Source organism: Adiantum capillus-veneris, chromosome 19 (genome assembly GCF_014529385.1).
Source record: "Adiantum capillus-veneris isolate H3 chromosome 19, ASM1452938v2, whole genome shotgun sequence".
NCBI classification, from domain to species: domain Eukaryota; kingdom Viridiplantae; phylum Streptophyta; class Polypodiopsida; order Polypodiales; family Pteridaceae; genus Adiantum; species Adiantum capillus-veneris.
Window position 1 is genome coordinate 130,556,827 of NC_140949.1, and position 72,089 is coordinate 130,628,915.

The following is a 72,089-nucleotide window of genomic DNA, read 5'->3' on the forward strand; positions in this document are numbered from 1 at the left end:
TATTGTCAGCCATGTTAGCAGAATTTATGTATATACTTAATGTATGCTTTGGTAATTCAAAACCTTAGTTGCCACTCCTCTTAGCCTTTGAAAATTGGCTCTTAAGTATCTACACCCACGACTCGAAGTGGTTAATTATAGAGAGTAGTGGAGTAGGTCTAACATAGCAGAGTTGCTGAGGGCTAGCTCCTTTCAGACTTCTTATGGTTCAATAATGGTAAAGCCGTAGGCAAGTCTAAAAAGACTCCATTATTAAGTCCAAAGCTCCCGAGGTGTGCACCATATCGGGCTCAACAAAATCGATAATAGATCCCAGTTACACATACCCTAATATAATAACAAAATCAACCATTTATAGGCTACTTAAGGACCTCTCTTCTTAAGCAAGAAAAGAGAAACCAAATGATCTAATACCAATGTAATGGAATTGGCCTATTAACTTGAGAGTAGCGAAAATTAATGAGAGTGCTTTTGAGAACTTTGTGAGCATAGCGGGTGAACATAATTGATAGTAGCAACATTAACATAGCATTTTTTGACATGAACAATACTTTTGCAAGAGAGAGAATTTAGAGAACATGACAATAGTTGAGGACCGGATTTATGTGAAGCCGGTCCCCCCTCCAATAGGCATTTTCCATTAAGAGAGACTTGTTACAATATAATCTTTGTGTTCCTTGTGACCTAGGTGATGCAATGAAGATGGAAAGCTTCATGCATCACAAGCATAACATAAACTTTGAAGAAAGCTTTAACTATCCCAAGCCTCAGTCCCAAGACCTCAAACACCTTCGAAGGTGGAGAGAGCTAGCAGGGAATGAGGGTAGGGAAGAGGAAGAAGAAACATTTCACAGGAGAAAGAATTAGTTCTTCACTTATCATCACTCTTCTTGCTAGCATACATAATAGCATAGTAATGAAGATGGAGAAGATGGCAAGCTTAACCATTGAAGCATGGATATTGGTTAGATTTGCACTCCATAGCCAAGAGTGTTGGTGTAGGCTCTCAACCTCTAGAAGCGTGGAGAAGGTGAGGGAGCTCTTGCACTTTGCACATTGCATAATGAGAGTGTGTGTGAGTGTGTGTGGGAGAGTATACCCCTCAAGCAACCCCCTAGCTTGCTTTGGTCGATCCCCCCTGGCCTAGCCAATCACAAGCAAGAGGCATTAGAAGCAACAAGGGTAGCCTTGGGACAAGTGTCCCCCTTTCCCCTTTGAGAGAGAGGACTTGATAAATGCAAAGACAATTAATTAAATCTCTAAATTATCATTGGACCCCTTGGGTGGCCAACCAATAGGCTTCAGGCACACCATGAGGGCAACATGAGGAGGAACTTGACAAGTGTCCCCTTTGCTTTCTTTGTACTAGGCATGCCTTGTGTGAGTGTGTGAGTGTGTGTGTGTGTGTGTTTTCTCTCATCCCCCCTCATGTAGGACTTGCCCCCTCCTTGTAGGGATTGGATTTTTGACTTTTGACACCTCAAGCCCCTCAAGCTTAGGCCCAGTTCCCACCACAAGCTTGGCCCTTAAGCACTTCAAGCTTGGGTTGTGTTCTCACCTCAAATACAACCCTAGCATCTCAAGCATGACAAGCACCTCAAGCATCTCAATCATCAAGCACCTCAAGAATCTCAGTCATCAGGCACCTCAAGCACCTTAAGCTTAGGCCAGGTTCCCACCTCAAGCACCTCAAGCTTGGGCCGGGTTCCCACCTCGAGCTTACCTAAGGTCAAAGGACTTTTACACTAACTATTGGAGGTCTTCAATGAAGCTAACCCTAAGGTCTTATGCTTCATTGGTTAGCCTTGCTCTTTGATTGACCATCTCTCATTTGGGCTCATTTACCATTGGCCTCGTGTTGAGATAGATCTTTAAGCACATATCTATATCTTAACCTTTGTTCCCTTTTATTCTCCACATTAAATGATCATTTTAATATGAGAAAATCATTTGGGTTGGTTAGATATTTGATTTTATGACAGTAGACCAGGGAGGGGAGGGTCAATTTTTAAAAATACGTCAAGCCAGTTTGCAATCTCGTCACCATTTTGAAAACTGTTTTATAAGTGGATTTTGATGCGGCTGGTTGCTCTCTCTCTCTCTCTCTCTCTCTCTCTCTCTCTCTCTCTCTCTCTCTCTATGTAGGGCTTGCTGGCAATGGATTGAGAAGCATAACGAGGCCTGTGAGAAGGCGAGAAGGAGAAGGAGGTGTGTTGTACAGCTTGCATGCAGGCAGGGTTGCCAGAGCGACATAGGGCAGGGCATGGTGAAGGAGCAAAAAGCGGAATGATCTACGGAAGGATGAAAGTTTGAACAACTAAATGTTTGAAAAAAAATTAAGACGTGCAATTTTGGTTCATATGCTGGTTGGCTAGTGCAGGGTGTGAATTTTTCACGTGGCCTCTAGATAGTGTTTTACTTTCAGCAGCAAGGTAAGTGATGTAGGGAAGGAAATCTACGGATATCTTGAGCTAGTAGTATGTGATGCGGTTTAGATTAGTGTTTTGAAAAAGTGCACCTCAGCTTAGAGGGTTCCCCCTAACGGCGTTTTTAAAGGGCCCATATAAAGATTTATGCAGGCCTCATACCCTTTGTTTAAGAAAAAGCATCCGCATGCAAAAATGAAGGCGATGACCGCTACGATTTTGTTGTGGGGTATTTTTCAATCACCCCCTACATGGAGGTTCCGCATTTACAATCGCTAAAACCTAATTACCTAGTCATCCTCTTCATAGTATTCAAAAGCATTTTGTGTACTACAACAACCTCGCATGGAGTAGACTCCCTGCTCGTGGGGATATGGGGCGTGCAAACTAACTGCAACTGGGTCCTTTGAAATTCTCATGCCCTCTAAAGTAATGGGGCTATATGGGGGAGTCCTCTTAGCCTTGAGCCGATTGAGAAATCAAAACAGCTGGTTGAAGGGAAGGAAGAAGGAGAAAATCTACTTGGACAATTTTAGAAAATAGAGTAAAATTGCAAAAACTACCATTTTTTTGAAATTTTTTCTCTTTGACTTACCCTAAAGGGAATTTTGTATGTTTGTGAAATTGATTTTTCCAAAACATTGCTTCAAGCTCAAGAAAACATAAAACTTATAAACTTCTTTATCTAGCTTGTCCACAAATGACAAGGAAAGCTCTCTAATGCTAGGTACTCTTGACTACTAATATGATTATGTTTTGCTCATTGATGTTTAGGTCCTTGGTTAGGGTTGCTCATAGAGGGCTTTGATGATGACAATGATCTTCATGGTGATGAGAGCGAGAGCAGAGAGGACTTTGATGGCAATGATCTTCGTGGTGATGAGAGTGAGAGCACACACATTGGCTTAGGGTCATTGAATGAAGTAAATGCTCACATAGCTAGGCAAGAGGAAACCTTGAAATTGGCTCCAATTTTGGTTCCACGGGATTTGATTTTGATTGTGGGATTAGTTTTCAACAATGGAAAACCCGCTTGCACTATTCCAATTTTCTCTAAGTAATACGAATGTCTGAAGGGACTTGCTTGATTATTTTTTTGCTCGGAAATACTCGCTCGCCAATTTATAAAAGTCGTAGTTGGGGGAGCTCTAATAACCAAGTGACATCACTATAGTGTTGGAACCGAATCTTTCAAAGCAGCACCATAAATTACAGCAGGGAGACATAACTCGACGATTCCTTGAGCAACGTCTATGCTTTTTGAGGTGCTCTTGTGGAAGCACATAAAGTATTTGGTTTGCAAGGTTGTAAGTCTTAGTCTACCACGGAAGCAAAGTACGTTCCTACGCTGGATTCCAGCAAGGAAGTTATATGGCTTCCTCATATAGTGAGAGTTTTGAGAATCAATGCAAAAGTTGCAATTTTGCATTGCTATAGTCAGAGTGCTATCCCCCATCTAGCACGGAGTTTAGTGTTTCATGAAAAGACAAAGTACATTTATGTGAGGCATCACTTCATTCGTGAATTGCTTGAGGACAAACACATAAGGCTTATCAAGATTCACGTAGACGATATCCTAATGATCTACTAACCAAACATATATTCTCTTTGAAGTTTATACACTATCAAGTGCTTATGGGAATTGGGTAGAGATCTAGACTTCATATACATTGTATATATGTCCATCTCTTGCTTAAAGGTGTGTTGGCCTTTACGTGGGAGGTTGTTGGGTAAAGGGCCATTGTGACCAGGTGGGACATTTTCGATCGCCGAGTCATTATTTAAGCATGGGTAAGTACATGTAATGTAACCACAAAAGGGTACGAAGACAAAGTGTGTAGGTGAATGAGAAGGCTTTGCACGGTTTAAAGCGATCTCTTTCTACTTCGTTTGGGAAGATACATGCTTATTTGGTTGCACAAGGTTTTTTGCATAGTGTCCAACTGAGAGCACTTTGTATGTCGAGCATGCACATGATCTACTTCTAACCATTGTTCTCCATGTTGATGAGGACCTCATAAGAAGCACACCAATGATTTTACAATTGATTTGAATTCTTTTTCTCCAATAATAGACTGATGCATCATTATTTGGGCATGTGGTTTAAGCAAGTGCAATGTTTTGAAAATAAGAATTAATCAATAACATGTATTTTTAGCCCACTAAAGTATTATGCTGATGGGAAATAAGATTCATTGTGTCATTTATGCTTATTGGTAGATGATTAGATGAAGATTAAGATGACTCATGAGTTTGGGTGGTGTCCACGTTCACATTATGCAAAAAATTTAACTAGCTCGTACAATCTGAGTGTATGCAAACTTTGTCTAGTTCATGCAAATTCTATGTTTAATATTCCAATGTGGAAAGATTAAGAGAAAGAAAGATTCACAAAAAGGACAATGGATAAGGAAGGCCTTGAGTACACATTACATATCAAGGACTTCGTGTTTAGATACTTTCTTGAGTGGCGCATTCTCATTTCTAGTAGAAGGCCTTCACTTGTAGTCTTTTCGAGTCTCGATCGTAGTTGGCCATTCATCAACATTTGCTCCTTGGATACTCTGCCATTGAGCAACATCCATGATATTCTTGATCTTTAAGACGAGCTAGGGGAACCTTCTCTTTCTCTTGATACATTGCCATCTACGAGAGTAGTAAGGAGGGCAAGCCTATTTCTCTTCTTCCTGAGTTTAAAAAAGGCATGTACCAAAGGGAAGGTGGGTTTCTTAATAGGCTATTTGAGGACCTCTCATCATGATTGTGCGATAGGGGGAGGATTACATGTTGCCTTGGTGCTCTTCATGTTGGGACAATCCTTCATGGATGGCCACAAACATTAGGGATGTGCTTACAACAACTAATTGGAGGAAGTTGGTGCCATCATCCCTTTGGATAAGAATGGTTATATGCAGCTCCTTGGAAAGATCAAGATCCATTAGGACTTCGGGGACCCACCTTGGGCTGAACTCTCAATGAGGCTACCACCTAAAGAGACAAATTTGGGACATTCAGAACATTCATTGTTTAGCTCCGATAACCATGTCGCATGACTTGATAAGAGAGATGAAAATGTTATTGGTGAAGGGCTCAATTGAGTTTACCTCCATTCCTTTTGGTGATCACTACGTTCTTTGCCACAACTTGATAGTTTCAAGGGGTGCACATATCCTGGGGAGAAGAATTCGACCACATCCATTACTTCTTTAGTTGCTTTGTGCTTCTTAATAATAGAGGTCTACCATTGGGGGCCATTGTTTTTGTGTCGAGCACAAGCGATGTTCTATCATCTAGCTTCAAAGTAGGTTGTTAGAGTCTCTCAAATTTCGTTGGAGAGGGCCCACTTCCACACCAATCGAGCAACATCTCCATTGTAACTCTCCATGTGATAATAGCTTGCACCTTCCTCCCACACGCAAGACTGAAAGGGAGGGGCCATAGGCTAACTGAAGGAAAAACTTTCGTCTCTGGTCTCTCCCTGTTGTCCAGGATGTCTCAAGAAAGCGGTGACGCCCAACATGCATCTTCGCCCGGCCTGCCATCGCCCGGACAACAGCGTCAACAACTTCTTCCTCAACAGAGCGAGATTCCTACCCCGCTCGCGCTACCTTACGCACATCTCGATGCTGAACCATGTGCAGATGGAGATGCAAATGCCTCCTGCAGGGCAACCCGTTCCAGCTTCCCTTCTCAGGTCGTGCGTGTGCCCATGTAGTATACTCGTTTGTGTGTGGGTTGGTGCTCAAGTTCGTCTACCGGGTTTGCTTCAGTAATGACAAGATGTCTCTGCTGTGCGTTTTTCTCCACATTTTTCTTGTGGAGCATGCTTTCTGTATGTGTATGTCCCCGGACCTCTCCGTGCTGTAGAATACCTCTTCTTTGTGTCTGCGTCTTGATAATATGCACACTTTTCTATATGCTTGCCTGACAATGTGAGCATTATATTTGTTGATCCCCACTCACGTCAGAGACACAGAATCATCACAATTGATGGCTGAGTGGTCTGGATGTTTCAGGAACCAGTACAGAATGGTGAGTTGGTCCTTGATGCGACAAGGGGATCTGAAAGCCCAGCTTCTGCTGATAAGCATTATAAAGGCGCATGGAAAGATGAGTGGGTTGTCTCTTTAATTCATTTGAGAGGATCTTTGGATGACGAGTTTGTGAAGCCACTGAAATCAGGTTTAGATCTATGGACAAGGATATGCACAGGCATGTCAGAGGCTCATGCAGATTTTGACAAGAACAGTGAAAGCTGCCGGAAGAAGTGGCAACGAGTGTACAAAATGTTCAAAGACTCCAAAGCTGCAATGGGAATGAGTACTGAAGATAAGCAAATGCCCTCCAAATGGTTTGATTTAGTACAACAGTACATGCATCGGCATTTTGATGCTAATGGTAATGCTATTGGGGGTGACGAACCTATAATGTCAGAGGGGATTTCAAACACGGATACAGCTGTCAACAACAATTTTATTGCACATCATATTCGGCTTAATGCAAAACGTGCTCGAAGAGATCAAGCGATCAAGGAGACTTTGTCAAAGATGGTAGTCACTTGGAGGGAATCATTGGAAGTGTTAAAAGACTCGGAGGCTAAAAGGTTAGAAATTCTTCATAAGATGAGCACCTCAATGGCAGGACTTCTTGATACCCTAAAGAAGTAAAGAGTTAGATATTTATTCTTTTATTCTCTTTTGGCTGTATTTGAGTGTTCAGTTATCTTGTAAATATGGCTATTTTCAGCTTGCACACGCGCGCGCGTACACACACACACACACAGAGAGAGAGAGAGAGAGAGAGAGAGAGAGAGAGAGAGAGAGAGAGAGAGAGAGAGAGAGAGAGAGAGAGAGAGAGAGAGAGATCCTATTTATCGTCCTTTGAGAGACAAAGTTGACCGAAGGATGATTGCATTTCTCATTGGCCATTGGAATTTGGTGCACTTAAAAGAAAGTGAAAACTACGATTGGAAGGCTCTTATGACTCGTGAGTCGTAATAGCTGGGCTTTATAATGTGTGTGGTGTGATAGTGTGTAATGTGTAGTGAGAAGGACATGTATCTGGGCATGGTGGTGGGTCGTCGAATGCTCTAATGATATTCTTTCCTCTTGTAGACTGCCCACTCTCCATTCTTTCTTGCTTCCTTGACCTCAGTAATTCATTGGCATTGTTAAGCATTGTCAACTCTTTGAATCCACAACAATGCGCCTTGAAGTGACCTTCAGCTTTACGGTTTATTACACTGCGGCGTTGTGGCCCAAAACACCCGAGAGAGGTTGCTTGAAAAAACCTTGCATTGTGGGTGGGTTGAAGAGATAAAGCCCAGGTGGGCTGTGTTCGTTGTGCGGCGCATTGGGAGCGGCTCGCAGTGGGAGGGTTTTAACACAAAATTGCCTGATGTGAATGTCGTTACTCAGACCCATGTGGAGGTTCATGTTGCTAAATTAGCTAGCGTAAAGAAAAATGAGTTATTAGAAATAACTGGATCCATAAGTGAGGGTCTTTTGGATGCATCATCAGAAGGATGATAGAGCATCATAGACATCCTCCATTGAGACATCTGACTAGATATTACTAGTGCTTTATTCCATAGAAATGACAATGTATTGTGAACCCCTAGTGCCTCATTCCATAGTCTGAGTAGAGACCGGACTCAGAGAGAGTGCCATGCCGATTTCTTGAGTCAAAATGTCACAAAACGGGAGCGTACACGAGCACTTAGAAATGTGAAAAATAAAATACTTTGCAAATGTGAGAGAAGGGAGAAGATCGACACAGTATTGGGGACTAGAAGATGGGCTGGTCCCCCCCCCCCCGTCAAGAGTATTCTTTATTCAGGGAGAATTCGTATACAAGCACAAGAACCCGAGGAAACCCCTCCGTTCTGTAAGCTTATACCCGAAGGTCATTCTTTCCTGTAAAGGGCTTAGGCACCAGGCTGTACTTTCCCGTAAGGGACTTAGGCGCGAAGCCGTACTTTCCCGTAAGGGACTTAGGCGTGAAGCCGTACTTCTTGTGAGGGACTTTCCCGTAAGAAGGGAGATTCCTGCAAAACAAACGACACAAAGCAACAACTCGCAATGCGTATCGACAAATTATACCTGTGCCTCCTTGCTCGGAAAAGCGACCTCCGTACTCAGTCGTCACACGAACACTTGCAAATTTCCGTCGTCAGCACTTGCTCCAGAATCCTCAGCGCTGGGACTTCTGCTGCTCCTTGCGTTCTTCCAAAACTGTAACGCTTGCTGCCTTTTTATAGGCCCGTGCACCCGGCGGAAATAGGGCACAAAAGCAGAAGCTCTGGCGCTTCTAGAGAGAGGAGAGAGAGAGCTCGCTGTTTTCAGCCCATCCGTACAGCTTGCGTAGGTTTTTTCCGTAAGATTTTGGGGATGCTTTATTTTATTAATAAAAGGGACCGGTCACTTAAAAGTGGCCGGCCACTTTATAAAATAAAATGTGAACTTGTTTAAACTTTAAAACTCACTCAGTTAGTGAAAACAATGCTATACGAACACATTCCAGGCGTCCCCGGGTGCAGAACACGGCACAGATGCAATGCAGACATAGCTTCCTCGCGGGAAAGCATCTGCCCTCCCGCGAAAGTTCCTGCTAAAGCTTCTTTGAACCCATCTTTATTTTTGTGCTTGTGTTCTTACGTGTATTTTCTTCCTCAGTTCGGATTTCCTCCTTAGCCTACGAACTGCCCCCTTTCTGATGCACCCGTCACCCATCATGTGACGCATCAGGGGCATTCGTAACCCGACCCTTCCACCGAACTTACGGAAACTCCTTTGCGATGTTTACCGTCACCCATCAAATGACACATCAGAGTTGTCCGTTCTTGATGGCATTCCCTGTAGCTACAATCTTTTAACAGTTCTTAGTGTACACAAAAAAATATCCTAGAAAAAGAAATTAATCATTAAAAATTAGAAAATAGTCCAATTAGCAACATCCCTCTGGCTTCTAAACAGTTGACCTCAACTGTAGTGCTTGAATATATACCTCCAGTATCTCGGGATAAGCTACTAATTCCTCTTGCGTCATCCATTGAGCATCTAGATTCGAATAGTTCTTAAACTTAACGAAATACTTCCGTGTTATTTTTCCGGACTTGAGGGGCCGCTCCTGATGACTTACTATCTGCTCTAGTTGGAGTATTTCTTCTGTTTCCTCAACCTCAGGAGGTTCCTCAACACTAGGCTGACTCGGAGGCGGTCCCACATACGGCCGGAGTAAACTGACATGGAAAGCATTATGGATCCTCCAATTAGGCGGTAGCTCTAATCGGAAGGTGACATCATTCACTTGCTCAGTGATCTTAAACGGCCCATAATAACGGGTAGAAAGTTTTACCACCTTCCCCTTATGAGACGCTTGTTTCTTAAGTCTTGTCTTCTCAAACTTCAGTTAGACTAACTGTCCGACTGTTAAGTCTAGATTCCTCATGTGCTTGTCTGCAGCTTTCTTATGCTTTTCCTGAGAGCGTAGAATAGCTCTCCTAACTTGCCCGTAGGCTGTGTCCAAATCCCGGACAAATTCATCTGCTGCAAAGATCTTATCCTTAGTTAAAAGGATCGGTGGAAGCAAAGGCTTACCATAGAGAATGTCAAAAGGTGCTTTCCTTGTCGATGAGTGTATGGTATTGTTATACGCATACTCGACAACAGGCAAATATTTCTCCCAGTCAGATTGCCGGTCTGAAACATAAGATTTTAACACATCCAATACTGTGGAATTGGCTATCTCACTTTGCTCGTCCGTTTGAGGATGGTAGGCAGATGAAAAATTCAACTTCGTACCAAGATTGTCCATCAAGGCATGCCAAAAATTTCCTGTCATGCGAGGATCTCGATCGCTCACAATAGACTTAGGCATTCCATGATGCTTGAAGATCTGTGCCAGAAAGACCCTAGCCATATGATCTGCTTTGATCGTTTTCTTGACTGGTATAAAGTGTGCTTGCTTACTAAACCTGTCCACAATGGTCCAGATCGCGTCATTTCCAGTCTGAGTTCTAGGGAGGTCCATGATGAAGTCCATGGCAATACTTTCCCAAGGTTCATTAGGCACAGGCAATGGTTGTAGCAACCCAGGCGTCTTATGCCGATCATGCTTCACTGTTTGGCAAACCAAGCATTCCCTGACATACTTATCAATGTCTGCTTTAAGGCTAGGCCAAAAGAAATATCTTTTCATTGCTAAGGTCGTAGGGAGAATACCCCGATGACCCGCATAAGGCGAAGCGTGTGCTTCATCCATGATCTTCTTTCTTAATGGTTCCGCCACACATATGGCCTGATGGTGGTAGAGATAACCATCCCGAATGGAATAGGGAAACTCATTCTCTCCACGATGTAGCTTTCCCCAAACGGTGGGATCATTCGGATACAAATCCGGTAGTGCTTCTAATTCTTGGTGATACATCGAAGTGATAGCGTTCACCCTTGGCCGCCTAGACAATGCGTCCGCGACCACATTCTTACTCCTAGCCGTGTGAAGGATCTGGAAGTGAAACATAGACAAAAAGTTTGCCCATCTCATCTGCTTCTCAGATAGTTTCCTTTGCGTAAGAAAATACCGCAAACTCTGGTGATCAGTCTTGATCACAAAATCCGCTCCTAGAAGATAGTGCTTCCAGTTGGATAAGGCGTGAATCACAACCGTGAGTTCCTTTTCGTAGATTGATGCATGCAACTCTGCATCCTTAAGCCGTCTGCTTTCGTAGGCCACTGCATGGCCTTCTTGGTTTAACACTGCTCCGATGCAATCGCCTGAAGCATCGCAGTGAACCTCAAATGGTTTTCTTAAGTCAGACACTATCAAAATAGGTCCATGGCTTAGCAAGTACTTGAGCCGATCAAAAGCTCCTTGTTGTCTCGATCCCCATCTGAAAAGAATCTTCTTCTTTGTCAAGTCAGGAAGTGGTCCTGCTACATGGGCAAATCCTCGGACAAACCTTCGATAATACGGACATAATCCCAGGAAGCTACGTACATCATGTATCGTAGTGGGAATAGGCCAATCTTCTACCACTCGGATCTTGGCAGGATCCATACTCACTTGATTGTGAGAGACTATATGGCCGAGATAGTGTATCTCTGAGAGAAAGAACTCTCTCTTCTTTGCATTCACATGCAACTCATGCTTTCGCAATTCTTGAAACACTAGGTCCAAGTGCTTCCGATGTTCCTCTTCTGACTTAGAGAAGATGAGTATGTCATCAAAGAATACTCCCGTAAAAGCTCGGTACGGGCTGAAAATGCGGTCCATCATGCGATTGAAGTTTTGAACGTCGCAGGAGCCTTGGTCAAGCCGAAAGGCATTACCAAAAATTCATATAGTCCAAAGGTTGTGCGGAAAGCAGTCTTATGGACATCCTCAGGGGCGATCCGTATTTGATGATACCCACTCTTTAAGTCTATGCGACCAAAGACACTTGCACCTTGTAACTTATCAAGTATATCATCAATCCGGGGGATCAGAAAGCGATTCTTGACCGTGATCTTGTTTAAAGACCTATAGTCTATGCACATTCGAAACGTGCCATCTTTCTTCTGCACCAGTAGAACTGGAGAGCAGTAGGGTGAAGCACTTGGCTGTACTAACCCTTTCTCTAGAAGCTCGTTGACTTGCTTCAAAATTTCCTCTTGTTGAGCAAGACTCACCCAATAAGGGGGCTGATTGGGAGGCAAGCTACCCGATATGAGATCTATGCGGTGATCTTCCGGGCGTAGCGGAGGTAGTTCATCAGGGAGTGTTTCCGTGAAACAATCTTTAAAACTTTAAACTTGTTTAAACTTTAAAACTCACTCAGTTAGTGAAAACAATGCTACACGAACACATTCCAGGCGTCCCCGGGTGCAAAACACGGCACAGATGCAATGCAGACATAGTTTCCTCGCGGGAAAGCATCTGCCCTCCCGCGAAAGTTCTTGCTAAAGCTTCTTTGAACCCATCTTTATTCTTGTGCTTGCGTTCTTACACGTATTTTCTTACTCAGTTCGGATTTCCTCCTCAGTCTACGGAATGCCCCCTTTCTGATGCACCCGTCACCCATCATGTGACGCATCAGGGGCATTCGTAACCCGGCTCTTTCCACCGAACTTACGGAAACTCCTTTGCGATGTTTACCGTCACCCATCAAATGACACATCAGAGTTGTCCGTTCTTGATGGCATTTCTTGTAGCTACAATCTTTTAACAGTCCTTAGTGTACACAAAAAAATATCCTAGAAAAAGAAATTAATCATTAAAAATTAGAAAATAGTCCAATTAGCAACACAAAACTTTATCACAGCGATCCTTGTCAAGTGTGCTTGTGCCTTTGTGCTCTTGCTGTCTCTTGCATTTTCCTTTGGCTTCACATTCCCGAGCCAAACAAAGCATCTTAATCTCCCTTGAGAGAATTTCAGCTGCGCATAGACTACTATTTGGGTGCTGGCCCATCCACTTCCCATAGTCGATCGTTGGTGTTGGTCTTGGTTCTTCATTGAAGGCGAGGTTGTGCAGGAACAAGCCTGGAGTGTCTTCACAAAGCTGTCCAAAGGAGGCCCTTCTCTCACAAAGCTTTTCAAATCGCTGCCCAGGCTACATCTTGTCACAAACTCATGACGTGGCATGACCTCTTAATAAGTTGCTTCCAACTTATGGACATTTGCCGAGGGGCTTAAGGACACCTAGGCATTAAAATTAAGTGAAGAACCTGATGACGTGGCTGCTGTACAGACGGTCGTGATTTGCGTTGATTGTTGTACGGACGGTCGCAAATCACGTTGACTGTTGACAAGGCAGATCCGTATGGAATTTCCGCTTTTGGCGCTGCTGTTTTTACTGGCAACTGTTGGGATTAAGTTGCTTTTGAGTTTACATGCTTTTGGGGCTCTGCTTTTGGCATCCCTTGTAATGTTTATAAGTGACCCAAGGGTCTCACTTCTCAAAGCATCTGGACGCAAAGTATGAGAGCGAGCACCCGCCGGACTTGTACTTTGCTCAAAGATTAATATAAAAGAAATACCGAAAGGGACGCCAGTCTTTGGGGCCAATCTCTCTTGGCATACTACGCCGGGTTGTGTTCTCTTGAATTGTGAAGTCTTTTGAAGTGAATTTCTTTCGTGTCGCGACAAAATCTAGACTTGGGGTGTCCAAGTTTGTTATAGTGGTATCAAAGCACGATCGATTTCTCTTCTACCGGAAAATCCGATCCTTCTTCTCACGATACCTACGGATTCCGAAAAGAATCAATTGACCTCTTCTGCAACCGTTGAGGTGGGAGGAGGCAATACGGAAAATTCAAGCGACTTAGCAAAAGATGAGTACGGGCCACCCCGGCCCACATAGTATGAACTTTTGGAGATGCAACGTTGACAGCAGGTTGACGAGTGCACAAAGCAGATGCTTCAGTGTGCTAAGGTTTCCAATTTGCAAACTTTTTGACCCAGCAGTAGATGGCTGAAGTGCATGTTCAGTGGCAAAAAGCCACTGAGCCACCAATCAAACCGGCAATCAAGAAACCTCCTACTCCAAGGATGTTTACAGAAGAAGAACTTCAACATGTGATCCATACTCAAATTAGTCAGCTTCTTGACATGAAGAAGCCATCGAAGAAGCAATTAAAGAAGCGCACGAAGGGTACTGACTACCCAGGTTACTTGGGCCATCGATCCTCTTTTGCATCTGCACGAAAACAGAAGAAGCGTGTGCGTTTTGAAGGACTACCCAGTTCTTCTTCCAAAAGTTCTTCTAGCTCTTCCTCTTCCGGGAGCGAGGACGACAGAAAGGGCAAGAAGCGAAGCAAGAAGCAAAGCTTTGGAAAGAACAAGAAAAAGGCAAAGAAGATCAGATTCCGACCAATTTCTGATAGTTTTACGGAGGAGTCATCCTCTGACAGTTTAGATTTCGACGACCACATGTTTTATGCAAAGAAGAAACACTTTTACAGAGCCAACCAATATGATTTCTTCGAAGATAAGAGCAAGAAGACAAAGGATTTAAAGAGGGTGGACAATCAATAAAATTTGAATCCTTTTCTGGATTTCGAGGGCTTTGGCTTTCATTCAGCAGTTTGGCATAGCCTTCTCCGGAGGGCATTACTCAGAGCACTCCAAGATCAGGAGGGGAGCATTGTTTTTAAAGGGAAACGCTCGAACTTGGTGGTCCACTCTTCTTCTGAGCAAGGTGGAATCCGTACGTACGTACCTAACGATTTCGTACCGTACAGCCGTACGGTACAGTACGTACCGTACGGTACAATACAACATGATTTTTTTTTTTTTTTGGGGCGTTTTCTCCACGGACCAAGTGCGCTAGGGGCGCTTTCAGATTGGGTTAATAGGGTGAAGGGGAGAGAGCCTTAGGCTTTTTTAATCGACCAGGATTACAAAAGACTCTTTGTTGTGTTACAGAGAAGTGCACAAATACCTGTAGAGAAGTGCACAAAGACCTGCAGAGCCGAGCTACGCGCGTGAAAAGGTACTGCTTCTGCCACCATGCACTCTGTACTCTTCTCACACTCCGTACTCCTCACGTGTGTGCACTCTTTTGCATTTGCAATGTGCAGAATTCATTATGCCGCATAAAACCAACCTCGACTGGTCGCTCCACACCAATGTGTTGAGCATCATCACGACCACTTCTCAGCAAGGTTCCGACACACGCTTATGGCAATGCGAGTATTGTGGGGACCAGTACACCAACACTTTTACGCGAGTCAAAAAGCACTTGACGGGCATCGGGTGCACTGATCAGATTGGTGCATGTGAGAAAATACCACCACCTTTGAGAGAGCAGCTGATTGAAGAGTATTTTCTTGTTGGTGCTCCTTGTTTGTGTTGCTAAATGGACTATTTTCTCATTTTCTTATTTTCTCGAGTAATTTCTTTTTATTGAAATTAGGATATTTAAAGATGTGCACTTGAACCGTAAGGTTAGGAACTGTAGATCTACTGGAATTATTAAAAGCCATCAGGAACGGAAAACTCTGATGCGTCATATGATGGGTGACATTAAGCATCGCGAATGGGTTTTACCGTTAGTTCGGTGGGAGAGACCGGGAAATGAATATTCATGATGCGTCACGTGATGGGGTGACGGGAGCATTGGAAAGGGAATATCTCGTTGGTCTGGCAGGAAACCCGAGCTGGAAAGAGGAATACGCGTAAAGACGCAAGCACAAGAATAAAGATGGGTTCTGAGAAGCTTTTCTCAAAAAGCGGAATATTTTAACGAGTTTTCCGGGAAGAGCAGACGCTTTCCCGCGAGGAATCTATGTTTGCATTGCATTCGTGCATGTGGTTGCATCCAGGATGCCTGGGAAGTGTTGTGAAAGGCATTGTTTTTAACTTATAAGGTTTTATTGAGTTTTTGGGCAGGCTCAGACCAATTTTAAAATATGCCGGCCACCCACTTAATAAGTGGGCAACCACTTAGAAAATAAAGCAACAAAACTAGCCAGCGAATTCTCTTCCTATTTCGGGTAGAACAGTGCAAAAAAAAGAAAAGAAAAAGAAAACGGCCGCGATCTCTACGCGAGCAACTATTCGTGCCGTGGCCAAGGAGCTATAAAAGCACCACATGCCCTCACTGAAAGAAGGTTACCAACGTCAGCAAGAGAAGACTCTACCGCGAGATAACGCAAGAGATCGCGAGACTACGAAGCACGGAAGTCGCTTTCCCGCGCAAGAGCGACAGGTATCTATTGTGGATTCGCCATACGAATTGTTGTTGCGTGTTTGTGTGTGTGTGTTTGCAGGTACTTCATCGCTAAGGAGAAGCGAGAAGGCTTCGGCCTACGCTTGGGAATTCCGGGAACGGAATTCGGAAATTGTTTGCGGAGTCTCGACTGCGAGTACAGACGGAAAAAGGATTGAGAGCTCGTCTCTCGGATTTCCCTTACGGGAAGAAGCACATGCTTCACCATATGCAGGTCATCGGGGAATACTGCCTACGACCTTAGCATTGGAAATATATTTCTTTTGGCCAAGCCTTAAAGTAGACATTGATCAATATGTCAGGGAATGCTTGGTTTGCCAAAAAGTAAAGTATGATCGGCATAAGATGTTAGGGTTACTCCAACCTTTACCTGTGCCTGATCAACCCTGGGAGAGTATTGCCATGGATTTTATTATGGATCTCCCAAAGACTCAAACTGGAAATGATACGATTTGGACTATCGTGGATAGATTTAGCAAGCAAGCTCACTTTATTCCAGTTAAGAAAACAATCAAAGCAGACCATATGGCTAGAATTTTTCTAGCACAGATCTTTAAGCATCATGGGCTGCCCAAGTCTATTGTGAGTGATCGAGATCCTCGCATGACAGGCAACTTTTGGCGTGCCTTGTTTGATAACCTTGGCACAAAGTCGAATTTTTCATCTGCATATCATCCTCAAACGGATGGGCATAGTGAGATCGCTAATTCCACAGTATTGGATATGCTAAAATCTTATGTGTCAGAAAGACAATCTGACTCGGAGAAGTATTTGTCCCTTGTTGAGTACGCGTATAACAATACCGTGCATTCGTCTACGGGGAAAGCACCTTTTGAGATTCTCTATGGTAAGCCTTTGCTTCCACCGATCCTTGTCACTAAGGATAAGATTTTCGCAGCAAATGAGTTTGTCCGGGATTTGGACACGGCCTACGGGCAAGTTAAGAGAGCAATTTTGCGCTCTCAGGAAAAACATAAGAAAGCTGCGGACAAGCACAGAAGGAATTTGGACCTAATAGTCGGTTAATTAGTCTTACTCAAGTTTGAGAAGGCAAGACTAAAGAAACAAGCGACTCATAAAGGGAAAGTGGTAAAACTTTCCAATCGCTATTATGGGCCGTTTAAGATAATTGACCAAGTGAACGATGTGACATTTCGATTAGACTTACCATCTAATTGGAAGATCCACAATGCTTTCCGTGTTAGTTTACTCCGGCCATATGTGGGACCGCCTCCAAGTTAGCCTATTGCTGAGGAACCTCCTGAGGTTGAGGAAACAGAAGAAATACTCCAACCGGAACAGACCATTCATCATCAGGAGCGGCCACTTAAGTCCGGGAAGATTACACGGAAGTATTTGGTAAAGTTTAAGAATTATTCTACTCTAGATGCTCAGTGGATGACCGAGCAGGAATTAGCACCCTATCCCGAGATTCTGGAAGGATATGTACAAGCACTACAGTTGAGGACAACTGTTTAGCAGCTAGAGGGATGTTGCTAAATGGACTATTTTCTTATTTTCTCGAGTAATTTCTTTCTATTGAAATTAGGATATTTAAAGATGTGCACTTGAACCGTAAGGTTAGGAACTGTAGATCTACTGGAATTATTAAAAGCCATCAGGAACGGAAAACTCTGATGCGTCATATGATGGGTGACATTAAGCATCGCGAAAGGGTTTTACTGTTAGTTCGGTGGGAGAGACTGGGAAACGAATATTCGTGATGCGTCGGTGATGGGGTGATGGGAGCATTGGAAAGGGAATATCTCGTTGGTTTGGCAGGAAACCCGAGCTGGAAAGAGGAATACGCGTAAAGACGCAAGCACAAGAATAAAAAAGGGTTCTGAGAAGCTTTTCTTAAAAAGCGGAATATTTTAACGAGTTTTCCGGGAAGAGTAGACGCTTTTCCGCGAGGAATCTATGTTTGCATTGCATTCGTGCATGTGGTTGCATCCAAGGACGCCTGGGAAGTGTTGTGAAAGGCATTGTTTTTAACTTATAAGGTTTTATTGAGTTTTTGGGTAGGTTCAGACCAATTTTAAAATATGCCGGCCGTCCACTTAATAAGTGGGGAGCCACTTAGAAAATAAAGCAACAAAACCAGCCAGCGAATTGTCTCTCCCTATTTCGGGTAGAACAACACAAAAAAGAAAAAAAGAAAAAAAAAAGGCCGCTATCTCTACGCGAGCAGCTATTCGTGCCGTGGCCAAGGATCTATAAAAGCACCACATGCCCTCACTGAAAGAAGGTTACCAACGTCAGCAAGAGAAGACTCTACCGCGAGATAACGCAAGAGATCGCGAGACTACGAAGCACGGACGTCGTTTTTCCCGTGCAAGAGCGACATGTATCTATTGTGGATTCGCCATACGAATTGTTGTCGCGTGTTTGTGTGTGTGTTTGCATGTACTTCATCGTGAAGGAGAAGCGAGAAGGCTTCGGCCTACGCTCGGGAATTCCGTTCCCGGAATTCGGAGGGCTGGGTCAAAGAGCGTCAGAGGATGGCAGAGATGGAGATATGTCGCACTCTTATTGAGTGCAACATATCTTTCAATGTTTTGCGCACAGATCAATGGAAAAGAATGGTAAAAGCCATTGCACAGGTTGGGCCTACTGAGACATGGACAGGTCTTGATTACACCTAGATGCGCACCACTATGTTAGATGAACAGAAGGCCTTAATTGACAAGGCACTTACGCCTGTGAAAGCTGGATGGAAGGAGTTTGGATGCACCATTATCTCAGATGGTTGGACAGACATACGCAGACGACACATAATCAATATCCTAGCGTCTTCTGCTTTGGGCACCTATTTCTTGCGTGCTGTGGATGTAGGGAAAGCAGGGGAAAAGATCACGGCTGAGTTTATATTTGGTCACATCAAAACAGCATAGAGGAGGTTGGCAAGGAGAATGTTGTGCAGGTGGTGACAGATAATGCAGCTAATTGCAAGGCAATGGGATTTATGGTCGAGCAACAGTTTCCTTGCATAGTGTGGACTCCATGTGCTGCACATTGTTTGGATTTGCTCATGGAGGATATTTGCAAATTTTCATGGGTGCAGCCCATAGTTGCAAATGTAGTCAAGGTCACCACATTCTTTCGCAAGAAATATCAGGCTCTTGCTATCTTCCGCAGCCATAGCACTTTGGATATGGTGCGACCTTCAAAAACTAGGTTTGCCTACATTTACTTGGTTTTACAGAGGCTCTACAAACTTAGAGATCCACTACTCCAGACAGTGGTGGATCCAAAATGGCGAGACATGTCAAGATCGCAAGATGAATCTACAAAATACTTGCAGAGATGGATCCTTGATGAGAGCTTTTGGCAGGAAGTGCACGCTCTTTCAATGGCACTCAAGCCAGTCTATGTCCTCCTTCGCTTGATGGATATGGAGGGATCGACCTTGGGACTAGTCTATCATCTGTTTATGCAGATGAAAGACCACGTTTTCAAATGCTCTGTTGACTATTGATCGGTAAGGGGTTCCTCATGTTCTAATCGTTATCTGTTTTAATCATCAAGTCTAAGTTCTAACTTGTATTGACAAGTTGTTTTGATATTTCAGCGCGATGGCTGCCATTCTTCATCCTCTCTACAGGTCGCCAGAGCTATGGAGTGATACCTTGCTCAACACAAAACAATCAGAGTATGTTGGGCGCATGTTTTCAGAGGATGATCAGCTTGGGATAGACAAGGAACTCACCAACTACATGAATGGCATCGGCGCTTCTTTCACGAGAGCAGTTTCTTTGAGGAAGGAAGCCACAAAGTATCCTTTGACGTGGTGGCACTCGTATGGGAGAGTTGGTCTTCCCAACCTCTCACGCATTGCTCTTCGTATCCTTTCTCAGGTTAGGAAACTCCCATCCATGATTCCATTGTATATACTACTTTTAACTTCTTCATCTTTATATTACGTTTCACGTGTGCATTGATGATTGCGCTCTTGCTTGAGCACTGAGCAGGATTGCTCGACTGGAGCATGTGAGCGCAATTGGAGTGCTTACTCTCTCATACACACGAAGATTTGAAATCGCCTTAGCACTTCTCAATTGGAGAAGTTGGTGTATTGCAGAGCCAACATGAGGCTCGTGCGGCTTTACCATTCTTTGGGGCAACCCAAACAGGTAAATTATCTTGATGTTGGCCACTTTAAACTCAACCTGTAAGCATATGCCATAAATAAGTCATTTAAACTTTATTTTACTCTTCAACAGGTGGATGCGACAGAGTTGAAAATGGTAGATGATCCTAGATCAGAGGAGGTCGACCGACAGATCAGAGACGAGCAGGAGCAGATTCTAAGAGAGCTGCATAGAGAGCTTGAGAGCGTGGATTGTCGTGTGACTAGATCACGTGCACGAGCTCTTAGCCTTCCTGTACGCACGGTGTGAGGAGATCCAGACACTGTGAGACGAGAGAGTATTTGCAGGGGGAAGCTTCCTATTCGCTCCAATCGCAGGCGAGCGAATGAAGCTGTCTGGCTCATCCATGCAGAGATTGCTGATATGCCTGAGGAGGCTTGCGGTGCAGAGGTGCTTGTACCAAAGTTGACATATGCTGAGCCTGACCCTGAGTTTGATGAGGAGGGCAATGTCCTTTATGATGGGGGCTTGCTCTCTATCGACGATTCATCTTCCGCATGACTTTTGAGGCTGCACGTCTTAGTGCACACTGCATGGTTTGGAGGACAGGTTGCAACAGACTTTTATTGTTATTATGGCATTGTAGTATTTCAAAGTACTTTGTTTTGGATCTTGATTCAGTTTGTATGGTATATGCCGACTTCTGGCTGATGCCATAGACCAATTTTTGTAGTTGTTATTTGGTTTTATGATTTATGGTCATTGGTTTTCTCATTGAATATGTTCATTTTAAGCATTGCATTGTTAATTTGTTAATGAGGCTGAATTTTGAAAGGTCTGTGAACTTAAATTTAGTGTAATTTTCTTTTTTTACAAATGGCACGTACCTATTATGTACCTAAAGGTTGGTTTAGTACGGAAGTACGTTCCGTACGTACCTAAACCGTACCGTACACTACGTACCTTTCCACCTTGCTTCTGAGGAAAGAAGCCCCGATCAAGTGGTTGAAGTTCAAACGGCTCTTTATTTCTTCTTGGTTGACCCAGGAGTACGAACGAGATGTGAGAACCGCTTGGAACCATCTTTGGATGACCAAGGGTGACACTTTGGACGCATATTGCAAAAGGTCTTGGGATTCTTTTCTACCCGCCTCTTCGTTTAAGAAGGTCACTTTTAAAGAACAGATTGAGCAGTTTTGCTGCGGACTCCCTACAAAGATCCGAGATTAATGCCTTGAATAAAAGTCTGAGTCTATACAACAACTAGAGGGACATGCGAAACGGGGATTCTCGATACATTCGGGGAATTCGACCTACCTCATTGATGAAATTCCGGCTCAGAGGACTAGACAGACCTCGACCAATGAAAAAAGAAGGAAAAAGAATCCCCAGAAAAAAAAGATGCACGACCCTGATTGACTACTGAAGAGAGAGAGAGAACTATCTCAAAGAGGGGAAAAGTGTTGGTTGCGGGGAAGAGGGACACATCTCCGCAAGGTGCCCCAAAAAGGCACAATGAGCACAGACTGAAGACTAGCCAGAGAGTTCTAGAGCAGTGGAGGAATGTGGCAGAAAAGGCAAGATGAAAGCGGGACTGGTTCCGGATTGCATGGGAACCGACCCAAGCCAGATGGATGAAAGTACAGAACTTTGCCGCGCATGGGGCAAAGTGAAAGATCAAGAAGCCCTTATCTTTTTTTATGGAGGAGCCAAGGCCAACTTCATTTCACCTGAATTGGTGGCCCGACTCGAGATTACGCCCGACAGGATGGGACCACCAGTTGAGTTAGTTCTAGCGGCGCCCGCACGGGATGTAGCCATTACACCTGTCACTGTCAAACTTTGTTTGCATTGTTAGGGGTATTTAGGGCACGAGGACTTTTACATCATGCCTTTGGAAGAGTGTGACGTCCTCCTAGGAATCCCTTGGTACCATAAGAACAACGTCGTCGTCAACTATCAGGCCAAAAAAGCGACTTTGATAAATGAGAAGGATAGAAGAATTGTACTTGATGTAAAATTGAAGGGCGAGTCCGTTCCTATTGTATCGGCTTTGGCCATTTCAAAATTAATGAAATCCAGTCTCTTTGTTTACTTGATCTATTTGAAAGAATTGAATGATGAACAACGAACGAACATGTCTGAATTGGACAAAGAACGACAAGAATTTCTGCACATAGAAGGCCTTCCAAGCGAGTTACCCCCATCTCGTCCTGAGGACCATACTATTGATCTGATTCGTGGAACTGCACCACCGAACTGGCCACCTTATTGTGTTAGCCGAGCCTAGAATGAAGAAATCATGAACCAAATGAAAGACCTTAAGGGTCTCATCCAGTTTAGTACTTCACCCTACTGTTCTCAGGTTTCATTGGTACTAAAGAAAGACGGATCTTGGAGGATGTGAATTGATTATAGAGCTCTCAATAAAATCACTATCAAGAACAGATTCCCGATTCCCCGGATTGATGATATTCTTGACAGACTTCAGGGATCCTCTTGTTTCAGCATGATTGATTTGAAAAGCGGATATCATCAAATCAGGATCGCTCCGGGAGATGTTTGCAAGACAGCCTTTCGGACAAGCTTTGGTTTTGGAATTTTTGGTGATGCCTTTTAAACTTTCCAACGCTCCAGCAACTTTCAACCAAATGGATAGGATTTTCCGAGAGCATCAATCTTTTGTGGCCACTTTCTTTGATGATATTACAGTTTTCTCCAAGGATGAAGCAGAGCATTGACACCATTTGGTTTTTATGAGAAAGAGCTATTGGCAGTGATCCATGCTCTTACTCAGTGGCGACGTTATCTACTCGGAGCTGATTTCACTGTCTTTACTTGTAAGGTTCAGCGGAAGTGAATGTTGAACTTTGCTCAGGATGAGTGCTCCGAACTGTGCTCAAGGTTCCTTTTACTTACGGAAGGGAGAGCCTTCCGTTCCTTTAGTGAGAGAGTGCAATGGACTCAAACAAAGTGGTGAATACTGTGAATGAAGGTGTTGAGACTGAGAGATAGAAAGAAAAGAATACGACACCAGAATGTTGTCAAAAACCCTCCTCCGAAGGCGCCACTCTCTACGGCGAGAGCGCGGTCTATGCTATTGATTGCACAATTTGGTACAAGATGCTGATGCAAATCTGAGTGATGCTATGTCGATGGCGACGATGCGACGACGACACGTTGAAAACGCAGATGCTAAAATCTGCGTTTTTCGGGCTGAATCTGCAAACTACGCTGGATTTGACCGTGTGGCGAGGATCTGTTGCGGGAAGGTGAGATCTGTGAGGTTTGGGACTTCTTCTGCGGGTTCCAACTGCTGAAAACTGAAAACGCTGGTCTATGGGCTGATTCTGTCGCGAAGATCTGCAAAAACGCTGAGGGTGTCACGTTGATGCAAAAACGCTACGGCTGATTTGCTCTACTGTGGAATCTGCTAACGCTGGGGCTGATGTGCTGTGTCTTGTGATCGCCGAGGCTGATCTGCCATACAAAAACGCCAAGGCTGTCATGTGGATGCAAAACGCTAGCCTTGCTGCTATGTTGCAAAAACGCTAGGCCTTGCTGTGGTGGTGGTGGTGGGGGGGGGGGGTTCCTGCTGAGAAGGTGCGTGTTGAACCGAAGCTCCTGCTGCCTCTTCTACCAGAAAGTGCTAGCGCTGGGTTTTTGTAAGGTGCAGCGGAATGATTGTTTGCGCTTTGCTCAAGATGAGTGCTCCGAACTGTGCTCAAGGTTCCTTTTATTCTTATGGAAGTTAGAGCCTTCCGTTCTTGATGAGAAAGTGCTATGATCACAAACAAAGTGAATGGACACTGTGCGTGCAAGTGTATGAGACTGAGAGATAGAGAGAGAGAAGAGAGATACGACGCCAGAGACGTTGTAAAACCCTCCTCCGAAGGCCCCACTTTCGTCGGCGAGAGTGGTCTACTTATTGATTGCACAAGTGGTACAATGACGATGCAAAGGACTGATGCAACTTGGGACTATGCCGGTGATGACGACGGGGATGACGACGAGACTTAAGGGCTGAAATCTGCGGTCTTCTATCTGTTGTCCATAAAAACGCTATGGCTGAAAATCTGGGACTGATTCGGTTGCTGAAAATGACTGTTTTGGCTGCGTTTTTCGAGGCTGAAAATGAGGTTCTTCTGCAAATCTATTGGGCTGAATCTGTTGCTATCCATGAGGTTGAAAACACTGAACATCCTGCTGCAATAGATGGCTGAAAACGCTGGGCTGCTTGTAGCATTAGTAAAAACGCTAGGGCTGTTGGGATGTTGGCGATGAGAGAACTGAAAACGCCAGGGTAGGGAAGGTGCTAGCGATATCCAAAACGCTAGGGCTGAGTGTGGCGATGAGGGAAATCCAAAAACGCCAAGGGGTACTGAGGGTATTGCGGGTTCTTGCTGAGAAGATGCCTGTTGAGCGGGGAGCTCTTGCTGCCTCTTCTGCCATTTAGTGCTAACTTGGAGCTTAGCAAAATTGCCCTACCTACTTTTGTTGGGAAGTCATTTAAAAATAATAAGTGAAAAATGTCAAAAATAGGGAAAATAGGCTAAATCACTGGAAAATTCCCCTAACTGATTCTGATGGATTCTGATGGGAATGTTTATGATCATGCTGTGTGCAACCGGAGGATATGCATCTATGCTAAGTGACTGGGCATGCACGGTCTACTAATAGACTCACTAAAGTGCCAGATCACTTCTAATCTAGACTGACTGGAGTGACTGAACCCTGATCATGCTGTAGCTTGTCCACGGACACATAGGGTTGGATGTGTCACGTGACATCCCCTCCTTTTCAAAGTGAGGTACTGATACCGAACTGTATGGCGTCGAGGGAGATCGCCAATAGCATCCGGAATCCTGGAAGGGGCTCTTTGCCGGCCCACTCTGATGTGTGGGTCGTGCGGTACTTGAACTTCATAAAGGTCTGCAACGCTTGCTTCTTTGGGCCGCGCCGAAAGCGACACAAAAGTCTTCTGAGGCTCCTTCGATGCTTCAACTTCGTCGAGAGTCCTGCTTCTTTCTTCTTCAAGAATCTCCATGGCTGAAAATTCCTGAAACCATTTCCAACACAAAACCATGAACATACCCATTCCATGTAAAGTGACTGGAAAAAATCTTGTCTTCCTCAAAGACTGTGCATGCAATGTAGATGAAAAGAAAGACGGAGTGACAAACCGTTCATCAAACACATGCAAACAATGAGATCGAATCTTTTTTGTTTGATCGAAAGCAATCAACTGCGGCAAATCACAATGGAAATGCGCATGCTTGGTGCTCATACTTTCATGTGCTCGTTCGAAAACTGTGTCATGCCAAGGAAGAGACATGGAATGTGACTTCCTGACATACATACTTTTCAGCTTTTCATGAAAAATCCGCATACATTCGTGCTCATTCATGAGAGAAACGTGCTCAACATACAATATGTCATGCCTAGGAAAAGGGATCACATAAAGATGCTGACTAATATATAGGAAACGGTCACGAATGAACCACTCGAACAATGCGTGCGTATCAATCATGCGAACACATAATACTTCCTGTGAGGGTTCTTTGGACCTAGGCTCGAGAGCCAAGATCGATCCTTCGTGATTAATCGAATTTGCAACGAGGTTAGTTTCGCTAGAAAAAGTATCAACTAACACTTCATCCTTGTGAACAATCACCTTTTCTTCATGCAACTCATCATGTTTGTGAGAAATCACATCTTGATCATGCAAATCATCATGCTTGTCTTTATCGTCCAAATCATCATGCTGATCATTGTCAATCAAATTATTATGCTACTCACAATCATGCAAATCCTGTGTGTCATGCTTTGGAGAAAAAGAGACTGAGAGAGTCTCCTTCTCCTGAATCCTTTCAATCTTGTCCTGCATATGAGCAATGAGAGAGGGAGAATGAACAATGTCTTCTCCATGAATGACAATGGGAGAATCACTGGCATTGAGAGTGAAAGTGTTAGCCTCAAAATCAATGAGAGGGTTATTATCACGAAACCATCGAATGCCCAAAATCATATCACATCCTGAGAGAGGAGAAACAACAAATCTTTAGTGAAGACAGCTTTTTGAATTGCAAACAACACATCAAGGCATTCCTCCGTGATGAGAGCGTCCATACCGGGAAGAAAGCCAGAGACCTCCATAGGAGATCTCGGACTAACTTCGAGGCGGGCTCTCTCAAGAAGAGAGGGACTGATCACATCATGCATACTACGTGGGTCAAACAATATGACAAAACATTGCCCCGACGTACGACCATAACATTTAATGAGAGAATCATCAATGGGAGGGTCATGAGAAACTTGGGGCACACTCGTGTTATCATTAATTGCATTGACAGAGGAAGTGGGTTCTGTGGATTCTTTAGATTCATTCGATTCAAGCTTAGGACATGTTCTTTTTATGTGACCCTTAATGTGACAATGAAAACAACGACCTTCCTTAGAATAAGTGCTTTGCTCTTCCGACGTGATGTATCCTCCTACAATTCCTTGTGCTACCTTTTCATATGGAGTAAGCTTAGGTTTAGCAATTGTGTTAGCCTTACCCTTAGATTCATCGGAAGAATTCTTTTTTGAGAGACTGTTGGAAGATTGGTTAGAAGAGTTACCATTCTTACGGTTCTTACCGTTCTGAGGGTTCTGAGAAGTCTGCAAGGTACTGGTGGAAGTCTTGTTCTCCTTAGGCTTTCCCTTGTTGTGCTTCATCTCCTGTGCGAGAGCAATCGCTACCGCCTTGTTGAGATCGATTGGATCGAGCACCTTGACATCGTACTTGATATACTCGTCCAATCCAAAGAGAAAAGCCTCTTTGCGCTCATCATCCGATTTTCGTAATTGAGTACCTAACTGCAAAACACGATTAGAAAAAGACATAACCGGCATACTATTTTGCTTGAGAGCGTGCCAATCGTCCTTCAATCGTGCGAGGTACTGAGGTGACATAAACCGCGCCTTGAGCTTGTCTTGGAAATCAGCCCAATTGAAGGAAAGGGGCGTGAATTCGTCGGCTTCCTTTAGCTGCGCGGCTAGCTGTGCCTCTTACCATGTGTGGTACCAATTGATGGCATGACCGGCAAGGTACATAGCTGCCGTCAAAACCTTGCTATTTCCTGTCTTCTTAGTTGTCGCAAAATAAGCATTAAATTGATGCAACCAAGAATGAATAACCGTAGCATCCATCTTACCGTCATACTTAGTGAAAATCAACTTCTTTGTGACTGGATGGTTGGAATCCACATCGTGGCTTGCACCACTTGAGGAACTCCCACAATCTTTGGGTGGTTGGGTCTTCGCGGCGGCTAGCACTTGTCGAAACAATTCTTGAGTGCATAGCTCTCTTTGAGCTGCACGCTCGGCCTCCCTTTCTGCTTTTCGTTCATTTCTTTCATCGCGCTCGCGTTCGAAAGCAAGGCGATTGGTTTCTTGTTGTGCCAACGCAACTCAATTCGCTTCTTGTTGTTGTATTGCATTTCTTTCATTTCGTTCTTGTTGTGCCAGCATCATGTCCATCATTGACTTGACCATCATCTCCATAGGAGGTACTACAACTCGTGGCGTAGATGGCGAAGAGGGAGGGTCGAAAAAATCTCCTGGTGGGGAAAAATCTTCGCCGCCTCTCTCATGCTCATCCCCTGTATGTGAAGTATCCATTCCGCTTCGGGTGACGACCATGCACTATGATCTTTGGTTCTTAAGTCCACGAGGAACTTGGGTTCTTGAGGGTCTTGGGTTCTTGGGTTCTTGAGTTCTTGAGGATCTTGAGGTTCTTGAGGTTTTCTTTCGCTTGCAAACCGTGTTTGAGAAGGATCTTCTCTTCACCCGAGTTCTACTCCTTTTTGCGGGCGCACCCCGCACCCCTTGGCGGCCTTGCGCTCACACCAAAGTTGCTTTTTTCCACCTCACGTCGATTGCCCTGCCGCTAAGTGTACGGTTCGCTCTCAATGAGTGAAAAGAGACAAGGGGAGGCTAGACAAGCCCTTCTTTCTTGGGATTCCTGTCACTCTTCAAAAACACGATTAGGAATCGACACGCCCAAGCGAACTTGGGTTCGTGCGACCTCAACAAGCAAAAAAAATCTTGTGATTCTTGTGGTTCTTTCCTTGAGTGATACAGAACATTGCCAAAGCTCTGACACCAATGTAAGGTGCAGCGGAATGATTGTTTGTGCTTTGCTCAAGATGAGTGCTCCGAACTGTGCTCAAGGTTCCTTTTGTTCTCATGGAAGGTAGAGCCTTCCGTTCTTAATAAGAAAGTGCTATGATCACAAACAAAGTGAATGGACACTGTGCGTGCAAGTGTATGAGACTGAGAGATAGAGAGAGAGAAGAGAGATACGACACCAGAGATGTAAAACCCTCCTCCGAAGGCCCCACTCTCGTCAGCGAGAGTGGTCTACTTATTGATTGCACAAGTGGTACAATGACGATGCAAAGGACTGATGCAACTTGGGACTATGCCGGTGACGACGACGACTTAAGGGCTGGAATCTGCGGTCTTCTATCTGCTGTCCATAAAAACGCTATGGCTGAAAATCTGGGACTGATTCGGTGGCTGAAAATGACTGTGGCTGCGTTTTTCGAGGCTGAAAACGAGGTTTTTTTGCAATTCTGTAGGGCTGAATCTGTTGCTATCCGTGAGGTTGAAAATGCTGAACTTCCTGCTGCAAACAGATGGCTGAAAATGGAAAACGTTGGACTGCTTGTAGCGTTAGTAAATACTAAAAACGCTAGGGCTGTTGGGATGTTGGCGATGAGAGAACTGAAAACGCCAGGGTAGGGAAGGTGCTAGCGATATCCAAAACGCTAGGGCTGAGTGTGGCGATGAGGGAAATCCAAAAACGCCAAGGGGTACTGAGGGTACTGCGGGGTTCTTGCTGAGAAGATGCCTGTTGAGCAGGGAGCTCCTGTTGCCTCTTTTGCCATTTAGTGCTAACTTGGAGCTTAGCAAAATTGCCCTACCTACTTTTGTTGGGAAGTCACTTAAAAATAATAAGTGAAAAATGTCAAAAATAGGGAAAATAGGCTAAATCACTGGAAAATTCCCCTAACTGCTTCTGATGGATTCTGATGGGAATGTTTATGATCATGCTGTGTGCAACCAGAGGATATACATCTATGCTAAGAGACTGGGCATGCACGGTCTACTAATAGACTCACTAAAGTGCCAGATCACTTCTAATCTAGACTGACTGGACTGATTGAACCCTGATCATGCTGTAGCTTGTCCACGGACACATAGGGTTGGATGTGTCACTTGACAGTTTTCTTTTATACAAGCTTAGCAAAATTGCCCTACCCAATTCCCAACAAAAGTCACTTAAAAATAATAAGCGAAAAATGTCAAAAATAGGAAAAATAGGTTCTGTGCAGTGGAAAATGCTCTTGATGGATTCTGATGGTAATGCTGATAATCATGTTGTGTGTAACGAGAGGATATGCATCGACTCTAAGTGTCTGGACGTGCACGGTCTGCGAACAGACTCACAAAAGTGCCAAATCACTTCCTATTCTAGACTGATTGAACTGAACTGAACCCATGTCATGAAGTAGCTTGTCCACGTACACATAGGGTTAGATGTGCACGTGACGTTACTGATCATGAGAGTTTATGCTACTTATTGTGACAAAAGCAGCTTTCGGAAAAGCAGATGCGGTGGGCTAACAACTTGTCACAGTTTCACTTCCAGATTGCCCATGTTCAGGGAAACCAAAGAACTTAGTGGCAGATGTATTGTCTTGGAAGCCCCTCGTCTTGGCTATTTCCACGATCCATCATAGAAGCTTCGAGGATATGGTTTACCAGTATGCCACCGATTCGGATTTTTTCGATGTTTTTACTGAGATATAGTGCCTGGATATTCCATATGGGATGGCTACTTGATGAAGAAAACAATGTTGTGTGTTACATAGCCGTTGAGGAAAAAGGTTTTGACTGAATGCCATTGTCCACCTTTTATGGGTCACCGCGGCATTGATACCACCTTGAAAGGTGTGAAGTGTTATTTCTTTTGGTCGAGACTCAAGGAGGATGTGGACGACTTTGTTCTAGTTGTTTAGTATGCCAGAAGGTCAAGTTTGACAGGCATAAGGCACAAGGATTACTATAGCCTTTACCCATTCCCACCTGCCCCTGGGAAAGTATTGCAATGGATTTCATCTTTGATCTCCCGAAGACAGAGAGTGGGCATGACGGCATTTGGACTGTCATTGACAGATTTAGCAAGCAAGCTCACTTCATTCCAGTGAAGAAAACAGTCAAGCCGGACCATTTAGCAGACTGTTCATTGCACAGATATTTCGATTACATGGCATGCTTGAGACAATAGTCTCTGACAGAGATCCCTGATTCACGAGTTTGTTTTGGAGGGCTATTTGGGAGAAGATTGGTACGCGGTTGCAGTTATTGTCATCATTCCACCCGCACTTATACATCCTGAAATCGGGTTTCCCTTGGTAAAGAGAGGTTGGGGTAAACAAGGGTAAAGACGGAGAAGTCGTAGATTAGGATCCAAGGTCTCCACATACCCAAATCTACCCCATACTGGAGAAAAAAACAGGAAAAAACAGCAAGCTTCTTCTCCCTCAATCAAGTCCAAAACGGCACCGAATCAGCCAAATCGGAGCATCCAAGGTGGTCATGTCACCTAGGGCTCCGATACCATGTCAAAGGAGGCATTGGAAGATGCAATAAGACTAGAACTGGCTCGTGATCTGGTGGACACGTTGACCGATCTAGAACACTTGCGATGCCACACACATGAACAAGGCACCTGTGGAGAGAGAGATTTGGAAAAGGCTCTCCATGCTGATAACAAGCTGCTCATACAAGTGACCAAGGGTGGTCCGGCATAGAACTGACACGCCCAATCGATAGACCCGAGGTACACACGACGACTGCTACTGACATGTCAATTGCCCACTGACACGGTCGTCACATGGGTACCACCTCCAACATGCTCTAAGAAACATAGATCTGGTGCACCTCCTCGTGGCGAAATCTAGATCTTGATATGGATCTCGGTTTAGAAACTGTACCACTACATGATCACAATGCTTGTGCTAGGTTGCCCTGAGGAGGCACTGCACCGTGGAGATGATCTCCAAGCAATTCCACTGTTGCTTATGAAAAACACTGGGGCTGATGTGCTGAGCAAAAACGTTGGGTTCATTTGCAACAAAAAAGCTAGGCAGAACTGCAACAAAAACGTTGGGCTGGCCTCCATGGCTCATCTGCTACAAGCCCCCCTGAGCAACTAAGTGAGGGCGCCCCCCTTTGGACTCTATTGCTCTACTTTGGAGAGGTACCCCCCTGCTCCCTATATAGGATCTCCACCAAGTTGCCTGATCCAAACCTCAAGGTCCACGACCTTGGTTAAAAGGGCAATAATATGAGGAAAATGGGAAAAGGGCACCAGTGTGAAGGTGCAGAGGATGGAGTACCGGTGATGTAGTGAGTGTAGGCAATATAAAGAAATACCAAAAGGGGCACCAAGGTTTAGGGCCAATGCTCTCTTGGAGTGGAACTCCACCATTCCTCGTCTCATGTATCGTGCACTGAGCACTCTCTATCTCTTTCTATTCAATTCTTATTTGAAGTGCTTGAAGTTGTTTAGTTTGTTCTTTTCCGTTGGCACGTGGTGCCTGTCCCCATTACAATGGTATCAGAGCTTCATGCGTGTGCTTTTCTGAAAGCATACCGGTCCTATCAAAGAGGAGATAGAGCAAGGTGGCGCTTCAGTTTATTAAAGAATATTCGTGTCTCGATCCCGGACTTATTAGCCACTCCCACCCTGCCGTCTTCATCACTCTGTCTTACAAGGCACAAGCTATAAGGAATTCAAGATCACTTGCACGAGAAGGATCAAATGTTTTTTAAGCCACCATTCTTTTTTTAGAGGCAGTGCTATGCAGCGGTGGATGTCTATAGTTACCAAGCTGCACACTCCAAGGACTTGGCAAGCTTTCAAGAAAAAATTTCCCTGAAGTTATATGTCTTCAGACTTTTTTCTTCAGAGTGCAGCTTCTGGCAGAGTGGGGTATTCTGAAATGCTTGCCACAGAAACCCTAGCAAATTACAACTTGAAAATTTCTCGACATCTCTCAATAGGTGTCTCTTCTCGAATCGATAACCTTGGAGGTCGAGTGTGATTGGTAGTTCTTGGGGCTACCATCACCGCCACAGGAACATTGCTTGTTGAGGCTTGTTTCGACTATTCAAGAGCTTATGGACCATGCTGCAATCGACTACAAAAACCTGACCCTAATTTTGGTGCTGGTTTCAGGACGGAAGCCCTGTCGACTTTCGCCTCGATTGATGTCGAGAATGTTTTCAGTTTTCCAAATTTGTTTGAGAACTTGTTTGGTGATCGTGTTTGGAATTTGTTTGAAATAGATGGTATCTGTTTTGAACCTGTCTTGGTGCCGATTTGAATTGTTCGACTTTGGTTTCGATACTGGTTTCAATGCTTGGTGATTTATAACTGGGTGGAGTAGTGACAAATGCTGTTCTGGTATTGTTTGAATCTCAGAACGACGCAGACGGGATGTCTGGGGAGCGTTTCGTTGTATGCTTGAAAACCTCGGAACGACGCAAACGGGACGTCTGAGGAGCGTTTTGTTGTATGCTCGAAAACCTCCGAACGACACAGACAGGAAGTCTGGGGAGCGTTTGGTTGTATGCTTGAACCTCCAAGCAACGCAGGCTGCGACGATCTGGGGAGTGTTTGGTTGTTTCAGTCCTTTGAGCTCATGGCACGGACCTTTTTAGGTTATTTGCGGGGGAAGTGACGAGGTAGTTGTTGAGTAGCTTTATATTGCAGACTGTCTGTCTCAAGGGAGTGCTAAGCGGCACTGTTCGTTGTGTCTTGTAACATGCATATGTGAGCATTTGTGTTGCATTGTGATGTGCCAACCACTGAATATTCCCTATTGGATGAGATTCTTTTAAGAAGCCAACGATCTAGGATATCAAGAGCTCCGATTTGGAGTGAGACTTCTTATTGGATGAGATTTTTCTGGGAAGCCAATGACCGAGGATATCAAGAGCTCCAATTTGGAATGAGAAAATTGATTGTCCCTCGAAAATTTTTGATCTATCTTGAGTTGTTTTGCAGACATGTTGTGATCGCGGACCATTACTTTCTTTCAAGAAGGGGGGATGTCACAGCTTGCTGACGTGTCAAGCCATTGAAGAACAGAGCCAACCTGCAGATCTCGATCGAGGGGCCTAAACCCTAGAAGCAACGGAAGAAGCAGAAGCAACAGAAGAAGTTTTACAGACTTGCAAAGTCTTGCCGAGTGGCCTATTTCTAAAGAAGAGTTCCCACCAACTTATGGGACCCCGTCTGATGGGGCTTAAGTGACCTAAAGAGATTAAATAAAGCAGGAACAGCACACATACGCTCCAACTCACTTGCATAGAAGATGATGACGTGGTAGTAGTACAGATACCCGTGATTTGCGTTGGCAGTGCCATGTGGTAGCATGTACAGAATTCTGCATTTCACGTTGACTGCGCTGACGTGGTAGCATGCTCGACCACAGTTGTTATACATGTTGTCACAAACTACTGATACGTCAAGCCAGTGAAGAACGGAGCCATCCTACAGATCCCGACCGAGAAGCCTAAACCCTAGAAGAAGCAACGGAAAACCCTGTCTGGGGCCTTCGTGACCTAGAGAGATTAAACTAAAGTGGGACCATTACACACAAAAGCGTAAAGATGATGACGTGGCAACTGTACGGACGTCTGCAATTTGTGCTGGCAGTGCCACGTGGTAGACAATACGGATTTTTTGTTTTGCGTTACTGATGTGGCAATTGTACGGATTTCTGTGAAATGCACTGGCAGCTTTTTATGCCAATCTTTGGAATGAGATGCTTTTGAGTTTGAAAGCTTTTTATGTAATTGCTTTTCATGGCCAAGGGCCTCAAAATATGAGCCAAAGGGCTCATTCTCTGGCACTCTCCCTCATGGAGGTGCAGAGTTTGGAGTACCGGCATTGTACTGAGTTCAAGTAATATAAAGAAATACCGAAAGGCTCACCAAGGTTGGGATCAATGCTCTCTCGGGCTGGAACTCCGCCACTCATCGTCTCGTGTTGTGCATCTCTTTCAGTTTAGTTGTTATTTGAAGTGCTTAAAGCTGTTCAATTTGTTCTTTTGCGTTGGCACGTGGTGCCCGTCTTGTGACAGTGGTATCAGAGCTTCAGGCGTGTGCTTTTCTGAAAGCATACGGGTCCTACCAAAAAGCAGATAGAGCAAACTGAGGCTTCCAAAGTCTATAATTAATTGTATCGAAGGAACTTCGTGTCCCAACCTCGGACTTATTAGCCACTCCCACCCTTACCTGATCGCGCATCGGGTGTGCTCCCGTCTTCATCGCTCTGTCTTACAGGGCATAAGCGATAAAGATTACTTGCAAAGAAGGATCAATGATATTTTTTTCTTTTCAAGCTCCCTTTCAATACAACTGCCGAGGGGCCTCGCTCTCAGACTTTGCGTCGAGATGCTCTACAGAATGAGGGCCCAAAGGCTCTTATAAATTTATAAAGGGATGCTAATAGCAGAGCCTCAAAAGCAGGTAAACTCAAAAGCAATTGGTCAAAAATTTGCCGTAAAAATTAGCAACGCAGAAAGCGGAATTTTCGTACAGTTTTGCCACGTCAGCACGAAAAAGTTGAATTTCAGTACGTTGTGCCATGTCAGCCCGTCAACGCGATTTGCGGCGTCCGTACAGTCAGCCACGCCAGCAAGAATCCGTACAGTCAGCCACAACAACAGGCATCCGTACGCTCTACCATGTCATCATTTTGTGACATACCCCCCTTGTGAAAGAATTGTAATCGCCCTCGATTACGCTTGTAAAACAGACAGAGGCCATAAACCATTGCAACAGACATCGACTCTAAGTATCATCGACGCACTAGACGACACAAATCCAAAAATTGTACAAAGACGACAGTCACATCACATCACATCACATGATCTCACATTCATATCATATTCAGATGACAATTCGATCGCATTCAGATAGAAATTCATTCCAAATCTCAGACCATGACTGCCAACAATGTATTTAGTAATCGCATCTAGATCCATCCTGGACCTCACTGATGTTGGATTAACTAATCCCATGTTGCGATCATGTCTATAGAGATTTTCGACTCAAGCACCGTCGTGTGCGACTAAAAATTCGCCTCAAGCACTGTCATGTGCGAGAAATCTTTTCTGGGCCACTGTCACAAAACGGGAGCATACAGGAGCACTTAGAAAATCTGAAAATTATAATTCTTTGAAAACATGAGAGAAGGGAGAAGATCGACATAGTATTGGGGACCAGAAGATGGGCTGGTCCCCCCCGTTAAGAGTATTCTTTTATTCAGGGAGAATTCTTATACAAGCACGAGAACCCGAGGAAACCCCTCCGTTTTGTAGTCTTAGACCCGAAGGTCGTGCTTTCCCGTAAAGGGCTTGGGCACAAGGCCGTTCCTTCCCGTGAGGGACTTAGGCGCGAAGCCGTACTTTCTCGTAAGGGACTTAGGCGTGAAGCCGTACTTTCCCATAAGGGACTTAGGCGTGAAGCCGTACTCCCCGTGAAGGGCCTTCCCGTGAGACGGGAGATTCCTGCAAAACAAACCACAAAGACACGCGACAACAATTCGTATGGCGAATCCACAATAGATACCCGTCGCTCTTGCGCGGGAAAAGCGACTTCCGTGCTTCGTAGTCTCGCGATCTCTTGCGGCAGAGTCTTCTCTTGTTGATGTTGGTACCTCCCGTGAGTGAGGACATGTGGTGCTTTTATAGCTCCCTGGCCACGGCACGAATAACTACTCGCGTAGAGATCGTGACCGTTTTTTTTTTTTTTTTGCGCAGTTCTACCCGAAATAGGGAGAGAGAATTCGTTGGCTGGTTTTGTTGCTTCATCTTCTAAGTGGCTGCCCACTTATTAAGTGGGCGGCCGGCATATTTTAAAATTGGTATGAACCTGGCCAAAAACTCAATAAAACCTTATAAGTTAAAATCAATGCATTTAACAACACTTCCTAGGCGTCCCTTGATGCAACCACATGCACGAATGCAATGCAAACATAGATTCCTCGCGGGAAAGCGTCTGCCTTCCCGCGATTGTTCCTGCTTTTCGTAAAAAGCTTCATTGAACCCATCTTTATTCTTGTGCTTGCGTTCTTACGCGTATTTTCTTACTCAGTTCAGATTTCCTCCTTAGCCTACGGGATGCCCCCTTACTGATGCACCCGTCACCCATCATGTGACGCATTAGGGGCACTCGTAACCCGGCCCTTTCCACCGAACTTACGGAAACTCCTTCGCGATGTTTATCGTCACCCATCAAATGACACATCAGAGTTGTCCGTTCTTGATGGCAGTTCCTGTAGCTACAATCTTTTAACAGTTCTTAGTGCACATAATAAAATATCCTAAAAAAGAAATTAATCATTAAAAATAAGAAAATAGTCCAATTAGCAACAGATCCCATTTTGAAGTACTTCTCTTATCAAGTCATTCAACGGAATACTATCTAGTATCAGCCCATCAATATCCTTGAAACCCAAAGGAAAATCAATTACTTTATTCCATCTAGGTTATCTGTGATAGAGGAGTGGAGTAACTCCCCTCTTGTGCTGTCCCGCCTGCACCAGGTTCAACCCGTTGATCTATGGGAACTCTTGGAATAGCCACTGCTAGACTAAAAGCGTCGAGGTAAAGTTTCAAAGTTCCAAATCCGAGGAGTATCTGCTAGGTCCTCCTCCTCCATTCATTTCGCATTTAATGGTCGATGGTTCTTAACTAAGAACCACCGTTCACTTTACCTTTCTCTTTCCTGTCGCGGAAAGCTAGTATTTGTTCCGGAATGAGTATCTCCTCGCTCTCTTTCACTTCAGGTTCATTCAGGAGCTATCATTGCTCCAAAGTGATCATCAATAAATAGTGTCACCACTGAGTAAAAACATGGATCACTGCCAATAGCTCTTTTTCATAAATCTGTGCAACCATTTCAGGACATAAGAATTGTCACAAACTGCTGACGTGTCAAAGCCCTAAAGAAGGGAGCCAACTTGCAGATGTCGGCCGAGAGGCCTAAACCCTAAGAAGAACAAGTAACAGAAGAAGAAGTCCTACCGACTTATGGGGACCCCGTCCGATGGGGCCCCAATATAAAACAGAACTTGAAAATACGAACTAACGTTGGGGGAAGGTCCGATCCCTTCCCTTCCCGGAGGTATGGCTGAGCGGCTTAAGGCATTGGTTTGCTAAATCAACATAAGTGACATAAAAGGAAATAAAGCAGGACACACACACACACACACACACACACACACACACACACACAGACACACACACAATATAAACTGCGTAGCTGTTGATGATGTGGCAAATTTTTGAAAATTGCGCTGGCTGATGACGTGCAGGCTGTACGGGTTTTCGTAAATTACATTGGCAGCTTTTTGGCATTGCTTTTTGGACTAGAAGCTTTTGCGTTTGAAGGCTTTTCATGTAAACTGCTTTTCATAGGCCAAGGGCCTTTAAATATGTGCTAAGGGCTCATTCTCTGGCATGCTTCTTGGAGAAGGTGCAGAGTCTCACCTGCTTGTACTGTGTTGATGCAATATAAAGAAATACCAAAAGGGGCGCCAATGTTTGGGGCCAATACTCTCTGGGGTGGAATTCTGCCACTCCTGTCACGTATCGTCTCTCTCTCTCTCTCTCTCTCTCTCTCTCTCTCTCTATCTCTCTCTCAGTTCGTTTGTTATTGAAGTGCTAAAAGTCTGTTCAGTCTGTTCTATTTTATTGGCACGTGGTGCCCGTCTTGTGATAGTGGTATCAGAGCATCAGGCGAGTGCTTTTCTGAAAGCATACCGTTCCCACCAAAGAGCAGACAGAGCAAGATCGCACTTCCAAAGCTCATTGGAAATTTGAGGTTCGTGCTCCGACCCCGGACTTATTAGCCACTCCCACCGTTACTTCATCGCGCATCGGGCGTGCTCTCGTTTCCCGCTCATGTCTTACAGGGCATAAGCCATAAAGATCACTCACAAGAGAAGGATCCAAGATTTGTTTTGAGCTGTTGTTTTTCTCAGAGGCAGTGCCATGCAGATGTTGATAGCTACCAAGCAGCATACTCCAAGTACTTAGCAAGCTTTCAAGAAAATTTTTGCCCGAAGTTATATGGTTTCTGACATCTTCCTTCAAAATGCAACTTCTAGTAGAGCGGGGTATCCTGAAATGCTTGCCATGGAAACCCTAGCAGATTATATGTTGAAATTTCTCGACATCTCTCAGTAGATGTCTCTTCTTGAGTTGATAACCTTGGAGGTTCGGTGCGATTGCTATCTTGGGACTACCATCGCCGCCAAAGAAACACTGTTTGTCCAAGAGCTGATGGACCATGCTGTGCTCGGCTACGACCTTATGGAATGAACCTAACCCTACTTTTTGGTGTAGGTTTCAAGATGGAAAGCCAATCGACTTTTCGAGTGTGATCGATGTCGAGATTGCTTTTTAAGTTCGAAATCTGTTTGAGAACTTGTTTGGTGATCGTGTTTGAAATTTGTTTGAAATGGATGGTATCTGTTTTGAACCTGTTTTGGTGCTGATTTGAAATGTTTGACTCTGGTTTTAATACTAGTTTCATTGATTGGTGATTTTACTCCCGGGTGGAGTAGTAAGAAATAATGTTTGAGAATGCTTGTTCATACTCATGGCCCGGACCCTTGTGGTTATTTGCAGGGGGAGTATTGAATGATTGAAAAGTGCTGCTACTCATGGCCCGGACCTGCATGGTTATTTACGGGGGGAATATTAAGAAGTCTGAGTAGTGGTTACTCTCAGCACCTCCAAACGACGCAGAATGCGGTCTGGGGGGCGTTTGTTTGTAAAAGGCCTCTATATCTCATGGCCCGGACCTTTTTAGGTTATTTGCAGGAGGAGTGCTGAGGGAGTCATTGAACAACTCATGGCTCAAACCTGGATGGTTATTTGCGGGGGGAGGGTTCATCGGCGTCTTTATGTTTCTATGTCTTGTAACATGCATATGTGAGCATTTGTGTTGCATTGTGATGTGCCAACCATTGAATATTCCTAATTGGATGAGATTGCTTGGGTATGTAATTTTAGTGCATCAAGACACCCGTGGAAGATCAGTACGGTTTGGGTGTGATGACTAATTTTACTACGCCGGAATACGAAGAGTTCGAATATGGACGAAAGGAGAAGCTAACTCCTTAACAAAAAGAGCAAACTAATTGTCCCTCGGAATATCCCTCGGAATGACCCTTGGAAACTTTTGAGCGAACTTGAGTTGTTTTGCAGATATGTTGTAATCGCGGACAATTACTCTCTTTCAAGAAGGGGAGATGTCAAACTGCTGACGTGTCAAAGCCCTAAAGAAGGGATCCAACTTGTAGATATCGACCGAGGGGCCTAAACCCTAAGAAGAACAAGTAACAGAAGAAGAAGTCCTACCAACTTATGGGGACCCCGTCCGATGGGGCCCCAAGTGACATAAAAGGAAATAAAGCAGGATCCCCCCCCCCCCCCCCCCCCCCCCCCCCCCCCCACCCACACACACACACACAAGAAATTACGTAGCTGTTGATGACGTGGCAGGCTGTACGGATTTCCGTAAATTACGTTGGTAGCTTTTCGGAAGCTTTTGAGTTTGAAGGCTTTTCATATAAACTGCTTTTCATAGGCCAAGGGCCTTTAAATATGTGCTAAGGGCTCATTCTCTGGCATGCTTCCTGGAGAAGGTGCAGTGTAAGGTGCAGCGGAATGAATGTTGAACTTGCTTAAGATGAGTGCTCCGAACTGTGCTCAAGGTTCCTTTTACTTATGGAAAGGAGAGCCTTCCGTTCTTAATGAGAGAGTGCAATGGACACAAACAAAGTGAATGGACAGTGTGAATGGAAATGCATGAGATTGAGAGATAGAGAAGAGAATACGACACCAGAGACGTCGTAAAACCCTCCTCCGAAGGCCCCACTCTTGATGGCGAGAGTGGTCTACTATTGATTGCACAATCTGGTACAATGGCTGAATGCAAATCTAAGGGACTATGTCGATGTCGACAGAGTGGACGATGAGGATGATGACAAGGATGAAAACTGCGTAGTTCGACTCTGACAATGGCTGAATTCTGCTGTGTCAAACCGCCGTTGTACTGCTGTCCAAAAACGCTAGATATGCTGAAATCTGCTGATGCAAAAACGCCATCTGTTGGTACTCTGAATGCAACTGAAATCCACTGCGGTACTGCTGTCCAGAAGCGCTATGAGTGGCTAAAAACTGCGGCTTCAAACGCTGAAATGGCAAGCCCAAAAACGCTGGTGTAGGTTGCCAAAAACGCTGAATCCTTGCTGTGGAAAAACTATGGCTGTGGAGACTATGTTCTTGTTGAATTTGCTGGTTGAAAAACGCTGCAGGTTGAGGCTATGGCGATGAGGCTAATGGCTGAAAACGCTAGGGGGAGTGTGGTGTAGATCACGGGTCTTGTTGGGGGAAATCGCCACCAAGAAGGGGGAGTCTTGCTTGAGAGACAGAGGGGGAACCTGTTGCCCTTGGCCTGTGTTCTCCTTGCTCTTCTGCCAAATAGTGCTAGCCTAGGTTTGCTTATATATTATCTTACCCAATTTGTCCTACTCAGTTCCCAACAAAAGTCACTTAATAAATAAGTGAAAAATGTCAAAAATAGGGAAAATAGGTTTAATGCACTGGAAAATTCCCCTGATGGATTCTGATGGGAATGCTTATGATCATGCTGTGTGCAATCGGAGGATATGCATCTAATCTAAGTGACTGGTTATGTACGGTCTGCGAACAGACTCACAAAAGTGCCAGATCACTTCCTATTCTAGACTTGACTTGGCTGACTGAACCCTGGTCATGCTGTAGCTTGTCCACGGACACATAGGGTTGGATGTGTCACGTGACATCCCCTCCTTTTCAAAGTGAGGTAGTGGTACCGAACTGTATGGCGTCGAGGGAGATCGCCAATAGCATCCGGAATCCTGGAAGGGACTCTTTGCCGGCCCACTCTGATGTGTGGGTCGTGCGGTACTTGAACCTCATAAAGGTCTGCAACGCTTGCTTCTTTGGGCCCCGCCGAAAGGGACACAGAGTCTTTTGTGGCTCCTTCGATACTCTCACTTCGTCTAGAGTCCTGCTTTTTTCTTCTTCAAGAATCTCCATGGTTGAAAATTCCTGAAACCACTTCCAACACAAAAACATGAACATACCTATTCCACGTAAAGTGACTGGAAAAAATCTTGTCTTCGCAAAGACTGTGCATGCAATGTAGATGAACAAAGAAACGGCGTGCCAAACGGTTCACCCCACACACACAAACATTGAGATCGAATCTTTCTCTTCTGGTCTAAAGCAATCAACTGTGGCAATTCACAACGGAAATGCCCATGCTTGGTGCTCTTACTTTCATGTGCTCTTTCTACAACCGTGTCGTGCCAAGGAAGAGACATGAAATGTGACTTCCTTGAATGCATACTTTTCAGCTTTTCATGAACAATCCGCATACATCCGTGCTCATTCATGAGTGAAACGTGCTCAACGTACAATATGTCATGCCTAGTAAAAGGGATCACATAAAGACGCTGACTAAAATAACGGAAACGATTACGAATGAAATACTCGATCACTGCGTGTTGACTAATCATGCGAACACATAGTACTTCCTGTGGGGTTCTTTGGACCTAGGCTCGAGAGCCAAGATCGATTCTTCGTGATTGATTGAATCTGCAACGAGGTTAGCTTCGCTAGAAAAAGCATCAACTGAACCATCATCCTTGTGAACAATCACGTCTTGATCATACAAATCATCATGCTCGTGAGAAATCACATTGTGACCATCATGCAAATCATCATGCTCATCATTATCATGCAATTCATCATGCTTATCATTATCATCCAAATCATCATGCAAAACCTGTGTGTCATGCTTTGGAGAAGAAGAGACTGAGAGAGTCTCCTTCTTCTGAATCCGTTCAATCGTCGCCTGCATATTAGAAATGAGAGATGGAGAATGAACAACTTGCTCTCCACGAATGACAATGGCAGAGTCACTTTTGGCATTGAAAGTGAATGTATTTTCCACCCAATCAACGAGAGGGTTATGCTCACGAAACCATCGAATGCCCAAAATCATATCACATCTTGAGAGAGGAGAGACAAAAAATTTTCTACGGAAAGCAGCTTGTTGAACTGTAAACAACACATCAAGGCACTCTTTCGTGATGAGAGAGTCCATACCGGGAGCGAAGCCAGAGACCTCGAGAGGAGATTTCTGACTAACCTCTAGGCGGGCTCTCTGAACAAGAGAGGGACTAATCACATCATGTATACTGCATGGGTCAAACAATATGACAAAACGTTGCTGCGTCATATGACCATAACATTTAATGAGAGACTCAAATGGGAGGGTCATGAGAAGCTTGGGGCACACTCGTGTTGTCATTTATTGCATTGACAGAGGAAGTGGGTTCTGTGGATTCTTTAGATTCATTCGATTCAAGCTTAGGACATGTTCTTTTTATGTGACCCTTAATGTGACAATGAAAACAACGACCTTCCTTAGAATAAGTGCTTTTCTCTTCCGACGTGATGTATCCTCGTAAAATTCCTTGTGCTACCTTTTCATCTGGAGCAAGCTTAGGTTTAGCAATTGTGTTAGCCTTACCCTTAGGTTCACTTTGAGAGTTCTTTTCTGAGAGACTATTGGAAGATTGGTTAGAAGAGTTACCGTTCTTACCATTCTTACCGTTCTTACCGTTCTGAGGGTTCTGAGAAGTTTGAGAGGTACTTGTGGAAGTCTTGGTTTCCTTAGGCTTTCCCTTGTTGTGCTTCATCTCCTGTGCGAGAGCAATTGCTAGCTCCTTGTTGAGATCGATTGGATCGAGCATCTCGACGTCATACTTGATATACTCGTCCAATCAATAAAGGAATGCCTCTTTGCGCTCATCATCCGACTTGCGTAATTGGGTACCTAGCTGCAAAACATGATTAGAGAAAGACATAACTGGCATACCATTTTTCTTGAGACCGTGCCAATCGTCCTTCAATCGTGTGAGGTACTAAGGTGGCATAAACTGCGCCTTGAGCTTGTCTTGGAAATCAACCCAATTGAAGGAAAGGGGTGCGAAATTCGTCGGCTTCCTCTAGGTGGGCGGCCCTCTTGCCATGCATGGTACCAATTTATGGCATCACCGACAAGGTACATGGTTGCCGTCAAAACATTGCTATTTTCTGTCTTCTTAGTTGTCGCAAAATAAGCATTAAATTGATGCAACCAAGAATGAATAACTGTAGCATCCATCTTACCATCATACTTACTGAAAGTCAACTTCTCTGTGACTGGATTGTTGGAGTCCGGATTGCGGCTTGCGCCACTTGAGGAACTACCAACATCTTTGGCTTGTTCGAACTTCGAGGCAAGAACCTGTCGAACCATTTCTTGCGTGCGTAGGTCTCTCTGAGCCATACGATTGGCCTCTAAGGCCGCTCGTCTTGCTTCGGCGTCCTCCTTTCTTTGCGCTTTTCTTTCTTTTCGTGCATCGCGCTTGCATTCCAAAGTAATGCGAGTCACTTCTTGTTGTGCCAGTGCAACACAATTCGCTTCTTGTTGTTGTGCCATCATGTCCATCATCGATTTCACCAAAGCCTCCATAGGGTTGGGTGCAATCCCTCGCGTAGATGGCGAAGGGGGAGGGTCACGAAAACCTCCATGGTGAGGAACTTCTTCTTCACTACTTTTATGCCCATCACCTCCATGCGAAGCATCCATTCCGCTTCGGGTGATGACCATGCAGTGTGATCTTTGGTTCTTAAGTTCACGAGGAACTTGGGTTCTTGTGGGTCTTGGGTTCTTGAGGGTCTTCTTTTGCTTGCCATCTGTGTTAGAGAAGAATATTACCCGAGTTCTGCTCTTTTCCGCGGGCGCACCCCTTGGCGGCCTTGCGCTCACACCAAGGTTGCTTTTTCCCACCTCACGTCGATTGGCTGGCCGCTAAGTGCATGGTCTGCTCTCAATGAGTGAAAAGAGACACAAGGGGAGGCTGGACAAGCCCTTCTTTCTTGGGATTCCTGTCACTCTTCAAAAACACGATTAGTAATCAACAAGCAAAAAAAATTATGTGGTTCTTGTGGTTCTTTCCTTGACTGATACAGAACACTACCAAGCTCTGGTACCAATGTAAGGTGCAGCGGAAGTGAATGTTGAACTTTGCTCAAGATGAGTGCTCCGAACTATGCTCAAGGTTCCTTTTACTTATGGAAGGGAGAGCCTTCCGTTCTTAATGAGAGAGTGCAATGGACACAAACAAAGTGAATGTACACTGTGAATGGAAATGCATGAGACTGAGAGATAGAGAAGAGAATACGACACCAGAGACGTCGTAAAACCCTCCTCCGAAGGCCCCACTCTCGATGGCGAGAGTGGTCTACTATTGATTGCACAATCTAGTACAATGGATGAATGCGAATCTAAGGGACTATGTCAATGTCGACAGAGTGGACGAAGAGGACGATGACAAGGCTGAAAACTGCGTACTTCGACTCTGACTATGGCTGAATTCTGCTGTGTCAAACCGCTGTTGTACTGCTGTCAAAAAACGCTAGATATGCTGAAATCCGCTGACGCAAAAGCGCCATCTGTTGGTACTCTGAATGTAACTGGAATCCACTGCGGTACTGCTGTCCAGAAGCGCTATGAGTGGCTGAAAACTGCGGCTTCAAACGCTGAAATGGCAAGCCCAAAAACGCTGGTGTAGGTTGCCAAAAACGCTAAATCCCTGCTGTGGAAAAACGCCGGCTGTGGAGACTATGTTCTTGCTGATTTGCTGGTTGAAAAACGTTGCAGGCTGAGGCTATGGCGATGAGGCTAGTGGCTGAAAACGCTAGGGGGAGTGTGGTGTAGGTCGCTGGTCTTGTTGGGGGAAATCGCCACCAAGAAGGGGGTGTCTTGCTTGAGAGAGAGAGGGGGAACCTGCTACCGTTGGCCTGTGTTCTCCTTGCTCTTCTGCCAAATAGTGCTAGCTTAGGTTTGCTTATATATTATCTTACGCAATTTTCCCTACTCAATTCCCAACAAAAGTCACTTAATAAATAAGTGAAAAATGTCAAAAATAGGGAAATTAGGTTTAATGCACTGGAAAATTCCCTTGATGGATTCTGATGGGAATGCTTATGATCATGCTGTGTGCAACCGGAGGATATGCATCTAATCTAAGTGATTGGTCATGCACTGTCTGCGAACAGACTCACAAAAGTGCGAGTTCACTTCCTATTCTAGACTTGACTTGACTGATTGAACCCTGGTCATGCTGTAGCTTGTCCATGGACACAAAGGGTTGGATATGTCACGTGACATGCAGAGTCTGAAGTACCGGCTTGTACTGTGTTGATGCAATATAAAGAAATACGGAAAGGGGCGCCAATGTTTGGGGCCAATACTCTCTGTGGTGGAATTCCGCCACTCTGTGTCGCGTGTCGTCTCTCTCTCTCTCTCTCTCTCAGTTTCAATTGTTATTGAAGTGTTAACAGTTTGTTCAGTCTGTTCTTTTCTATTGGCATGTGGTGCCCGTCTTGTGACAAAAACATCTTGCTCTCATAAGCAATTACATGGCCTTCTTGCATCAAGACTGCTCCCAACCTATGACCATAAGCATCATAGTAAACTTTGAATGTCTTTTGCAAGCCTGGTAAGGGCAACACGAGTCCAGTAGTCAACTTTTCTTGAGAGTCTCAAAGGCTGCAATTCTTTGTCGGTTCCAAGTAAAAGGAACTTCTTTCTGAGTCAGCATATTCAAAGGATAAACTCTCTCTTCAAATTTTCGAATGAAGTATCGATAATTATGAGCGCAAGCCCCGATAAGCATGGAACCTCATGAACATTCTTCAAATCAAGCCAATAATCTCAATTTTTGTCAGGTTTATCTTTACCCCTTCTGTTGAGACGATGTGTCCCAAGAAATGCATCTCAAGCAAAGAAAAAAAACTCGCTCTTTTTCACATTTATAAGCAATTTATGCTTCCGTAGTGCCTGGAAAACTTGCAATAGGGGGTGTTTGTGTTCTGCTTCATTTTTGGGGAAAACGATAATGTTGTCAAAGAAAGTACCCACAAATGATCAGTGCTCTCTGAAAATTTAAAGCTGTCTTGTAGACGTCTCGAGGAGCAATTCAGATCTGATGATAATCACTCTTCATATCAATTCAACAAGTAGAACGTTGAAGTGTGTCGATATATTTGTCGAGTATATCATCGATCCTCGTAATGTGGAAATCTGTTCTGGTTCATTGTTTCTTTATTTTTACCTCCGCTAACTATGTAAAGTGACCGGTTCGGTGGTGTACTACCCAAAAATCAATCATGTGATCTTCAAGACGTGAAGGAGGCAGCTCGCTTGGTACGCCCTCAGAGAAACAGTCAGCCTAAGTTTGCGGAAAATCTTGTCATTCCTTACATATTTGACCTTCAATCGTCATCGAGTAAAAAGAAACTGGATTTCATCAAGTGGGACGAACTCGCCTTTTAGTTTTTCCGTCAAGTACAATCTCTTTGCCCTTCTCAATCGTCAAAGTCGCTTTCTTAGCCCAATAGTCAACCACGGCTTTGCTCTTGTGTTACCAAGGGATTCCTCAGAGGACATCACACCCTTCCAAAGGCATGATATAAAAGTCGTCGTGCCCTAAACACCCCCGACATTAATGAAGTTTGCTAATGATCGGTTTAAGGGCAACATCCTGCTAGGTGCGGCTAGAACTGCCTCCGCCTGTGGCCTCAGCCCGTTGGGCGTAACACCAAGTCGAGCCGCGTGAAAGGAAGTTGGCCTTGACTCCTCCATCAAAAAAAGAAGAGGGCTTCCTGATATCGCACTTTGCCTAGGTTCAATACTTTCATTCATCTTTTCTTCTGCACTCGGCTGCAAAAGAAGGGTGCCCTTGTTACGTCCCCATACATAAGGATGGGTGCTTGCAATATGTGCGTCAGTGTGAACCAACCCTATGTGAATACAAGGTTGGTTTACATTGGCTGAACATATTGCAGGCGCCCATCCTGATGTCTGGGGACGTAACACCCCCACTTTTAGGCTCATTTGTGTTATTGCCTCACTTTTAGGGCTGATTTGTGATGGCGGAACTTCGTCGCTGTGTCGACTCTCCTCTTGTCTCTTGGGACAGTTTAAATTTTAAAATTCTCTTCTTCTCGGGTGTGTGTGTGTGTGTGTGTGTGTGTTACTAAAAAGAGGAAAACGGTATAACCTTTCTATCACCAAGTGTGGTAGATTGGTTATGCCTTTTCCCTCCTGAATAACAGGTCTTGAGTTTAACTCTCGTCGGATAGATCTTTGAGGTCTCTTGAGATAGTTTCCTACGATGTTAAAATTCTCTTCTTCTCGGGTGTGTGTGTGTGAATAAAAAGAGGAAAATGGTATAACCTTTCTATCACCCAAGTGTGGTAGATTGGTTATGCCATTTCCCTCTTGAATAACAGGTCCTGAGTTCAACTCTTTTCGGATAGATCTTTGAGGTCTCTTGGGATAGTTTCTTACGACGTTAAAATTCTCTCTCTCTCTCTCTCTCGTTCAATTGTTGTAGTTTCTGCTTGTGTGTTGCTATTGAGTGCTTGTTTGGGTGTCCAAGCTTGTTACAATGGTATCAAAGAGATCAAAGAGCTCAAATAATTCTTCTTCTAGGAACGATCGGATCTTTTTTCTAACAGCGTGCATGGGTTCTAGCAATGAATCGAATAGAGGACAACATCCCACCGACTACTCATGTGGCTACCCCGAGTGGAGAGACCAAAAGAACCAACGTATATTCAAACGGATGTAAATCTCCTTGTTAGAAACCGGGAGAGGACAATGGCAAGTTTCTGACGGAGGATCTTAACAAAGTGGAGTACAAGCGACAAATGTAGGTTGCTACCTGTGCCAAACGAATGATCAAGTACTCCAAGGATTCAAACTATGTGAAGTATCTGAAGAATCATCGGCTTGATGAGGCTCACTCTCAATGTCAGAAGGCCATCTTGTAAAAGAAGGGCACCACGTGCCAATGGAAAAGAATAAACTGAACAGACTTTAGGCGCTTCAAAACATTTGAATTGAAAGGGATACACTACACATGAGACACGGAGTGGTGGAGTTCCACCCCAAGAGAGCACCGACCTTAAACTATGGTGCCCCTTTTTGTATTTCTCTATATTGCTTCAAGTCAGTACAACACTTGTTGCATCCCACACACACACACACACACACACACACACACACAGAGAGAGAGAGAGAGAGAGAGAGAGAGAGAGAGAGAGAGAGACCCGATGGGGTCCCAACCAACCCTCTCAACCCTCACACCGTTGCCGATGTGGTATTTGCTTTAGATTGCGTAGATGGAATGTACACACACATGCAATACCTCAAGTGCAGACTCTATTGACTCGAATGATGACTGTCGCTGCGGTAACGAGGCACCTCCAGGGCTGATTTGATGCACCTTTGGATCCTTTTCAATGTGGGATTGCGGAGGTCCACCAAGGGGTGGATCCGGGGTTGATTTGCACTCCCAATGTGAGAGGTATGAAGGGCTGAAAATGCAGATCTTGATGATGCCGATGATGGACTGCAATGGAGCACTTGATGCCGGCGAGGGAATGGCCGAGGTGAGGTTCAATGGGCTGATGAAGTACTAGATTGCAACGAAGATGCTAGTGAGAGCAGATCCGAGCCGATGCGACGAGGGAAGGGCTGAAAACTGAAAACGCTAGGGGCTAATTTGCAAGCGATGGGCTGAAATCTGCAAATCTGCTGGCTGATATGGTGTTTTGATAAAAAATGCTAGGGCTGATGGCTGCTTTGCAGAGAAAACGCTAGGGGATGGTAGCTCTGGCTGATCAGATGCCCAAATTCTTGATTGGATGCTCCCTTTATGGGTGTGATTTTATAGTTTATAAACTTCTTTAGGTTGAGGTAGGGCAAACCGTCCACTAACCCAACAAACCTGTGTCCAAAAGGACTCATCGAGCACCCATCGATGTATGTATTTAGTGAGTTCCATCTGCGAGTGGTGCATCAATCTCCACTTCGGGTCCACGACTGTCTGAAGAAGTGGATCCCTCAATTTGAAGAGTCTTTTAACACTAAATACATAGAAGCAAACTTGGTTATATTGTCTTGTGGGTGACTACCATGGGTCTATACCTTGCACTTTCCTTTATGGGTGAATCTGGGCTTATCCTGGATTCATCTAGGTATATATAAACTTGGTCTTCGAGGGCCGCGACCTGCACCATGTTGAGTGTACTGTGGCTCCTAAAGATAGCTAAAGCTTGATGTTTTTTGCGGAAAAAGGTGGTCATCGTAGTGGCATCTGTAACAATAGGCAGTACCCAAGGCAACTTGCCTATATCCTCCATGAGTAAGTCGAGACGCAACACACGGAGTCCAAGAAATCCGAGGGTAAGCTGCCTCGACCATTTTACCCATAAGCTTACAATTTGAGGCATTGTCAGTCACAACGTGTACCGCTGATGAGCGCGCAGCAGTGTGTGCAAGTGATAGAGCACGAGGAGAAGTGCAGGGCTTGTGCCTTGGAGAGGGGCGACTACCTGCAGAGAAGGGGGTGCTAGGGAACGAAGTACTAGAGAGAGAGAGAGCTTACTATTTTCTTGAAGGGGAATAGTGAGAGTGGGTTAATTTGGGCTCTCATTCCCTTTATTAAAAGTATAGGACCAATTTTAAGTTAGTGGCCAAGTTCATTGTGAACTTGGCCAAAGGTTAGTAACCTTTAAAAATGTACATAAAAGGGGTCATTTGGGCCTTCACCCCAACATACCGCATCTTTGGCCCAATCTCGTCAATAGATTTCTTGATGTGCCCAAAGATAAACTCACCTGTGATGCGATCTCCGGCCTTCCTTGCATCCACAACGTGTAAGAAGTATATGCCAAGACAAGACGACACAAGAATATTAATGACGTGCTGCCGCCTATGAACATCACTCCAGCCATCTGATATGATGGTGCACCCAAACTGCTCCCAACCTGCCTTGACCGGGACCAAGGCCTTATCTATCAAAGCTTTTTGCTCATAAAGCACTGTAGTGCGCATCTTGCCATACTCCACCCCTGACCATGAATCTGTGTGGCCAACATCAACTATAGCCGTGACCATCCTCTTCCACTGCTTAGTCCTCAAAAAATTGAAGGAGATGCTGCACTCGATAAGAGTGCGAGCAATCTCCATCTCAAAACCTTTTTTGATGCTAGAAAGAGAGTTCACACACGAAGGCAAGTTGCTTTGCCTAGGTGCATGCATATCGCCTTTATCCTCCTCCTCCTACACGACTCGAGCCCTCTTTCTACTAGAACTAGCAAAGGGTTGCTCCTCTTGAACCTCGGAAGATGAACCACCAAATTCCCCAATAAGAGCATCATGTGTGTGTTGTCCACCTGTATTTTTTTGGTGCTGGTACTTTCAGATAATTCTCTGCAATCAGCTTGTCCCTAATATCATGTGGTAGCTTTTTGCACCCTCCACAATTATTGATCGTGCCAATGCTTGTCAAGTGCTTGATGATACGAGAAATTGTACTCGTGAGCTGCAAATTGCAGTGCTTGCATTGCCATTGTTGAGTGCCGGAACCTGCTTGGCCTGGATTGTTGATAATGCGGATGACATTGGTGTGCTCCTTCTAGTACGGGTTTCATGGCTTAGGAATGATGACTCTGTTGCAAGACAGACAAGAGAGAGAGAGAGAGAGAGAGAGAGAGAGAGAGAGAGAGAGAGAGAGAGAGAGAGAGAGAGAGAGTCTACTTGCGCAAGGAGTTCTCCTATTTCTCTGCAGTCTCTAGCGTTCAATGCTTATCAATGATTAATCGGCTAAAAATTGCTCGCCCAACTTGTGTGAAAACCCTCAGCCATGCCAATTGCCCAAGTTTTTTAATAAAAAAAACTGCACCTCATGAATCGATCCGTACCATACGGATCTGTATGTACGTTTTGAAACAACCTTGAAACCTGGTGCCAAAAAAGGCACTTACGCAAAATCTGGGATTTTCGTACAGGTTCGTGATTTCCAAGATGTCCATATAGGTGCCATGTCATTAGCTGTTAGTGTTCAGACTTGTCCCCTTCGGCCACTTTCGAGCACTTTAAATAGGTCCTCTTGAGTGGAATAGGCCATGTCATCACTTTGTGACACCTAGTCTTGTTGTGTACTCGGGATCTGAGAGGGGTGTTTAGAATTTTGGAGGTCATCTTCTGGGTTTCCCCGTTTAGATCTTGTGAATTTGGGACATAGACTTGGGATACGCATGGTGCCATGGTGTCCAAATCATAAGTAGGAGATGCTGGAATGACTATAACCTATCGCCCCGCAAAGTCCTCTACAAGGTATGGAGCTCAAACTATGTGTTAGGGAAGGAGAGAGTAACCGGAAAGCGAGGGATTGCCCAACGACGCTCCAAGTGTTGATGCGCGTGAGTGAGAATTACCAGACGGGTGCCTAAAATCATAGGTGAATGTTGCAGGTTAGACTCCGCTGTCTGGACTTGAACACCAAAGAGGTGGACCAGAAGAAAAACCAGCCGAGAAGAAAGCTTCAAAATCTGGCCCAAAACCATGGACAAAGACGTCTGAAGAAAGTTTCTGATGATGGAGCGTGATGGGGAATGGCCAATCGTCCTGCCAACAAGGCTGCGCCCACGGAGAGAGTGAATGGCAGCATCCTGTTCAAGTGTGCATACAAAAGTCCAGGTTGATGGCTACGGGACGGCCGAATTGGTACCCACTATGGGTGATGGAGCCTCCATGGTGCCGGCTTGCATAATTGACAAAGAAGTGTGATGGATGTAGACTGAAGCGAACACCCCAAGGGGAGGGATGACAATGCGCTCCTTGAAAAACTTAATTGAAGGGGACGCTCGTGAAAAACTGAACTCAATAGAGGAACCTCTCTCTCTCTCTCTCTCTCTCTCTCTCTCTCTCTCTCTCTCTCCGAGACCAAAAGCAAAGGTAATTCGAGAGCTTGTTGTGGCTTGTACTTGCTGGATCCTAATGGAGTCTGAAACCTGTCTTCCAGCAGAGCCATAGGAAGACACAGGTTGAACACCCGTGGGGCATTCTTGTCAATGATTGGCAAGGTTAAGAGTGTAAGGATTCTAGGTACTAATCCTTAATTAGGTACTTAAACTCATTACTAAGACTTAAGAAACTTGAAATGTACTCAGAAACAAGACTCAGAAGACTCTGTGTTGATTGATTGAAAGTGTGATACAAGGGCTCCTTATATAGGAGACGAAGAGACACAAATGAAAAGACATGTCTCCTGGTGAAGAGAGTCGAGACATGACTTTAGACGGCGTAAAGAAACATCCTTTCGGCGAAGAGCTACAACCATTGGGCAAAGAGTCACACCCGTAGAGCAAAGGGGTGTGACAAGTCGTCGAAAGAGTGTGGCTTTATCCAAGCGTAGGGGTCCTCCTTGGCATGGCACTTTGCGTATCTGCAACTAGGAGTAGATATAATACTGCAACATAGTCACAATTTTGACATTCCCTCCCTCTTTAAATAAAACTTAGGGTAGTTGAAGAAAACTCCGGGAGAAGGAAATATATTTTTGTAGTGCTTCTGCATCCAAAGCTCTTTCTGTTAAGTTCCATGTCATGGCACTGTTATTGACCATGACTATTTTGCCAAGCTGAAAACTGATCATTTCTGCAACTTGATAAGTGCCTTTGTCAAAGTCATTTGTATCTTCGAGCTTTATCCAATAAAAGATTGAATCTGTATCTGCTTCGAGTGAAATTATTGGTGAACTGACTTGAGTTTTCTGTTGAGTGATGACCATTGGTTGGAAATGTGTAAGGTATTCCATTGGTTTGTCTGGAACAGTAAAATCCTCATGAAGGGATGTCGTAGACTGAGACAGAGTAGTGTTTGGAGGTATATCCATCTGTAAGGGTTTATCAATAGAACAAGTTGTGTCCAAAGATTCATTTGCAGCGACTAAAATCGTGCTGCAAGAGTCTGTATGTGCTTTATCCTTTGCACCACTGAAGGCAAGGACTGGAATCTTCAAGTTTAAAAAATTATCATTCACCACGGCATTTGGTATCAGTTCAGAGAGGAGAGACTTTATTCTACAAGGGCGGTGACGAGGCGAGTTTTTCTGCCTAGATCACGGCCAAAGAAGGGGTTTTGTGCTCGTCTGTTGTCACACAAGAACCAGAATTGTCTGAATCTTCAGCTTTCTCAACGGGTATTAAGGCTTCCATTTGAGAAGGGGGAGGTCGAGGGAGTTGTTGTCTCTTAGACCTCTGAAGGATCCTCTTTCACAAGGAAAGGATCAACAAATCTTCAATTGTACCACCATTAGATAAGAAAGACTTAAATGTAGGGCATGGCTCGCGAGGGGGAACTTGTCCAGCGTCGCGGCATTCACGACCGAGTACTCAACTAGGGTCGGATATATGTGCTACTAAGTAAGCCTATCTTGATATCGCTGATGATCCGTTGGAAGCTTCATATTGATGCTTTTGTTTCTGATGATTCGAATAAGAAGTTGGTTGCTTAGTACTGTAACATTTCCAAGAATATTCATGCTGAGACTTTTGCTGCGCGCTTGAAGGTACTTGTGTCTAGTTGTCTCTGAGAAACCATGCTTTGGGTGAGAAAATTTGAGTTCCGAAGTCTTTTGTTTGAGTGGTTCTTCCTGGTCGACCACTGAAGCGTAGGAAGAAGATGGCGGATAAGCAGCATTAGTTGTCCGAGAAGCAGTAGGACGACTCCGAGAAGTGTTTTGGGTCTGCATCTGCTCGAAGCGAGTGTGAATTGATGTGAGGCTCCTTGAAAGTGTTGCCATCTGCGCTTTGAGAACTGCTATCGGGTCGTCCGGCATAATATGGTCGTTGCCATCTTGTGATCCAACCATGTGATTGCTCAGCGGGAGTAACTGAAACTGTGTGGCGTGACGATATGTCACATACCCACAATACTCCTGCTAGATGGGGTCTGCATCTGGTGCTGGTAATGAATCTTGAAGAGGTTGAGGAGTAGGACCAGAGTCTATCTCTAGCAGGATCTCCTGAGGAAGATCGTCCATTGCACATACACTACACTTGTATTGAGAGAATCTCGCGAGCGTGTGAGTGCGAACAAGAGGGCTTGCTGGCTGAATGTGGTTATTGGAGCCATTGTGAGAGGTTGCACTACAGATGCATCAGCACGATGCCAAAAAGGGGTGAACACAAGGTAAATTTGTGCGCTGCAATAGATGAAGGGCACTTCAGCGCATGGGCAGCAGCCAATAGTAGCCATCAGGTATAGGTCAATGTAGTGGCTAGCAAGAGTTTGCTGCTCGGGTACAGGTACAGGACAGTGGCTACGCAAGAGTTTCATGATGCAGCGTCGGGTTTTTTTTTTAAAAATAAAAAAATTCAACCTTTGGTGTCCACATAGGGCTAAAATTGGGCCATTCAATTAGAAACTGGCCGGTCAAAATAACAAGCTTCTTTCATAATGTGTAATCCAGCGCTGCCTTATTACTGTAACGTAAAAAACTTATGCGCAAGGTGAAAAAGTCACAGGCAGCGAAAGGGCATTTTGAAGGGCCAAAGGGGTTCCACAAATTGAAGCTAAGTGATAGCGTAAAATAAAAGGCTACGCTGCTGGTTGTTTTACGTAAGAAAGTCCCCAGCGAAGAGGTGCAGCCCAGTCAACGTTTCAGATTTTCAGCTAGCGTTTCAGAATTGCAGTGCCGTTTCAGCCCAACAACATCAGCCCAACGTTGACAGCATGTTCAACCCTTTCAGCATATGCAGCCCAGCACTTGCAGCATAATCAGCCTAGTGTTCGCTGCATACTCTAGGAAAGGGGTGCAACGAAGGGGTAGCCAACGAAGAGGCATGCGTCGAAGAGTCACTTGTGTGCGCCAAAGGGCATGGCAAGGGGGTGTGTGGCTGAAGGGTGCAATGAAAAGGTAAATCACCCAAAAATTGCTTGCTGTGTTTGCTGTACCAACTGAGATAAGCCTGTATTAAGGCCAAATTTAGAAAGAGGTACCTCGAAAAGGCAGATGTGATGGTGTGGGTAAAGGTATATTCACAGCGAAATTCCCCAAGAGGTGTACCCCGTTCACTCTGGAGCCCTCACACCCGGAGAGATGCTCTAAGACCGCTTCACACACATCTCTGGAATTTTGTAGTTATTATTAGATAATAAACAAATACCAATGTTACCTCATACCGTCGGGAGAGAAATTGGATTCCATCTTTCTTCTGCTTCCATGCAACGCTAGTGAGAGGCTCACAACCTTTGGGTCCCGAGAATTTTTTTTGCTCTGATACCACTGTAAGGATTTCAAGTACTAATCCTTAATTAAACTCATGATTAAGATTAAGAAACTTGAACTGTACTCAGAAACAAGATTCAGAAGACTCTATGTTGATTGATCGAAAGTGTGATACAAGGGCTTCTTATATAGTAGTCGAAGAGACATAAATGAAAAGACACGTCTCCTGGTGAAGAGACATGACTTTAGACGACGTAAAGAAACATCCTTTCGGCGAAGAATTGCAACCATTGGGCGAAGAGTCGCACCCGTAGAGCGAAGGGGTGTGACCAATCGTCGAAGGAGTGTGGCTTTTGGTGAAGAGGCATGTCTTTTGGGCGAAGGGGTGTGACCATCCAAGCGTAGGGGTCCTCCTTGGCATGGCACTTTGTGTATCTGCAACTAGGAGTAGATGTAATACTGCAACATAGTCACAATCGTGACATAGAGGGCATCTGGTGGCAGCGTTCAAAGGGCGTGGCTGTTGGCTAGTGACTGTGCAGTCGCTGCCTGACAGCTGGAGGAAGTGGCAGCTCCGGCACGGCTATGAGGAATGGCAACAGTGTGCAGTAGCTCACATCAGCAGGTCAACAGCTTCTGCGTGCAGGTCAGTGGCGCACAAACTCTGAGGCTCCTTCATAGCAGGTACTCTGTGGGCAGGTCAATTTAGGGAGGTGAGGCTTTATAGCACGAACGAGTGTTGGAGACATTTGGCAATGGCAGCAGCGCTGTAACCTCTCTCTCTCTCTCTCTCTCTCTGTCCTACACTGATGTCCCCTTTTTGGTTGCTCCACTCAGCTGTAGCATCTTTTAGATAATTTGATGGCGACATCTCTATAGTATGCAGATTTTAATGGTGCATAGGGTCAAGGCAGCGCACAATCTAAGCTTTTGTGGATGATCCCATGTGATTGTGGAGACTGGTTTGTGGCTTGGGGACACCTTTGCTCGGAGGATGTGCACTAGTATAGTTGGATGTTGGCTGAGCGACGAGTCTTCTTGATTGTGTTTTCAAAGACGGTTTGCTTGCGCAACGAGTCTTCATTGATTTTGTTTTTCGAAGATGGTGGGTGTAAGTGTGAATGTGTGCACGATTGAGAACAGAGGAAAGCAAGCGAGAGGAGCAAGATGAAGTTCACTTTATTTCCTTGTTTCTAAGTAGTTTTTATAGGACATTTTAGCCTATCAAGGTCGTGGCATGTCTAGAGGGAATGGGAAGATGATGATTGGGGCATGGTCATAACTCACATGGAATGAGAAACGGGAACGAGACCACCATCAAAAACAGAAACGACTTGCTCTTTTCACTGGAACGGGTTAGAACGGTTTTTTATAGGTATATTTTGTATGCAATGTTGAGAACTTGAAGAAACGGAAAAACGGAAACGAGAAACAGGGGACTTTGGAAAGGGAGTTTCCGATCTGATAAGTTACTCTCAACATGTGACAAGGGACATGATAGTCACAGTTGTTGAAGGAGTTCTAACAACTCATCCTTCTTGGAGCAAGTACTGAGGGGGGTTTTCTTTAGCTTGTTGAAGCTTGTATGCCTCTTCGCTCTCTGCAGATGGATTTACAGGAAGAAGGGGCACGATACCCACTCAAAGCCTTCACTTAGTATTGTTTGTGGCTTGTCAGTAGTAACCCAAAACCCAGTTCTAAATAAGTTCATCGCAAAAAGCATTAGTTGTCTTTGAAATGTGGTTGTTCAAATTCTCTCTATATATTTGCTGCATATAATATAGGGTTGTGTGTGTATCTGTCTCTGTTTGTTGAAGTACGAAGGGTACTTTTGCCTCTGAAATAAAGTAACGTATTTATTCGAATTGGGAAGAACACTAGGAAAGTTCTTATGTTCAGTCGGAACTCACCTCTAGTTTACCAATGCGGTCAGGAAACCTACAAAGATTTGGAACATCGTGTTGTTAATTTCTGATGTACTCAATTCCATTTTCAGGTTTTATATAAGTATTTCTTGTGAGCGGGCTATTTGGGAGTTCTTTTGTAGCCTGAATGCACGTTCTCAAGCTTCCATTTATTACCTTGATAAAGGATAATTGAAGGCCGTCTCCTATCTTTTGTGAGCTTTCATTTATTAGGAATCTAGACTTTGTTAATTTCATCTCTTCTGTGCATTTAATAGCTTCCGATTTATTGCCTTGCTGTAAGGATAAATGACCAAAGTTCAGCAATTAAGCGATCCAATACAGCCTGTCATCTTATCAAGGCTGAATTAAGAGCATATAATTATGGACATCGTAAATATTGGTGCATCTTATTTGTAAGTACTATTCTTGTTAGTATGAAGAACTACTTTTGGACCTTACGGGAACTATCAATGAATTATATTTCCAATTTCTTTACTATCAGGATCATATTATATGATTAGCACAAGAGAATTGTCGTTAATCTATTAGTTTTTCTTGAACCATTTCTTGGGTCAGAAAGATCTACATCATGGCTTCTCTCATTACTAAACCACCTTAAAGTTCTTGTTGGGGGATCTTCATAACCTCTTTAGATAATCACAATAAATTGTCCTGAATCACTCTTGCTGTTTACTTGTCTTGCGTTAGAATTCATGTACTAGATTGTTTTGTGTGTTAATTTGCATTCTTTAAAGTCAGCTTTTCGTGCTGCTAAACAAGCTTCTTGTGTGTGGAGCTTGCATTTCCCAGCAAGGACCATAGTTCCATACTTAGGGATATACAATTTTCCGTGTTAAGCTACAACGATCTATTTTTATGTTTTGAGTAGCACAAGTTTCCACTTGTGTAATGGTTGTCGGGCTTTACTTTTTTGCTAATGTAAACGAGAACTCGTATTGTTTTTGTCATCCTATGGGGTTGTATGGTTGTCGCTCTTTGAGTAGTCTCTTTCAGGCAAACTTTTAAAGTAATAAGCAGAAGCCCTCTCTCTCTCTCTCTCTCTCTCTCTCTCTCTCTCTCTCTCTTTGTCCACACTATCATGGAGCAGACTAGAGAGACCCTAGATTTTGTTGCTATCATGTATGATTTGCAGAAAAGAATTTGTACCACATGAAAAGATGAGTTTTGTGTTCTACTTGTGGTAATGGAGGCTCCATTCTAGACAACATCCTTTCTTCATTGGGTTTGAGAGATAGGACTAGCCATACTCACTTATAGCGAGATTCCCCAGACTATTGGCAGAGTAAGGGGGATCAAAGTATGGTATGTTTCAGTGATGAGATGGTTACAGTATGGTTACATCATGAACAGATTATGGACTACCTAGAATAATTGCGTGCCGTTCACATCTCCCACAAAGGTGATAAGAATCAGATAAACCTACAAAAGGAACATTGTGGGCATTCGCATAGCAATTGCCAACCAACATGGCCTACTACATAGTACAGAGTTTGAGACTTATTAAAGTCCCTTTGTACATGGATTCATTCTTGCCACATAGCTTCAGAGTAATGGTTGGTCACCTTAAGAGTCTCTCTCTCTCTCTCTCTCTCTCTCTCTCTCTCTCTCTCTCTCTCTCGGTTGATTTGGTAGAGTAGAGAGGCTAGAGGTTATACCTTTTGGAGGTCATTTGAGGCGTACTTGTTTGTAGTTGTGTTTCGCACAACAACATCCGGGTGCGTTTGATGGAATTAAGTTTTGCTTTAGACATTGTTATCACTTAGGCCCAACTATTTTGGGGTCCCTTTTTACTTGTGATGTGCCAACACCGAGAGCATTTATTTTAGGCAAGAATAGGGGGAGAGAGTTTTAGGCTGGCTTCATTTTTTAGATCTACACACATGTTTAACCTTGCACTTTAGCATCAAATGCCTCATGATTGGAGCACCAATTGAATCAAATCTTTATAGAAAGGGAGAGATGTGAACAATGTAAACAACTAATGGTTGATTCTCTCTTGGCAAAGTTTGTCTCTTGGAAATAAAGGTAATTGAATGGGTTGAAAAGAGGCAATCCTACATACGGACAAGCGGGTTGGGTTGCCAAAACCATCATACCACCATTGATCACCAGTTCTCATGGAGAGATCCGGGACAAGGATAATATGGTTGCTTTGTGGACTTCAAGAAAGCCTTTGATATGCTTCTCTAGGAGAATCTTTTAAAACGAATCGAGAAACTCCAAGTGCCAAGTGAATATATACATTCGATTTCTCGTATTTACAAGAAGGTGATATGTCGAGTGCGCACACAAGAGATTTTTCAAAGGTATTGTATGTGTCAAGTAAGAATGCTGACTTTCACCTACTCTTTGGACTACTCATGATGAAGTGAAACACATGGTACTTGAGTTTATGTAACAATAAGGTATTGAAGAGGTTATGGTTGGGAATGTGGTGATCTTGCTTTTGTTGTCTGTGGGTGATGTAGTGTTTTTTGTCCATACTTCAGAAGATTCACAAAAGGTTATGATTCTCGGAAAGTTGTTACTTGCATTGTTGGTTAATTGTGAATGGATCCAAAACAAAGGTTATGCTTGTAAAAACCTCCACAAAGCGAAGCCATGCACTATGTAAAATAAAGAGTCCCTTTAAGTGGTAGAGAGCTTAAGTACCTTGGCCCTGAAGTTCTTGCCAATCGCAAATGAAATGTGATTGTGCTTTATGACGCTTGGAAGCCGAAAGATAGCCTACTATGCATTTGAGAAAATGTGCAATGTGGGAGAGATTAAAAGTTGGGTTTTGAAAAAAAACCTCGACACCTTGATGACACCGATGTTTCTTTAATTGGGTTGAAGTATAGGGTTGTAGCATCCTTGAGTTTGCTTGGAAAACATTTGAAAATGTCCAAAAGTGTTTTTTCACAAACTTTCTCAATGTTAAGACACAAACACTAGGCTCGCGCTCACTTCTCAAGTCTCCATTGAGCTTTATGGGAATGGAGAGAGTTGTGCGGTAAAACCCTTCACATCGACCTCCAAGAAGTGCACGAAAAGCAAGTAAAAAGTTTTAAAAGACGCTCAAAGGCAAAATTCCAAGTTGGGGAGGGATGCAAGACATCAAGAAGTGGTTTGGACGATGAGATGCTTTATACTTGGCTTATGATGCCTCAATAGACTTCAAAGTGAATGAGGTTGTTTTACAATGCTAATATATTGTGGCTTGGGAAAAGTCCACCCTTCATACATTACTTGTGGTTTGACTATATGTAAAATCTTCATATTACGTGCATTTTCTAATTTGTATATTTGTCACAAATAAAATGGACTCCTTTCCTTTTCAATCTGTGTAAACCTCCTTTGTTGGGTACCCTTTTGTATTTTGATTAAGGGTAAAATACAAGGTTTGACAACCCCTTATGTTGAACTCATGTGCTATGTTCACATATTTTTAGGCAACTCCTTTGACACATCCCCCCATGCGGGTGAGATACGTTACACCATATATGTTGCCCTCGACTACAAACCCATCTGTTGTGAACGAGGAAATTGCACCCACCCTTACGTGGTTGAGCCCATCGCCTCTGAGTGCAATCTACTTTATTGCTTTCAACTTGCTCAACTCTCACTCTTCATGATGCGAGGTAGGGCATTGGGCCATTAGCAAGGACTATCATCGACTATGCACTTTGTGTCTCCATAAAGTTTGTAACTCTAAGCACTACACCCTACTTAGTGCTACCATCTTTTAATCACATTAGAGCTTGCTTTTGCACATTCTTAGCCATGAGCCCTCCCTACACATTCTTCTCCCAAGTATGATGTGGACTCCCTATTGTGACACTCATTTCCACAATTCTTTAGTAGAGCCACTTATTAGCTCCACATATCCCGCATAATATGGTCTTTTGGTCCCATAGGGTTGATAGCAGTGATGTGATCGTCGATCTTCTTCTTGGCTTATATAGCATCGGAAGCTTCATCTTGAGCTTCTCTATCTCCTTTGATATTTTTGGGTGTCATTGCGCAATTGGAGAAAAGAGTGCTATGTGCCTCCCATGTGGATTCAAAGGATATATTCCCATGGATGTGCTATTTGATCGGGTCAAATAGGCCAAAGTCGCCCCATGGAGCACAAGCCCACCGGAGAAGGATTTTGGTCGGTTTGGACCCTAGGTATCGTCCAATGGGCTCCATCGGGACCGCACATGCCCCTAGGGGCACATTTTGGATGCCCTGATGTGCACCAACCAAAATTGGGCCGCTAAAAGGTGCCTCTAGGGCAAGCCGGGGCCTCGGGGGAGCTGATCGGGCGATATCGAGGGTGCAATCCGGCCAGAAGGGTGCTCCGAGGGGCTTGTTCTCCTCAGGTATACATTTGTGTGCATTTTGAGCTATATGAGATTTTTTGCGAGAATGGCAGTAAGTTCACTGCACTTGAAAAGTTCAATGTTTGCATCATTTGAGTAGTCATTGTGGATGCCCCAGACCATGTAAGCATTGAAGCTTGGGAGATAGTTCCACAATGAAATGTCTTTCCCTTCAAATTTCGTGCATGAGCTATCTTTCCATTGTGCAAATAAGTCCATTTCTTTTGTGGTCTACAAAAAGATCAATTGTGATGAGGAACAAACACAAAGATTTTGAATCACCAATGTGAAGGTAATGTTGGCACATCACTTGTTGCATCGACGAGGACTTGATTAGTAACATCCATTCTTACTAGCGGAGTACAATGGCACGTGCTTGGGGATGGATATAACAAGTTAGCAGTGGAGAAGATGAGAGAAGCTCAAAAACAAGAAAGTGACTTTAAAATGGGCCTTGCAAGTCACTTATAAAGGAGACAATTAAAAAAGATAACACTTTCAAAAAACTTCAAATGTAAGAGGTAAATAAAATTTAAACGTTCTCTTCCGCGGATAACTCAGGGGTATATTGCATAGCATTGTAGTCCGAACACCAGTTTTAAATATTGCAATTCCACCATCCACCACAACTCTAAAGTCACTTAATGCTTCTAAAATTGAAAATTAGACATTCTCGGATCACAAAGTTAGACAAAATGTATTGTATTGATATGAGAGTATTACATAGCAATGGCAATTGTTTGTTTGATATGGATACATCTAGGGAAGGGGATGCTCTTAAAAAGAAATGCCCTCTCCTTTCTCTTATGAAGAGGGTTGCCACTGATTACAAACGAATAGTCCATCTTGAGCTCAAACCTAAGTGCCAAGTATTCTTCATATTCCAATTAGCATTTATGGCTACGTCCCATACTTCAACCTGCTCCATATTGGTGATGACTGAATCGAGTGCTTCACACTCACCTTGCGTCTGCTTCCACCGTGATAAGGGATTATAATGGAGATTTGTTGCTTTGCAATGTGGTATCAGATGATCGTTTTCTCTGTCACAACAATGCACTTTATGGTATTCCCATTGTGCTGAACAATCTTTTAGTCCCAAGCAGAGGCATTCATTGTTGTTCCACCGTTAGCAATCCACATGGTAGGCGTCCGATGAACATTGTCTATCTGGAACAAAAAAAAAAGAAAAGATGTAGAGATATGAAGGATGTTAGTGGTGCTCGATGTGACTCGTATGTGTGCATTGAAGTTTTTGTTTTCAATCCGCCACCTGGTTAATGCAATAGAAGTATTTTCTGGCATTGGTCAATATCCGTCTATCAAAGTTGGTGGACTAAGTGTTTTTAAGGTCTTGTATCCATTTCTTGTCATTGGGACTAGATACTCTACATCAAAGAAGAAGATGGACCATTATGGAAGCTCTGATGTAGCGCATTTGGAATATAGCAACGAGCTAAACTCAAAGTGGCGGGCCTCAAAAGTTTCGGAGAGTGCTTTTAGAGGCTTCCATTCCATTAATGTTGATGAAAAAATATATGCATAATCCAAACACCACGTCCATAGAGTTTCATCATTAGAGACCATGCAAAAGCATAGTGTGCTCGAAGAAGAAAGCACGTGATGATGAAAACTATTGGCAGGAAAGTGCTTGCAATTGGTGTTGTTGATTCGTAGTTGAGAAGCTTTATAGACGAGTTGTATCTTCAGTTGCTTGCTTCCATCGGCCGCCTGCTTCATCTTCAAGCAGGACTCCAGTTCGATGAATCAATGAGAGACTTTGTGGACTCCCTTTGTGCTTGGATGCATTGTCACCCACGTGCCTATCACAAAGCTTGTGGTTACCCAATGGCCATTATCATCTTGCTCATTGTTGTTGCAACAGAATGAGTCCACCCTTGAACGAGGTCTACGACTCATGGTATATAACCTTCTTGCACTATGCAAACTCAAGCTCCCTTAGCCCTAAAGCTTTGCAAGTTGAAGGTTCCTAAATCGTAAATCTTTTTAAGCTGAAGCTCCCTAACCCTAAAGCTTTGCAAGTTGAGGTTCTCTAAGGGTAGTTGAAGCTACTAAGCTTTACAAGATGTATGTGAGCCCCCAAGATGTGAGTGGAGAATGGGTGTAAGCATGAGAGGAAGGCCTCAAGGAAGGGAAAAATGGAATGTATTACAAGCTCTCCATAGTTAAAAAGGAGCCAAAACTCAGATTTAGGCTTGAAAGAGAAGGGGAAGGTAGATTGGAGAGAGAGGAGGCCAAAAAGGTACTCTTCCAATAGGAGAGTGAAAATCGAGATTTTGGGTTCTAGAGAGAGGAGACGTTAGATATGGTATGCAAAGGGAGAAGTGAGCGGAGGGATGCCAAATTAATGATGGGGGTGTGTTTTTGGGCCTACCCCACTTTTTGAGTGTGGCCCATTTATTCGAGCCAGCACAATTTAGAATAAAAAATAGACCCAAATCGTTTATTTTTGAAGATTTTGCAATTTTCTTGTCCACTTACAAAAAAGAAAAGCTTAGACTCCAAGTTTGACCCCTAGAAAATAGGACCTGACAAACCCAACATTTTTATCCACATAGACTCTTCCTATTGCTCCACTACTTAATCACTGTCATTAGGCTTGGGGAAGATTAAAGGGCCCAAGAAGACCTCAAACAAGTCCTAATGGGATGCCATGCAAGAGGTATCCTCAAAGCGGAGCTTTTATCCTTACGGGATCACCCATGATGCGAGAAATGGGAGATTGTGGAGGTGGATAAGGAGGACATCAAAGAGGAGAACGCTAGGGCTGACATGATTTCCACACGAAAACTCACTAATAAGATGTTTAGTGGCGGATTGGGGTCCTTGGATTTTAGTCACTTCATTCTCTATTCTACTATGCCCCTTGGTGTGAATCAGATATACGTGCACAACACATCCAGTAGTAGTTTTGAATGTGCCAATAGGCTTAGACATAAGCCGGGGGAAAAACTTTTTAAAGAGGATAAAAAGTGCCTTGGCATACCGAAATGCATCACTATCATAATATAGTAACAAATCCCCCTCGAGATTGATGCGATGAACATGCATTGGTACTCATGTTTAGAGAAGTGCTACGCCTTATGTGATCCGACCACAAAGGGGACTAATCCCAAAGCTTTGCAAAAGGCTACAAACTTCTTACAAAGAAAAGCCATTGTGACATGATCATCATGGTTGTCCTACATAGGCACATAAGCTAAGCAGACCTCCCTTGCATATAGGCTCTCTATGATGAATGATGATTTACCTCCTTGTGCTTTGTGCGAGCATGGAAGACTGGGTCCTCACAATTGCCAAAGCATTTTGGCTATTTGTAAAGATAGTGGTGATAGATTATTATTCAACACCCAAGGCCATTAAAACGTGACTTTGCCAAACACACTCAATAGTAGCAATGAAAGTTGCCTGTACTTAGCCTCATAACTAGCAGTGACCATTCTAGGATGCTTTGGCCAACCTAGACATGCATGAGTTGTAGTGCATGAAACAAAAGCTACTCATGTGTTATCTTAACCAACCCAATTGAAGTATGAAAAAACATGTAATTTGGTCGCAAAGATCCCCCTTGGAAAAAAAAACAACTCAAAATGTATAGTGCCACTATAGTAGTGTACAATTTGCTTAACTACGTTGCAATGTGTAGACCTTGACATATGCATAAATCTTCTCACTTGTAAGACTGCGTAGTGAATATCTATCCTCGTAATTCATAAATAAACAATAACCTATTGATAGAGTGTGGTATCAAAGCTCTTGTTTTAGTGTCTTTTTTGAACAAAACCACAAGGGTGTGATACATTGGCTTTCTCATGAAAATCACCACTTAAAAAATATATTTTTAATGTCTGATTGATGTACATTTCAACCATTATGAGTTGACACTGCACAGATTGTATGAAGGGTAGTCATCAGGGATTTCATTAACGTAATCATGATCGGGTGATTACGTCAATAAATTTAGTATTTACACAAAAAAATCACGTGTCCACGTTAATTGTTAACGTGACTTTGATTATGATATGCAAAAACCTATGGAGTCGGTTAGCCCTCCGGGTTTTTCATTTTTTCCTGCGGGGCTCGCCGGAAAAATGAAAAAGTTCGATGGAAATAATTATATATAATAAACAGTGTGCTAACCGCGGTCTTTTAGCTAGGCAAATCCTTGGGGAGTGTATCCGAGTGCCGAGTATAGTCATCTCTTTGTAAATTGACACAAGGTTACAAAGTCACAGGTCCTTTTTTTTTTGGGCCGAACGTGATTCTTAATTCGGTGATCACTTCTAAAAATTTTTAATTCGTTTATCGACAATAAATTAACGAAACCAAAACAACTGAAAACTTGGAGAGTCATGCTCATTGCGAAGAAGCCATTAATCCAAATGAGGGCTGTAATTGATTTTAGAAGATGAGCATATGTAAATGACTAGTCGATAGTCAAGGGTCCGATATCCTATACTAGTGTACCGAGCATATAAAGATTCTTGGAGTTTTGCATTTGAGTTGATTTACACTTGTCACTCCACAGTATAAGAGCTAGAATCCTTAATTGGGTTAAAATAGCTTTTATATATTGGATTGGTTGCATGGGCGGACTACAATCCTTCACTAGGTACAAGTAGTCCTCAATTAAGTGATTATATTGAAGATTTATTTGCGTTAGTTCATGCATTGGTTTATACAGAGAGTGCATTATGTATTACGATAGATTATTAGTGCATGAAATGACCAATCATATATTTTATTGCTTTCGTTTGTTTTTTTGTAGCAATTGAAATTAGATGTTTTATTGTTTGCAAATCAAAGTGGATATATAAATAATCATTATAATAATAATCGCATAAAGAGATTTATAGCATTGTTATAGTTATTATGCCATGCATAGACTATATTGCAATGTTGATGGTTGCTTACAATATAGGTGATCGATATGTGGATTGATTAGCATACATTAAAAATCTCATATTGTGCATCATGGTTACTTTGATATTGAATGGTTTTTAAAGTTTAATATATATTTAAAAAAAAGGGTTCAAAAATTGAACATCTGGTTCTTTTGTTTTCAGTTTTAATGTAAAAGCAATGGAGCAAAATGTGGGCACAAGTGGTACGAAGAAGCCAAAAAAGCTCCAGGCAAAGAGTGAGATTATGCTCACAACATATGCGGCCAAAATATGGAGTGGCAATGTAAATTTTGTCACACAACAAAATCAGGTGGTGCACCACGTATTATGGATCATTTTTTGGGTAGCGCTAAAAAGAGTTGTAAAAAATGTGAACATCCTCAGGCACCTGCACAATTGCAAAGTGTTTGAGAAAAGAGTTCACCCAAAAGGGTGGCAAGAGACAACAGATATATAGCTCCGTGGCTTCGAGTCAAGAGTTTCCATAACAAAATATTAACTCCATAGATCCTGTAGTGACGCCAACTAACCTTGGAGAACAACCTGCGCAAGGAGAGGAAATTCCAGGCAGTGTTCCTTTTAAACGTCACAATAAAGGTAGACTTAGTCAAATACATGAAAATTTATTACATCAAAGCTTTCCAGTGCAATCTTTGGAAGAAGCACAAACTGCACTCGCCAAATTAATATTCTTTACTAGAAGTGCTTTGGTTATGGTAGACAACAATCATTGGAAGGCTGCTTGGAAGAAAATTGGTGAGTTTTGTCTAGGATTTTCAGCTCCTTATCACACGATAAGAAATGTTTTCTTGGACAAATGTTACATCGAAGTCAAAGAGCGTGTTGGCAAAATAATACTTGAAAATATTTCGCTTTCAAGATATACGATTGTGAGTGATGGCTGGTCAAATGTTCAGAGAAGTCCGCTGATCAATGCAATGTTGGTTTGTCCAAGGGGAGAAACGTTTATAAAGGCGATTGATAGTTCTGGTGCAATTAAAAGTGACAAATACATTTTTGAGGTCTTGATTAATGTAATTAAAGATTTGGTGTTGAACATGTCGTTCAAGTAGTCATGGACAACGCAAAGAATTGTAAAAACGCCAGTAAATCAATAAAGAAGTACTTTCTATACATTTTTGCCAATGGTTGTAATACGTACATCTTAAGCTTGGCGCTGAAAGATTGGTACACTAGCGAAGAAACCACATGGTTCACCAAAATAATTAATACAACATGTCAGGTTGTGAAATTTATCTTGAAACGACAAAGAGTGCTCGATTTGTATAGGATGCGCATGTCAGTGATGTTGAAACTTTCTACCGAAACTCGATTCTGCACACACTTTTATTCCTTGGAATCACTTCTCCGTAATAAATACGTTGTGATTGACACATTCAATTGCGTGGCCTTTGATGAATGACAGCTTAAGTAGAAAGTAAAAGTGAAAGATAAAATTACATGTCTATGTGGCAATGTAAACAAGGTTGCTTGGTGGAGGAGTGTAATGGATCCATACCATGTAATGATGCCTGTTATGTTCGCGATCCGTAATCTTGATCAAAGGGCGCCAAACTTGGGCAAAGTGTAGATGACATGGTGGTCAGTCCAACAGAGTCTTGAAAATCCCAAAGAGCTGAAAGAGTCTGTAGTAGAAGAGTGGCGATTACCATTCTCTGGCAAACAGCGAAAATTTTTGGCTAAGTATTTTCATGCAAGGTGGAAGAGCGTCTATAGTCCACTCCATAGCGTTGCTTACATGCTGGACCCAGAGTATTGGAATTTAGATCTGATGTCCAATACAGAGGTGGTAAGCGATTTCTATCACGTGGTCAACATGTTCTACTTCAACGTTCATGATCGAATTGATTGTATCAAAGAAATGAGTGCATTTAAATTAAAAGAAGTTTCTTTTGCGAATGATTTTGTACAGGTAATGGCAAAAGAGCAACCTGCATGGAAGTGGTGGATGATGAATGGTGGAGAGCATTACTCTACCTTACGTCCCCTTGCAGTGAAAGTACTCGCACAATGTGCAGCAAACTCAAGTTCAGAGAGAAACTGGAGTATGTATAATTATGTTCACAACACTATTCGCAACAGACTATTAGCAAACAACGCAAAAAAATTAGTGTATATGTTTTGTAACAAAAAGATATTGAATCACATCGAGAGTGCTGGCTACGAGGAGGAAATGCCAACCTGGTTGTATGGTTGTCCAAAACCAAGATGAAGAAGAGTTCAATGTTGGTGTATCTCAATGCACTCACTATAGACGAAATAGAAGAGAATTTGATAATAGATGTGGAGGTTGAATTACAAGGAGAACCACAACAGTCAAACTTAGAACCAGATAACAACTCAACAGATTCAATATAGCTTGAGAGTAGAACGAGTAAATGTTAAAAACCATTGTAAATGTCCTATTCAAATGTGTTTTGAGTAATTACAATGCTTCATATTCGCGATAGTATATAGTTTGTTGAAATCAATTGTGTTGCTCTGAAGCAGCATCTTGCTCATCAAACAGATTTCTAATTGTGCTAGGGGTATCTTGGCGGGCTTGCTTGAATTTATACTCGTTTGCCATGCCAAACATAACATATATTCCTTGTAGAACATTTGTGAACAGATTGCGCATCAACTACTATTTTACATTAAACGAATAAGACAAACTAAATGATACTAATGACCACGTGTCAATGTATAATATCCACTCCATCCATCAAAATTCTTGTAGCAAACTCGACATTGGGAAGATGAGGATGCATCTGAAGCAGACGACATGACCAAATCTGGATGCATGACAAGGTGACTGATGTGTGTCCCTTGTACAAGTGTTGGATTCATTCGCTGTGTCAGATTTTTAACGTCCTGACTTAAGCGGCGAATGCTTTTCTCCATCCGGCCTAGTGAGGGTTGGGGTGTCTGGGTGGCTATAGAAAGCCGTGTTATTTTTACATCTTTCTCTGCCAATTGTGTCGTGTAAATATCCTTCTCTCTTTAATTGTAGGTCGGCGCCTTTCAGTATCAATGCCAGCTCATCTCGGGTGAAAGTGAAAACTCTCCCTTAAATCACGAGTGGCAATAGTTGTCTCCTTTGACGAGAAGTCTACTGGTCGTTGTTGCACAAAGTGAACATATAAAATTTTTACAAAATATAGCGCACAATCTGCATTGTGCAAGGGATGCCCATAAACCTCCAAATAAATGCTCTCAGCGTTTTTTTTAATCGCATCATGGTTGCACTTCGAAACTTTTCACCTTTCTTTCTTGATCTCTGCGTCTTCACATGGCTATATTGTCTTGATCATGTCCTTTGTCACTTCTTTATCGATCTCTTTCCATTACATGTGGTTTGGATTTGCCCATTTTGAGAGTCGTCGAGCAATACGCCTCGCTTGTTGTGTCGGCATGTCGTGTGTCAGAGACTTCATACGTTGAAATGCATTAACAACCGCTTGTTGTTGATCATCAGGCAGTGATTGGGTGCCAATATCTTGTTCTTTATCGGCCATTTTCTCTTAGAGCTGCAATCAACAGATAGACAAATATTCAATATCATTGGCAAATATATATTCTCACGATTCAACAGTTTGACAGATGCAGAATATAGCAACTTCTCGTTCACTACAAAAGACTGCGGAATCCACTAAATCAAACCACAACAAATGCGACTAATTGAACCACAAGGCAAATTTGAAATATTGACAGTTAAATGACAAATTTGAAATGACTAAAGATAATTGGCTCAATTAGGTGAACTACTTCGAACCAGATAAGCAAGTTCAACAAGGGGACGTTGGACATGATTAGGGTCTGTTTTTAAATGTTCTTTGAAAAATATCAATACGTCAGAAGCATTTCTTTTTTGTTCTCACTCTTTTAACTTCATCCAACAATCAAACTTTTAATTCGAATAGCCCTCCTACTATCTTCGTCCGAGTGGTGATTTTTTTTGTGGAAAATAAACCTTTCTGGTTGTACTCCAAAAATATGTCAGCATGTCGAATAGGTAGCCCAATGTATAAATGTCGCTCGCTTTTGTGTATTCATTTGTGCACCGTGGATCGTATAAGTTCGGGAGCAATCCACGGTTGCTTAGCCATCTCGGCATTTCTGCTCTCTGTGCATCAAAAACTGTAGAGTCCGATTGTGCGCTTGGATGTAGATAATTAATTGCTGCGCTCTTAGTTGGTGTTCTCAGCATTATACCCCAATCAATGATACCGACACGGGGTTTATTGGCGCGAGCAACGTCCACCATTATGTTGAACGGGTGCAGGTCACTGTGCACTATACCGACCGAGTGGGGAGTCGTAACGCCGTCAATTAAGGCGTGACAAATGGTTGGCATCTTCTTGATCACTACTTTGATTCGCACCGTGTCTATCTCGCTTACAGGAAGATTTGCTACAGGCAATGACCTCCAGTTGTGTTGTAGCCTATGCATGTGTCGTTGAACAATCCGTGAGCGAATGATAAGCGGCACATCATGTTGCACACGGTACCCCTATTGTAGTATGGGAATATTGTGATCCAAAGAGATTTGGTAGTAAACCCAATGCACCTTACAATGGAGGGGTGAAGCGTTTACATTCTTTGCTCTGTTTGAAAGCTGTCAAATTTCGCCTCACTCCCTCCCTTGTAACATTTTTTCACATATGTAATGTGGTCTGGAAAAAATGAGATGCCTTTGATGGTGTACAATGTGCACACACCGAAAGAGCGTGCTCCAATTCTCATACCTTCTAACAAAACTTCCTGAGGGATGCTGACAAGATGAGTGTACTTTGTATTCAAAGTCGTGCGTATGATTGTGTCGGTGCCGCTGGCATTGGATCGACCTCCCAAAGCTGCTTGTGCATCTTGGGCCATCTTCAATCTCTTGGGTAAGGCTGCTTGGTCTTGCGCTTTTACACGCTTTATCTTTACCTTTTGTTCTTCCCACAATTTATCTCAGAGCTCTAATTTTGACACGTCGCAGGCAGGTGGGATATCTTCCTTTAAATCTTTGCAACATACTTTCATATTACCTAACACTGTCCTAACCTTGTGGTGGGGTCCAAATTCTCGAATCCCTGCTGGAATCAACAACTCGTATTGGCCTTCAAGTCGCAACCTGCGCTCTGTGTTCTCCCATGTAGCACTAGTGAGGTCTTTGATGTAGACATTGCTTTTATTAATCTGTTGTATGTGATCATCTGCACATGATGAGATTATCAAAATACATTCTTTACGAATGGCACACATAATACTTTTCTTTTGATCTGGTGTCATATTTGCACTAGACAATAAAAAACAGCATATCAAATACAAATTCATGGTTGC

The 72,089-nt window shown here is 43.6% G+C and overlaps 1 protein-coding gene across 1 annotated transcript; it reads left to right on the forward strand.

The window, feature by feature from the left end:
• Nucleotides 1-5,858: 5,858 nt before the first annotated feature.
• LOC147434874 (uncharacterized) lies at nt 5,859-20,234 on the forward strand. Its single transcript, XM_086491271.1, has 4 exons — nt 5,859-6,120; nt 6,443-7,029; nt 19,708-19,993; nt 20,108-20,234. Exons 1-4 carry the CDS (start codon nt 5,917-5,919, stop codon nt 20,171-20,173), a joined length of 1,143 nt encoding a protein of 380 aa, XP_086347397.1. The 5' UTR covers nt 5,859-5,916; the 3' UTR covers nt 20,174-20,234.
• Nucleotides 20,235-72,089: the final 51,855 nt, after the last annotated feature.

What these genes read in the sequence shown, in the direction of transcription:
- LOC147434874 (XM_086491271.1), top strand. Translation starts at nt 5,917, where the DNA reads ATGTCTCAAGAAAGCGGTGACGCCCAACATGCATCTTCGCCCGGCCTG. An exon ending in GTTCCAGCTTCCCTTCTCAG is followed by an intron (nt 6,121 to 6,442) that starts GTCGTGCGTGTG and finishes TGGATGTTTCAG; the next exon opens with GAACCAGTACAGAATGGTGA. An exon ending in AAAGACTCGGAGGCTAAAAG is followed by an intron (nt 7,030 to 19,707) that starts GTTAGAAATTCT and finishes TTGATATTTCAG; the next exon opens with CGCGATGGCTGCCATTCTTC.